This window comes from Ranitomeya variabilis, chromosome 1 (assembly GCF_051348905.1).
Source record: "Ranitomeya variabilis isolate aRanVar5 chromosome 1, aRanVar5.hap1, whole genome shotgun sequence".
Lineage (NCBI taxonomy): Eukaryota > Metazoa > Chordata > Amphibia > Anura > Dendrobatidae > Ranitomeya > Ranitomeya variabilis.
In genome coordinates, this window is record NC_135232.1 from 552,347,196 (window position 1) to 552,419,284 (window position 72,089).

Sequence of the window (72,089 nt, forward strand, 5' to 3'; positions counted from 1 at the left end):
GTAAGGACCCGAGCGAGAGGCGAACATATGTACTGCGCCAGGCCATGAATCCCAGCCCCGCAGTGTGAAACACTGTAAAGACACTGCGGGGCTGGGATTCATGGGCATCGCGAACCGCACAAGCCGACATGAAATGATGTCAGAAGACGGGCAGCGCATGGCCAAGGGATAACGCAACAACGCAGACTCCTGTACATCAAAATGCGATGCTCAGGAGGCCGCGCCAAGCACCAAGGTGGTATTTTTGCCAGCTGTGCTGCGTCTCATTACGAAGGGAACTCCCGCCTCCAAGACAGATTGACTGTATAAGGGACAAAATGTTGTACGTGTTTCATTCAGCTTGTGCAAGGAACAAAATGAAAAGAGCAACCTTTGACTTGTGCAGCACTACTGCTGCATAAGGCGTGGCTCTTCTAGTTTGTAACACCTGAGGGGGGGTTAAAGGTTACCTTTAAAATTGGTTCAATTAGGCTTCGGCCTACACTGTGCTCCCCCTGCAGAGCCTGGGCTCTAACACCGCCAGTTGGTGCCCCGAAGTGCTGGCTGCACAGAGAAAAACACCCGCCAATGTGTCAGTGGGGTTCAGCACCGCCAGCTGTTCCCCTGCTGTGTAGCCCGCAACGTGTCCTGCAAACGCCACGCAGACACAACAGACCTACAAATGCCTCCAGTGCAGGCTTCGGCCTACACTCTGCTCCCCCTGCTGACCCTTTGCTCCAACACCGCTAGTTGGGGCTCTAGGAAGACAAGCTTGCATAGGTCCCCATCCTGGTTCCAGCACCGTCAGCTGGTTCCGGGCAGAGCCTTTGGCTTAGGTGCCTCCTTCTGGGTATCCGAGTTCCACCAACGTCAGGTGGTCCTTGGTAGTGCTTTCAGGCATGGGTACCTCCTGCTTAGTAACCGGGTTCCAGTAACGTCAGCTGGTCCTCGGTAGTTCCATTGGCTCTTGGACCTTCGGCTACCCATCCGGGTTCCAGTACCGTCAGCTGGTTCTCGGCAGTGTCTTTTGCTCTTGTACCTTTTGCTCCCCATCCTGGTTCCAGTACCGTCAGCTGGTTCCGGGCAGAGCCTTTGGCTTAGGTGCCTCCCTCTGGGTATCCGAGTTCCACCAACGTCAGGTGGTCCTTGGTAGTGCTTTCAGGCACGGGTACCTCCTGCTTAGTAACCGGGTTCCAGTAACGTCAGCTGGTCCTCGGTAGTTCCATTGGCTCTTGGACCTTCGGCTACCCATCCGGGTTCCAGTACCGTCAGCTGGTTCTCGGCAGTGTCTTTTGCTCTTGTACCTTCTGCTCCCCATCCTGGTTCCAGTACCGTCAGCTGGTTCCGGGCAGAGCCTTTGGCTTAGGTGCCTCCCTCTGGGTATCCGAGTTCCACCAACGTCAGGTGGTCCTTGGTAGTGCTTTCAGGCACGGGCACCTCCTGCTTAGTAACCGGGTTCCAGTAACGTCAGCTGGTCCTCGGTAGTTCCATTGGCTCTTGGACCTTCGGGTAGTCATCCAAGTTCCAGTTCCATCAGCTGTTTCTCTGCATTTTCCCAGCCTTCTTGTACCTTCTGCTACATTTCCAAGTTCAAGACCCTAAAGACGACGACCCGGAAGACCACCCCTAAGATGACGACGACGACACCAGAGACGACAACCACTGAGATGACGACGACCCTGGAGACGATGACCCTGAAGACCACCCCGATGACGACGACCCCGGAGACGACGACCCTGGAGACGACGACCCTGGAGACGATGACGACATGGGAGACCGAGAAGCAGAAGAACAAGAGGCTGCAGAACAAAGAGCAGAAGAACATTAAGCATAACACTAAATATCAGAGCAAAAGATATTATCTAAATTATAAGCAGAAGAAGACTAAGCAGTGTATGGGGGTGAGTCCGTTCCTCCTCGTGGTGCCCCTGGATAAAGCCTGATGCTGCAGGCCAAACTGAACGCGGACAAATGTAACTCTTTTGTGACAGGCAGAACAGAAGGTGTAATCTTCAAACTTTTATAGATAACAACTACGGGAATGCCTGTCACAAATAAGAATATGATGAAGAAGTTGAATATGAAGAAGAATAAGAGTTAAATAAAAAGAATATGAACAATGTAAAAAAAAAAAATTATAGGTAGAAGATGAAGAAGAAGATGAATAAGGTGAAGAAGAAGTTGATGTCAAAGATGCTGATGATGATGAAGAAGAAAGTGTGGGAGAAGTAAAAAAGAGGGTGAAGGGCGTGGAAGTAGTGAAACATCAATATCTGACAAAATAAAAAAAATCTTAACATAGTCAATATCTTTGTATCTCCGAACGTCTTAAAAAAAAATTAAAATTCCTGCTATCCTATTTGATTGGGCTAAACCTCTATGCCTTTAATGTGTCCGCCACGTCCCCCAATACATCCTACATTATTCTTAGTTGTTTTCCTTCATGTAGACTGAACCTACAAGGAAAGAAAGGGTTTATTTTAATTCCGATATTTTCGTCCCATTGACTTGCATTGGGATCGGGTATCGGATTAGATCCGATACTTTGACGGTATCGGCCGATACTTTCCGATACCGATACTTTCCGATATCGGAAGGTATCACTCAACACTAGTGGCGAAGTGTGTTCTGGGCTAGATGGGTAAAGCTAGCAGCGACAGAACGGGTTTTATAAGCTATTCTCTGGCTGCGGCCTGAGCATTTATAATTCCCTCGCTGCAGCGTGCTTGCTAGCCAGTCCACAGTGAAGCGGCCCATTCGGCAACTAATTATCCTAGGTGTAGTTCCCTGACTGACCTGAGGGTAAGGGGGGTACCAGAGAGCTGCAAGTTCCGAAGCAGAACTGGAAAGCGGGATATACATACTGTAAATCCCTGCAGTTCGTGACACATTGTAGCAGCAGTGGGATAACTAAAATAAGCCCCTGCAGTAAATTGATAGGTAAATAGCCTTTGTTTGTGTTTTCATCACATGTTAGCAGTGGTGGGAAAACTAAGATAAGCCCCCCTGCTCATGTGATAGCTGTGTGCTGGCTAAAGGTCACCCCCCTCTCTGGGTAGTGAGATGTCCCCTCCCCCGTACTCCTGGCTGGGTGCTATGTGAAGTCATCCAGGTGTGGTGGGATCCGAGCTCTGGCATCTACATGAGGTTATTATCGTGTCCATACAGTTTACTGATATTAAAGGATGAATGTGAATATGTGGCTGACGTCTCCTCCGTGTGTGACTGGTGACCAGGGATGAGCGAGCGCACTCGGTTATCACTCTGGTATCACGGTGCTGGTGCTCTTATCAGTCAGGTATCACGGTGCTCGGCTATAACTTGGGTATCACAGTGTTCGATTATCACTCAGGTATCACGGTGCTCGGTTATCACTCAGCAGGGCTGCCACTAGGAATTTCGTGGCCCCATACTGGCGAAATTTTCGGAGCCCCCTTGAGACTCTGCCCAGGCTCCACCCCAGCACCGCCTCCACCCCTGTCCACAGTGTCCACAGTCAAAAGATTTTTAAAGCCGCCACCACGACAGGGTTGGGCCCTACTCTACTCTAACCTATTAAACATTTGTTAAAGTATCCAATACAATTTAGGTATATTTTTATTTATTTTTCAATTTTTAAAATGACCAATACCACATATAGGGGACAAATACCACCGCACCATGACTAGACCACATATTGCCACCATATGATCACCAATAATACCACATACAGGGGACAAATACCACCGCACCGTGACCAGACCACATGTTACCACAACATATTACCACCACATAGTGGCCAAATAATAGCACATGTAAGGAACAAATACCACCACACCATGGCCGGACAACATATTACCACCACATAGTGACTGAATACTACAATACTGATCAGTAATTTAAAAAAAAAACAGACTACTAATATCACCAATAGGGGCAGTATTCACAGGAGATCTGTACTTCGTATGCAGTGTCTGTGTACAGGTAATACAGTGATCACCGGTGACATTATACACAGGAGCTCTGTATATAACGTATAGGTAATACAGTGATCACCGGTGACATTATACACTGGTTGTGATGGTGTGATATGCTATGTAGGTATCATTTTTGTGTATATTTCTGTTTTACTGATTATCATGGTGTTAAGGTACCGTCACACTCAGCGACGCTGCAGCGATATAGACAACGAGCCAATCGCTGCAGCGTCGCTGTTTAGGTCGCTGTAGACATGTCAAACACAGCAGCTCCAGAACGATGCAGGAGCGATCCTGTGACGTAGCGGTGACTCACTTATCGTTCTCACAGGTCGTTAGCTCCATGTTTAACATTGCTGACATCGTTGCTTTTGCTGTCAAGCACGACGATAAACGCCGATCTGACGACCAAATAAAGTTCTGGACTTCTAGCTCCGACCAGCGATATCACAGCGGGATCCAGATCGCTGCTGTGTGTCAAACACAACGAGATCGCTATCCAGGACGCTGCAATGTCACGGATCGTTGTCGTTCTCGTTGTAAAGTTGTTTAGTGTGAAGGTACCTTTACTGTATCTTGTAGGATGAGTTGTTATTTGCCATCTGATATTCTCCCCACAGTTCTGTATTGTTATCTCTCCACAGGGTCAGTGAATAATGTTGTTTGCTAATATGCTAATGACATGTTGACCTAGCTTGTTGAAACAATGAGCCCCTGAGACCTTCCCCCTCCTGACCAGTGAATGAGGGGGGAGACTTGTAAATATCAGGGAGGTGACACAGAGATCAGTCTGATGTGGAACCATGATGTGAAGAGCATATCAGAGAGAAAGAAGGGAATATGGACTGTTATCCTCTGTGATGGATTGTTGGACTTTTATTCTGGAATATTTAATCCTTTGTGTGATGGATCGTATATATGGACCTTTCGTGTTTTGCCTAAATAAAGGTCTTGGAATTGTTCACTATTCTCTTGCTCTGTTGATTGTGTGTATCACAAGAGAAGGAACCCGTGACACTGGTGCTCTGTCTATAGTGTATAATGCAAAGGTAATACTGTGATCACTGGTGACATTGTATACAGGACCACTGTATATAGTATTCAGTGTATAGCATCAGTGTACAGGTAACACACTGACTCACCAGTGACGTCTCTAGGTGAAGTCCTTCATCTTTGCTTTGAATCTTCATCCAGCACAGACCGCCGTCACTTCATCCAGCCAGGGCTCGTCTCTGCAGGAAATAACAGTTATCTAGAGCACCGCTTGCAGAACACATTACTTATTTTTTTCCCAAATTCTAAACTACAACAGATGAAGAAAAAAAGCGAGTGTTGGTCTGCACAGTAACAGGACTGCCCCACCCCCATTTAAAACAGTATCCTCAAAAATAAAATAAATACATCACTGCAGTAATAATATCCCTTAATTAGCCCTTATGGTAACAATATTCCCCATCCTGGCCCTTGTGTGTCTTATTCCTGGCTCCAGCCACATGTTCTCCTATTCTGCCCCCATGTGATGTCCCATCCTGCCCCATATGATTTCCCCATCCCGCCCCATGATCCTGCCCCATATGTCCCATGATCCTGCCCCATCTGTCTCCATTCTACACCATCTGTCTCCATCCTGCCCCATCTGTCCCATGATCCTGCCCCATCTGTCTCCATTCTGCCCCGTGTCTCCATTCTGCCCCCTGTGTCTCCATTCTGCCCACTGTGTCTCCATTCTGCCCCCTGTGTCTCCATTCTGCCCACTGTCTCCATTCTGCCTCATCTCCATTCTGCCCACTGTCTCCATTCTGCCCACTGTCTCCATTCTGCCCACTGTCTCCATTCTGCCCACTGTCTCCATTCTGCCTCATCTCCATTCTGCCCTCGTGTCTCCATTCTGCCCACTGTCTCCATTCTGCCCACTGTCTCCATTCTGCCCACTGTCTCCATTCTGCCTTCGTGTCTCCATTCTGCCCCTTTGTCTACATTTTGCCCACAGTGTCTCCATTCTGCCCCAGTGTCTGCATCCTGCCCCAGTGTCTGCATTCTGCCCCAGTGTCTGCATTCTGCCCCAGTGTCTCCATTCTGCCCCACAGTCTCCATTCTGCCCCACAGTCTCCATCCTGCCCCACAGTCTCCATCCTGCCCCAGTGTCTCCATCCTGCCCTAGTGTCTCCAATTTTTCCCCTTGTCTCCATTCTGCCCCAGTGTCTGCATTCTGCCCCCGAGTCTGCATTCTGCCCCAGTGTCTCCATTCTGCCCCATGTCTCCATTCTGCCCTAGTGTCTGCATTCTGCTCCAGTGTCTGCATTCTGCCCCACAATCTCCATTCTGCCCCACAGTCACCATTCTGCCCCACAGTCACCATTCTGCCCCAGTGTCTGCATTCTGCCCCCGTGTCAGCATTCTGCCCCGTGTTGCCATTCTGCCCCGCTTCTGCATTCTGCCCCCGTGTCTCCAATCCTGTTCCCGTTCTTGTGCCTCCATCCTGAAACATCGCCGCTTTCAATGAAAATAATAAAAAAAAAACCCCTTTCTTCTTACCTGGCTGCACTCCTGCGGCGAAGAGGAGATCGCTCCCGGCATTTCACCACACACTCGCCGGCGAATGACAATGACGTCATATGGAGGCGATGCGCGTCAGCTGCCACCCTCCGATTGGCTAGCGGCTTTAACCAATGTCTTGCGCGCCCGCATGGGCCCGGAAGGCAAACTGAACCTGCGTCTCGGACGTAGGTTCACGATAGAAGCCGCCGGCCGCTGGGGCCCGGGCCCGGTGAGCAGACGAGACGGGGCTCGATGCAGGCCCCCTCTGCCCACCGGGCCCCATATGCCAGTCAGGACAGTAATGCCCTGATGGCGGCCCTGTCACTCGGGTATCACGGTGCTCGGCTATCACTCGGTATCACGGTGCTCGGTTATCACTCGGGTATCACAGTGTTCGATTATCACTCGGGTATCACACTGCTCGGCTATCACTCGGGTATCACGGTGCTAGGTTATCACTCGGGTATCACAGTGTTCGGTTATCACTCGGGTATCACGATGCTTGGTTATCACTTGGGTATCACGGTGCTCAGTTATCACTCGGGTATCACAGTGTTCGATTATCACTCAGGTATCACTGTGCTCTGCTATCACTCTGGTATCACGGTGCTCGGTTATCACTCGGGTATCACGGTGCTCGGCTATCACGGTGCTCGGTTATCACTCTGTTATCTCAGTGCTCAATTATCACTCGGGTATCATGGTGCTCGGTTATCACAGTGTTCGATTATCACTTGGACAAAAACCAGTGAAAAGAAAGCAGCATAAAGTCCAGATAAATGTATATAATAAACTTTATTAATGATAATTCCAGGCTTAAAAACGACAGAGGGAAATGATCCCCATGCTGCACTCAGCACGCACCTAGATAAACAGGGGACAGGTGCCTACAGTATAAATATATCCACATTGTAACCAAAACAAGTATCACAAAAAATCAAGGTGACTGTGCAAGTAAATAGGGTTCAAACCCCTGCATTAGACACACAGGTCCATAGGATTATACCAAAAGCACATTCACACTGAATAGAAAATAATATACATACCAGTCAGTATAGAGAAAAATCACGGCGTGGACTGGCACCTCACCCCTGTATCCCCCGACGCGCGTTTCGGCTATTGCCTTTCTCAAGGGGTGCATAAGCATAGCGCTGGGTTCAATAAATAGTAAAAGACAGCACACTCTGGTAAAGGTGTGATTAGCAGGCTGACCAATCACCACATAACGCCTAATCACTCTGCACCCAATACACCTGAACGCCACTCGTCAGGGAACACATGGGGCCCCATGCGTCCCACAAGAGACAGCGTCATGCGATCGGGGATAGAGGGAGTGACTGCAAGTGGCTATGTAATCATAATGCGTCCGCATAGCGCACATCGCTACCGAGGCGAGACATGCGCAGACATTGCTTGCGGCCATATTTTAAATAGAAATAGCCATATAAGCCATAGCAGTCATACAAGACATATGGGCAAGGTAAGAAAAAGTAAATGAAAATGAAAATAAAAATAAGGATAGATAGCCATATTAAGTATAGCAGTCATATAGGACGTGTGGACAAAATATCAGGGGGCACATTACACCCAAAAATAGTATACCACAATACGTTATCATACCAACCCCCACACCGCTGCAGATCGAAGGTGATGTGTATACATTCGACGAAGCCCACTAATTCAAAAATATATATACCGGAGCACAGAAGAACATGAACACAATGACAAAAAAAATTATAATAAAAATGTGACAACGAATATAAAATATACCAAATACATACCACCATACTATATGTCTATACAGACAGATATTTTGGAAAGACTTGCTAGGACTCAACGTATGGAGATAATTATAGATGGTACTGGCGAAACCACATGGTATCAATACAGGGTAACAGTCTCATGTACAAATGCATATACAGGAACCAGGGACATGTCCAAAAACAGTAATAATGATATTATATATAATATAGTCCAAATGGATCCATAATGTGTATAAGAGAAAATCCCCATATGTTTCTTCGACCAATATGGTCATATGTTGCTCCAAACTTCACATATCTTCCAATAGGCCGATTATCCTTCACCCAAGTGGGTAACCAAGTGTCCTTCACGTGCCACAACTATCAATACTAAAAAAGAAAAAAGGAAACAGAAACCCATTAAAATCACATAAAATCAAATGCATGCGGAGGCACACACAGGGAAACACACATAAGCCGGCAGACTACAAAAATGGGGCAAATGAAATATTTTCATTTAAGCCCTCCGGATGGATAGTCTGGAGACGCCATATCCATTGCGTCTCCAATTTCGCAAGCCTTTTGGATAATTGCCCACCCCTGATATTAATTTTTAGGGTATCAATTCCTCTAACCCTCAGCAATGATGCATCGCACCCGTGGAACTCCCTGAAATGCCTAGGTAACGTTTTTAACATGGAGGAGTCCACGTGGCCACTGGCCGCCTGTATCCCCAAAACGTGTTCCCTCACACGGACTTTAAACAAACGGGTAGTCAGGCCCACATAGATAAGTCCACACGGACAGGTGGCATAATAGATCACATATCGTGTATTACACGAAATATGTGATCTAATCGAATATGTTCTGACACCCTTAGAGTCCATGAAAGTGTCACAGGTATCCACGTTGGGGCAGGCGACACAGTGGCCACATGGACGACATCCAGGTCCGGGAGCAAATCTCTCCAAAAAAGTTGGAGGATGCTGGCTCACATAGTGGCTCCGGACCAGGCAGTCACGGAGATTTCTAGCCTGTCTAAATGTCAATAAGGGCCGGGTTGGGAGGAATTTCCCAATAATCGGATCCACCTTTAAGATGGGCCATGCCTTTTCCAACGCATGGCGTATCCGGTCAGATTGCAGGCTGAAGGTGGTAATGAATCTGGTCTTTTCATTGACGCCTACAATTGGATGTCTAGGGGGACCATAAATCAAACTATCCATAGAGGTATGTTTTGCACGCAGATAGGCTCTTTTGATGGACCTCCCACTATATCCACGTTCCCTAAATCTGAGGCGAAGTTCCTCCGCTCGCTTTTCAAAGTCACCCATATCAGAGCAAATGCGTCTCAAGCGGAGGAATTGCCCCACAGGGATCGATTTAACCATGTGTCTAGGGTGTCCAGAGGTGGCGTGTAGCAGGGTGTTGGTTGATGTTTTCTTATGGAATATATCCGTATTTAGGGTACCCCTGCTGTCTCTCTTTATCGTGACGTCCAAAAAGTCCAAATAGAATCAGCATCCGATACAAATGTAAGATGAATATTCCGATTGTTACTGTTCAGGAGAGACATAAAGTGTGCCAGGTCGACGGATGTGCCCTGCCAGATGAAGAAGACATCATCGATATAACGTGTCCATAAGGGAACACGATTAATCGATCCCTGTTCATCTGACAGGGGGAGGTCCCTCTCCCACAGCCCCAGGAAGAGAGCAAAGGCCGCCCCCATAGCGGTCCCCTGGAGCTGCAGGTAGAAGGACCCCTTGAATACAAAAAAGTTATGGGTGAGGGTGAACTCTAGAAGTTCCAGCAGAAGCGATCTCATACCCATGGACAGTGATGAAGAATCCAAGAAATATCTTACAGCACGAATGCCGTCACTGTGTCTAATGTTGGTGTATAAAGATTCGACATCTGCTGAAACCAATAGAGAACCACCCTCCAAACACAATCCGTCGACCCTACGCAAAAGATCCCCCGTATCCAAAAGAAACGAGGGGAGGTTGGAGACAAGGGGCTGCAGGTGCAAATCTATCCATCTATTCACATGCTCCAGCAGGTTCCCCCTCCCCGAGATGATAGGTCTACCCGGTGGGGACTGGAGGCCCTTATGAATTTTAGGTAGTAGATAGAATGCTGGTATAGTCGGTTCTTTGACTACCAGGGCCCCAGCCAAGTCCTTGGTGATAACGTCGTCCTGTAAGGCCCGCTGGATAATCGACTCTAGATGTGCAGAGAATGCAGAGAGGGGGTTATATGTAAGTTTTTTGTAACATGTGTTGTTATCTAATTGCCTAAACGCCTCCCTCTCATACATATCCACGGGCCACAGGACGACGTTACCACCTTTGTCTGCTGGTTTAATAACCACGTCGGGTAGATTTTGGAGATATTGCAGTCTATTCCTCTCAGCTGTAGATAAATTATCATTTTTCGAGGACTTCTGAATGTAGCCAAGATCTTCAGTAACTACCCGGACAAATGTATCAATAGAGGAACATGTAGAAAAAGGGGGGAACCTGCTGGAGCGAGGGCGAATAGATGGAGGGATCAGATTACCTTCATGTATATGCTCCACCGCCAGCTCCTCCAATATTCTCAGCGTGTTTTGCTCCTCCTCTGTGGGGAATAAAAGATGTAACTCATTATTATAATGGTATCTCCTGAACAGTAACGACCGAGCAAAAATATGAAGATCCTTGATGGTAGAAAATAGATCAAAATTGGACGTCGGAGAAAAAGAGAGACCCCTTTCCAATAACTGCAAATCAACATCAGAAAGAGTGTAACTACTGAGGTTAATCACCTTGTTATCACGTTTGGGTGCTTTCGAGACTTTATTATTCCTCCTATATGGGTGGTATGTATGGTCCCGCAATCTATTCCCACCACCTCCAGAGATGTAAGTGGATGCCGAGGAGATATCTGATCTTCCACTCTGAGATGATAGGGAAGTATTGGATAGCTCTATCCGATTGCTGAATTGCCTTTGTCCTCCATAAGTAGACTCTCTTACTTTGATAGTCCTTATTATCCCTGTTGAATTTGGATGTCTGAGTGTCTTGTATTTTCTTCACAACGGCATCCATTGACTTATCCAAGTCATTCTCAAATTGTTGTAACTTAATAGGGGGACACCCTATCTTTACTTCAGCCTGCATTAAATCAATAGATTTATCCAACTCGGAAATACACCCGGTATTAAAATTAATCAATAGCTGCATGAGTGTGGTGGAACAAGATGTACAGGCCTCCTCCCATTGTGTGACAAAGGCATTGTCCTCAATCGGGAAGGATGGAAGAATCCTCACTCTGAGGCCCCTGGGAATCATCTTGTTTCTAATGTATTTTTCAAGGAACATCCTGTTCCACCACAGTCGCGAGCGCTTTAGAATCATGGTCTTGATGGACAATAATTTATTATCCCATTTTGCGTCCGCCGGCTGCTGTGCGTCCATCCCGCCGTCATTAACCCCTTCCCGACCTTTGACGCATACGCTGCGTCATGAAAGTCGGTGCCAATCCAACCTGTGACGCAGCGTATGCGTCATGGAGGGATCGCGCTCCTGCAGATCGGGTGAAAGGGTTAACTCCAATTTCACCCGATCTCCAGGAACAGGGGGAGTGGTGCTTCAGCCCAGGGGGGGTGGCTTCACCCCCTCATGGCTACGATCGCTCTGATTGGCTGTTGAAAGTGAAACTGCCAATCAGAGCGATTTGTAATATTTCACCCAAAAAAACGGTGAAATATTACAATCCAGCCATGGCCGATGCTGCAATATCATCGGCCATGGCTGGAAAACCTAATCTGTCCCCCCCCACACCCACCGATCTCCTCCCCAGTGCTCTGTTACGTGGTCCGCCCCCCTAAGTCGTCCTGTCCGCTCCTCCGTCCTCCTGTCCGCTCCCCCCTCCCTGTGCTCCGGTCCCCCCCCCCTCCGTGATCCGATCACCCCCCTTTCATACTTACCGGGCCTCCCGGTGTCCGTCCGGCTTCTCCATGGGCGCCGCCATCTTCCAAAATGGCGGGCGCATTCGCACTGCGCCCGCCGAATCTGCCGGCTGGCAGATTCGTTTCAGATGTATTTTGATCACTGCGATATAGCCTATCACAGTGATCAAAATAAAAAAAAATAGTAAATGACCCCCCTTTATCACCCCCATAGGGACAATAATAAAAATAAATAAAATATTTTTATTTTTTTTTTCTACTAGGGTTAGGGTTAGAACTAGGGTTAGAATTAGGGGTAGGGTTAGGGTTAGGGGTAGGGTTAGGGCATGTGCACACAGTGCGGATTTGGCTGCGAATCCGCAGCGGATTGGCCGCTGTGAATTCGTAGCAGTTTTCCATCAGGTTTACAGTACCATGTACACCTATGGAAAACCAAATCCGCTGTGCCCATGGTGCGGAAAATACCGTGCGGAAACACTGTGTTGTATTTTCCGCAGCATGTCAATTTTGTGCGGATTCCGCAGCGTTTTACACCTGTTCCTGAATAGGAATCCACAGGTGAAATCCGCACAAAAAAACACTGGAAATCCGCTGTAAATCCGTAGGTAAAACGCAGTGCCTTTTACCTGCGGATTTTTCAAAAATGGTGCGGAAAAATCTCACACGAATCCGCAAAGTGGGCACATAGCCTTAGGGTTAGGGTTGGAATTAGAGTTAGGGTACTGTCTCACAGTGGCACTTTGATCGCTACGACGGTACGATCCGTGACGTTCCAGCGATATCCATACGATATCGCTGTGTCTGACACGCAGCAGCGATCAGGGACCCTGCTGAGAATCGTACGTCGTAGCAGATCGTTTGGAACTTTCTTTCGTCGCTGGATCTCCCGCTGTCATCGCTGGATCGTTGTGACAGCGATCCAGCGATGCGTTCGCTTGTAACCAGGGTAAACATCGGGTTACTAAGTGCAGGGCCGCGCTTAGTAACCCGATGTTTACCGTGGTTACCAGCGTAAAAGTAAAAAAAAAAAAACCGTACATACTCACATTTCGGTGTCCTTCAGGTCCCTTGCCGTCTGCTTCCCGCTCTGACTGTCTGCCGGCCGGAAAGTGAGAGCACAGCACAGCAGTGATGTCACCGCTGCGCTCTGCTCTCACTGTACGGCGGCACTCACTCAGAGCGGGAAGCAGACGGCAAGGGACCTGAAGGACACCGAAATGTGAGTATGTACGATTTGTTTTTTTTTTACTTTTACGCTGGTAACCACGGTAAACATCGGGTTACTAAGCGCGGCCCTGCGCTTAGTAACCCGATGTTTACCCTGGTTACCCGGGACCTTGGCATCGTTGGTCGCTGGAGAGCGGTCTGTGTGACAGCTCCCCAGCGACCACACAACGACTTTCCAACGATCACGGCCAGGTCGTATCGCTGGTCGTGATCGTTGGTAAATCGTTATGTGAGACGGTACCCTTAGGGTTGGAATTAGGGCTAGGGTTGGAAATAGGGTTAAGATTAGGCTTGTGGTTAGGGTTAAGGATAGGGTTAGGGTTGTGTTGAGGTTACAGTTGTGGGTAGGGTTGGGATTAGGGTTGGATTTAGGGTTACGGGTGTGTGGTTGTGGTTAGGGGTGTGTTGGGGTTAGGGTTGTGATTAGGGTTATGGCTACAGTTGGGATTAGGGTTATGGGTGTGTTGGGGTTAGTGTTGAAGTTAGAATTGAGGGGTTTCCACTGTTTAGGCACATCAGGGGTCTCCAAACGCAACATGGCGCCACCATTGATTCCAGCCAATCTTGCGTTCAAAAAGTCAAATGGTGCGCCCTCCCTTCCAAGCCCCGACGTGCGCCCAAACAGTGGTTTACCCCCACATATGGGATACCAGCGTACTCAGGACAAACTGGGCAACAACTATTGGGGTCCAATTTCTCCTGTTACCCTTGCAAAAATAAAAAATTACTTGCTAAAACATAATTTTTGAGGAAAGAACAATTATTTTTTATTTTCACGGCTCTACGTTATAAACTTATGTGAAGCACTTGGGGGTTGAAAGTGCTCACCACACATCTAGATAAGATCCTTTTGGGGTCTAGTTTCCAAAATGGGGTCAATTGTGGGGTGTTTCTACTGTTTAGGCACATCAGGGGCTCTGCAAATGCAACGTGACGCCCGCAGACCATTCCATCAAAGTCTGCATTTCAAATGTCACTACTTCCCTTCCAAGCCCTGACGTGCGCCCAAACAGTGGTTTACCCCCACATATGGGGTACCAGCATACTCACAACAAACTGGGCAACAAATATTGGGGTCCAATTTCTCCTGTTACCCTTGTGAAAATAAACAATTGCTTGCTAAAACATCTTTTTTGAGGAAAGAAAAATGATTTATTTTCACGGCTCTGCGTTGTAAACTTCTGTGAAGCACTTGGGGGTTGAACGTGCTCACCACACATCTAGATAAGTTCCTTGGGGGGTCTAGTTTCCAAAATGGGGTCACTTGTGGGGGGTTTCTACTGTTTAGGCACATCAGGGGCTCTGCAAATGTAACATGATTCCCGCAGACCATTCCATCAAAGTCTGCATTCCAAATCATCACTACTTCCCTTCCAAGCCCCGGCATGTGCCCAAACAGTGGTTTACCCCCACATATGGGGTATCAGCGTACTCAGGAGAAACTGGTCAACAACTTTTGGGGTCAAATTTTTCTTGTTACCCTTGGGAAAATTAAAAAATTCTGGGCTAAAAAAATATTTTTGAGGAAAGAAAACACATTTACTATTTTCACGGCTCTGCGTTATAAACTTCTGTGAAGCACTTGGGGGTTCAAAGTGCTCACCACACATCTAGATAAGTTCCCTTGGGGGTCTAGTTTCCAAAGTGGGGTCACTTGTGGGGAGTTCCTACTGTTTAGGCACAACAGGGGCTCTGCAAACGCAACGTGACGCCCGCAGAGCATTCCATTAAAGTCTGCATTTCAAAACGTCACTACTTCCCTTCCGATCCCCAACGTGTGCCAAAACAGTGGTTTACCCCCACATATGGGGTATCAGCGTACTCAGGAGAAACTGCACAACAACTTTTGGGGTCCAATTTCTCCTGTTACCCTTGGGAAAATAAAAAATTGTGGGTTAAAAAATCATTTTTGAGGAAAGAAAAATAATTTTTTATTTTCATGGCTCTGCGTTATAAACTTCTGAGAAGCACTTGGGGGTTGAAAGTGCTCACCACACATCTAGATTAGTTCCTTGGGAGGTCTAGTTTCCAAAATGGGGTCACTTGTGCGGGAGCTCCAATGTTTAGGCACACAGGGGCTCTCCAAACGCGACATGGTGTCCGCTAATGATTGAAGCTAATTTTCCATTCAAAAAGCCAAATGGCATGCCTTCCGTTCCGAGCCCTGCCGTGCGCCCAAACAGTGGTTTACCCCCACATATGGGGTATCATCGTACTCAGGACAAACTGGACAACAACATTTGGGGTCCAATTTCTCCTATTATCCTTGGGAAAATAAAAAACTCCGGGCTAAAAATCATTTTTGAGGAAAGAAAAATAATTTTTTATTTTCATGGCTCTGCGTTATAAACTTCTGTGAAGCACCTGGGGGTTTTAAGTGCACACTATGCATCTAGATTAGTTCCTTGGGGGGTCTAGTTTCCAAAATGGGGTCATTTGTAGGGGAGTGTTGTGAATTTGCTTTTTGCTCCCTCTAGTGGTTACTAGTTTTTTTGACTCTGGTTTTTCTGTCATTCCTTTTATCCGCACCTGGGTCGTTAGTTAGGGGTGTTGCTATATAAGCTCCCTGGACCTTCAGTTCAATGCCTGGCAACGTAGTTATCAGAGCTAGTCTGCTGTGCTCTTGTCTACTGATCCTGGTTCCAGTTATATCAGCTAAGTCTGCCTTTTGCTTTTTGCTATTTGTTTTGGTTTTGTATTTTTGTCCAGCTTGTTCCAAATCTATATCCTGACCTTTGCTGGAAGCTCTAGGGGGCTGGTGTTCTCCCCCCGGACCGTTAGACGGTTCGGGGGTTCTTGAATTTCCAGTGTGGATTTTGATAGGGTTTTTGTTGACCATATAAGTTACCTTTCTTTATTCTGCTATCAGTAAGCGGGCCTCTCTGTGCTAAACCTGGTTCATTTCTGTGTTTGTCATTTCCTCTTACCTCACCGTCATTATTTGTGGGGGGCTTCTATCCAGCTTTGGGGTCCCCTTCTCTGGAGGCAAGAAAGGTCTTTGTTTTCCTCTACTAGGGGTAGCTAGATTCTCCGGCTGGCGCGTGTCATCTAGAATCAACGTAGGAATGATCCCCGGCTACTTCTAGTGTTGGCGTTAGGAGTAGATATATGGTCAACCCAGTTACCACTGCCCTATGAGCTGGATTTTTGTATTCTGCAGACTTCCACGTTCCTCTGAGACCCTCGCCATTGGGGTCATAACAGGGGAGCTCCAATGTTTAGGCACACAGGGGCTCTCCAAACGCGACATGGTGTCCACTAACGATTGGAGCTAATTTTCCATTCAAAAAGTCAAATGGCGCGCCTTCCCTTCCGAGCCTTGCCGTGCACCCAAACAGTGGTTTACCCCCACATATGAGGTATCAGCGTACTCAGGAGAAATTGCCCAACAAATTTTAGTATCCATTTTATCCTGTTGCCCATGTGAAAATGAAAAAATTGAGGCTAAAAGAAATTTTGTGTGAAAAAAAAGTACTTTTTCATTTTTACGGATTAATTTGTGAAGCACCTGGGGGTTTAAAGTGCTCATTATGCTTCTAGATAAGTTCCTTGGGGGGTCTAGTTTCCAAAATGGGGTCACTTGTGGGGGAGCTCCAATGTTTAGGCACACGGGGGCTCTCCAAACGCGACATGGTGTCCGCTAAAGATTGGAGCCAATTTTTCATTCAAAAAGTCAAATGGCGCTCCTTCCCTTCCGAGCCCTGCCGTGCGCCCAAACAGTGGTTTACCCCCACATATGAGGTATCAGCGTACTCAGGACAAATTGGACAACAACATTCGTGGTCCAGTTTCTCCTTTTACCCTTGGGAAAATAAAAAAAATTGTTGTGAAAAGATCATTTTTGTGACTAAAAAGTTAAATGTTAATTTTTCCCCTCCATGTTGCTTCTGCTGCTGTGAAACACCTGAAGGGTTAATAAACTTCTTGAATGTGGTTTTGAGCACCTTGAGGGGTGCAGTTTTTAGAATGGTGTCACTTTTGGGTATTTTCAGCCATATAGAACCCTCAAACTGACTTCAAATGTGAGGTGGTCCCTAAAAAAAATGGTTTTGTAAATTTTGTTGTAAAAATGAGAAATCACTGGTCAAATTTTAGTTTCAACAAGTTTTTATTTTATTTTCAAGATAAATCCAGAAAGCTTTACAACAAAATCCCGCGCAGGGGAATATACTTAAATATTATCAAATTCCAGAATAACTTTAATGGTATTTAAACAATACAAATAAACACATAGACAAAGACAGGTAAATGGAAAAAACAAGAAGGAAAGGGGGGAAATAAGAGATCCATAACTGCATCATAGTGGTACCGATCAAACAATCAATGGTCAGGTATAAGGAGCAAGTCTAATAGAAACCATCGGATATTAGATTAGCCTCATAGGGATAATGCTAAAATTTGATCAAGATTACTGTTAGGATTCCTTTCAATCCATGGTCTCCACATTTTATAATATGTCTCCCAGGAGTCCTCTCTGGTAGCTTGTATTCGTTCACATAGCATGATATTGTTCATCTTGTCAATTACTGGGGAGAGAGATAGGGTAGCTGTTTTCCATTTCGCTGCAATGTGCAGCTTAGCAGCAAGAAATAGTTGATTAACTAAATTATGAAGCTTGTTGGAGAAGCCCGGATATCTGGCCCCCAGTAGGAACACTGTTATTTCTAACTGGATCGCTCCACCATACAGCTCTTCTACAATAGATTTGATTTTTGACCAAAAGGCGGACACAACCGGGCAATCCCACCACGTATGCCTCAGGTCTCCCAGAGCGCCACATCCTCTAAAACACCGATCTGATATGTTTGAAAAGATAGCGTGGAGCCTGCTCGGGACCAGATATGTTCTATGTAGAAGTTTGATAGACGTCTCAACTATAGAAGTCTGGAGACTGCCCTTAGTGAGGGAGCAACAACATTTTTGCCAATCTGATGGGGACAATATCTTATTGAAGTCATTTTCCCACTGTACCATATATTTCAGTTTTACATCTTCTGGTATTGCATTTAGGTTCGAATAAATTAAAGAGATAGCTCCCCCGCCCAGTGGGTCACTTAAGCATATTTGTTCATAACCCGATGGGCGGTATGTGGTACCATGTCCCAGAATCTGTTCAGCAAAATGAAAAATTTGGATGATACGCAATATTTCAGAGCTTGGTGGAGAGTATTTTTGGATGAACTCTTGCTTAGTGAGTAGAATGTTAAATGGAGAGGTAAGCTGTTTGAGCACTGGTCAAATTTTAACCCTTATAACTTCCTAGCAAAAAAAAAATTTGTTTCCAAAATTGTGCTGATGTAAAGTAGACATGTGGGAAATGTTATTTATTAACTATTTTGTGTCACATAACTCTCTGGTTTAACAGAATAAAAATTCAAAATGTGAAAATTGCAAAATTTTCAAATTTTTCGCCAAATTTCCATTTTTTTCACAAATAAACTCAGAAATTATCGACCTAAATTTACCACTAACATGAAGCCCAATATGTCATGAAAAAACAATCTCAGAACCGCAAGGATCCGTTGAAGCGTTCCTGAGTTATTACCTCATAAAGGGACACTGGTCAGAATTGCAAAAAATGGCAAGGTCATTAAGACCAAAATAGGCTGGGTCATGAAGGGGTTAAAAACCTGGTCCATCTGATCGAGCCAAGAATGCTCCTTGGCTCTGTAGTCCATTATGAAGTCCACGCAACCTGTGCATAACACAGCAAACAAATATAAGTAGAGCACTTGGGTGGAACAGTATAAGGTCACCAACATCATAGTAAAACCCAAATAGGGTATATTTAGTCCAGAAAAAATGGGACCAAAGAAAGGAACATATTGGACCACTGCACTCAAGTCGACAAAAACCAGTGAAAAGAAAGCAGCATAAAGTCCAGATAAATGTATATAATAAACTTTATTAATGATAATTCCAGGCTTAAAAACGACAGAGGGAAATGATCCCCATGCTGCACTCAGCACGCACCTAGATGAACAGGGGACAGGTGCCTACAGTATAAATATATCCACATTGTAACCGAAACAGGTATCACAAAAAATCAAGGTGACTGTGCAAGTAAATAGGGTTCAAACCCCTGCATTAGACACACAGGTCCATAGGATTATACCAAAAGCACATTCACACTGAATAGAAAATAATATACATACCAGTCAGTATAGAGAAAAATCACGGCGTGGACTGGCACCTCACCCCTGTATCCCCCGACGCACGTTTCGGCTATTGCCTTTCTCAAGGGGTGCATAAGCATAGCGCTGGGTTCAATAAATAGTAAAAGACAGCACACTCTGGTAAAGGTGTGATTAGCAGGCTGACCAATCACCACATAACGCCTAATCACTCTGCACCCAATACACCTGAACGCCACTCGTCAGGGAACACATGGGGCCCCATGCGTCCCACAAGAGACAGCGTCATGCGATCGGGGACAGAGGGAGTGACTGCAAGTGGCTATGTAATCATAATGCGTCCGCATAGCGCACATCGCGCCGGACGGGCATATAGTTGTTAGCACATATGTATCACTGCGGCCATATTCTTAGAGCCTGACATGCGCGGAGAGAGAATGGAGACTACAAATGGCTGCGTAAAAATGGTACACCCGCGCCTGCGCATATCACATCCGGCAGCCATATAGCCGTGGACCAGATGCACACTCAGCACCACGGCCATGCTACCGAGGCGAGACATGCGCAGACATTGCTTGCGGCCATATTTTAAATAGAAATAGCAATATAAGCCATAGCAGTCATACAAGACATATGGGCAAGGCAAGAAAAAGTAAATGAAAATGAAAATAAAAATAAGGATAGATAGCCATATTAAGTATAGCAGTCATATAGGACGTGTGGACAAAATATCAGGGGGCACATTACACCCAAAAATAGTATACCACAATACGTTATCATACCAACCCCCACACCGCTGCAGATCGAAGGTGATGTGTATACATTCGACGAAGCCCACTAATTCAAAAATATATATACCGGAGCACAGAAGAACATGAACACAATGACAAAAAAAATTATAATAAAAAATGTGACAACGAATATAAAATATACCAAATACATACCACCATACTATATGTCTATACAGACAGATATTTTGGAAAGACTTGCTAGGACTCAACGTATGGAGATAATTATAGATGGTACTGGCGAAACCACATGGTATCAATACAGGGTAACAGTCTCATGTACAAATGCATATACAGGAACCAGGGACATGTCCAAAAACAGTAATAATGATATTATATATAATATAGTCCAAATGGATCCATAATGTGTATAAGAGAAAATCCCCATATGTTTCTTCGACCAATATGGTCATATGTTGCTCCAAACTTCACATATCTTCCAATAGGCCGATTATCCTTCACCCAAGTGGGTAACCAAGTGTCCTTCACGTGCCACAACTATCAATACTAAAAAAGAAAAAAGGAAACAGAAACCCATTAAAATCACATAAAATCAAATGCATGTGTAGCGCCCCCACCGCCGCAGGGCCGAGGGGTACCCGGTACCGGGCCTACGGGTCTCTGCTTCTGGGGTTGTCACGGCGGCTAGGCCCCGGTCCGTGACCCTGTCGTGGGGCGCACAGTGAATGATAGGTGTGGATGTTGGTGGTGGTGGTGCGGTGCAGCAAATAACGAGGACACCAGGTTGCAGTCTCTTTACCTCTTTACTGAAGATCTCTGGGTCCTCAGTCCGGAATACGGTTCACCAGGCTGCGCAAGTCTGGCCGGTCCAATGGCACCTCCAGAGTTCCCTTCACAGGTGGAAATCGGTGCCTTCCTTCTAGCGCTATGTGTTGCGGTCCTTCCCTGCTGTGCTTACGGAAAGTCCCCACAACCGTTGTGTCTGTTTCTCGTGTTCCCTCACAACTCGATTAACTGATCTTCTGCTAATCTTCCGTCCCTTCCTGATGTTACAGTTAGAACGGCATCCGTTTGTCGGGTAGGCCTGGAGTTCTTCCGGGACCCTAGAGACGCCCCTCTCCCACAATTGCCTCCCAAGACTTCATAGGTGATTTAGGTGAGACAGCCCGCCTGAGACTGACTGTCCTGCCGCTGTTTAGAGTATTGCTTGAAGCTGTCTAATGAAATACTCCCTCGGCGTTCCGGCCACCGGTAGTGCGCCTCAGTAGGATGTTGCTCCGGTCTTACAGCACGACCCCTACTGGTATTCTCCTATTGCTTGATCTCGTTTCTCACTCAGCACAATCTATCTCGCTTCTAGTCCTTTCTTGGGTCCCGCCGCTTCCCGGAGCTGGCGCGGACCCGTTACGTTCTTTTCAATGCCAAGCCTCTGTCAGGATCCCACCCCTGACAGAGACCCTACTGTCTCTTCCTCCACAACACCCTCTGCCACTAGGTGTTGCTTCGTCCAATCCAGTCAGCTTTCTGCTCTAACTTCCTGCCTGACCCCCAGTTTACCCACTATGGTGGGGAGTGGCCTAATGAATAGAACCCTTAGCTCCCCCCGGAGGCCCAGCTGTGAAATCTATTGGTGTCTGTGATACCTGATCAGATGAACTCCTTCAGTGCCATCGGACGCACCATGGCTCCCCATAGTGGCGGAGCCACAGTACTGCAACGACCAGGACTCTGGGGCGCTGCACTCCCCCCTGGTTAAACACAGTACTCCGGGACTGGGAAGAAAACAACAATTCAGGTTAGCAAAAAGACATACAATTTTTGTTGAGTGCAAATAATAATAAGTATACTTGAACAGAGCTTCCCTTTATGGGAGGTGAGGACACTTGAACGTTACAAACATGGTTAACATTATAAATTACAGGCTATAAATAACTCCTGTTACCCAACCGGGTATTCTACTAAGTACAAAATTGTTGAACAATAATTTAACATTGCCTTTAAGGACTCACACTCTAAATCCACTAAAGACCTTCCTATAATCACATTATAAGGTATTTTAACTTTCCCATTCGCCTTTTTTAAATCTGCAGGACCGCCTGTCCTATCGGCACCAGACCTACTGCCTCTCCTTTCTGTTACAGGACCGCCCCATTCAGCCAGGGCCTACTGCCTTTTCAACTACTATACACAGTATAGAACATAACATTACTTTCAGTTTAAGAGCCCTAAGTCATCTCTACATGACTCCTATGAGGACTCAGGGTTTACCTTCTATCCTAACTATCTATCAACATTATCTAAACATTTTCTATCGAACATTAAGCCTTCTCATTATCTTTCTTCCTTTCTTGCATGCTGGACACCACATCTATCTCTACGGGCCCACTGCATCCTTCGTCTATCTTTCACCTTTTAATTCTCAGAGCACATCATCAGTATTTCTTCACATTTAACTAATTAAACACATATAACTTTTCTCGTACAACATTATCATCACTTTTCTCTTCATCAACGTTATTGCTACTTGTCTTAAGCAATATTACTATCAAAATGCGGCAAATGAACATCCCCTTTAAGAGGGGATCAAGTCTTTCTGAGGTAGTTCGTCTTCTCAGACTACCAGTCCATGCTCAGCAAAGGTTCCAGTGCGGTATCTTCGCAAAGAGTCTTTAAATAAAACCAGTAGGGAGCGCCTTTAATAAGGTGCAAACTATTTACAAAAAAAGTTTGGATCATGCACTGTTCATGATTTCACAGTTTTTGAAGTAACGTAGAAAAATAGAAAATAACCAAAAACAAAAGGGATCCCAGGTCCATAGAAGGATCCCCTTAAGAATTTACCCTGGACGGGTTTTAGCAATCATAAAAGGCAATAAAACAGTAACTATTTTACAAGTAAGAAAGTACAGTAGAATCTTACTGTGGTGGTCTCCGATCTGGCCTCACCAGGCCAACGGATCGCACTGGTGAGCCAGGAAGCGGTTCCGGTCCCAGCAGCGATAAAATCCCTCGCCGGGAGGCCCTTCTCGTTGGCAGGCGCACACGTTCCTCCGGGGCACAGCGAGGCCGGGCTTCTCGAGGTTCCGCGGGGCCGGGCTCTGCTGCTTTCCCCCTGGGATCACCTTCTTCCGGTGTTTCGGCAGCAGCCTGGAGGGCGATGCATCGCTGGACGCCTCGGGCGACCCAGCCCGTCTCGCCAGCGTCCCTCCTCCACCTCGTGTAGGTTACGGCATCACCTGGCTCCAGATCACGAGTGAATCTCCCGCTGCAGGGCTCCACCTCCTCCCGGTCTACGCGGACTTGTAGCGACTCCCCGATCTCCTGGATCACTCCTCTTCCACACTGAGCGTTAAAGGCCACCACTACACCCCAGTGTGATGGCGGGATCTCCGGAGCGCTAATTAAATCAATCTGCTCTACAGGCTGGGGCCGGCTCCGCCACGCTGCCATCAGACGCCGTAGATGTTCGGCGTCCGGCATGATCTTCAGGCCCGGCGTCTGTAGCGTACCTTCAGCCGCGGCCAGGTGGGAAGGAGCAGGGGACACTGGGGACAAACGGATCTCCGTGGGCTGGCCTAGCCGATTAAGCACGCGGGCATCAGCCTCCAGCCTGCGGGCTAGCTGTCGGGCCTCGGCTGCAGCCACACATTCCTCAGACAGCGGCAGAGGGGGTCGGCCCATCGGTGACCCTGTGAGGGTCAGACCCCGCAGCGTTGGCGTTTCTGGGGCTATGTCAGGTTGCGCAGCCTCAGGCCGGACCGGGTCAGCCCCGCGTGGTGCTCCTGGTGTCGCCATCTTGGCCTCTCCTCCAATGTCTTCTTCCCGCGGTCTCTTTAGTGGGCGGCCCCGTCCCCATGGTCTCCACCCTCCAACCAGGATCAGGAGGCGGACCTCGGCTGTTGACGGGCACGTTCTCAGGACACAGAAATACTTAGACTGGGCGGTCATCGCTGTTCGCGCTCTCCAGCTTATCTACGCCTACTTCACGCCCCTTCTCTCTTCAGCGCTGCAATGGCGGCGGATTTTGGCGGTAAATGGCACAACACAGTCTTTGCAATAAAGTACAGTCCAAGCACAACAAATTACAGTTCCAAGGCACACATGACCCGATTCTTCAGGCTTAAGTAGATCCTGTTCGTGACGCCAAGTTGTAGCGCCCCCACTGCCGCAGGGCCGAGGGGTACCCGGTACCGGGCCTCTGAGTCTCTGCTTCTGGGGTTGTCACGGCGACTAGGCCCCGGCCCGTGACCCTGCCGTGGGGCGCACAGTGAATGATAGGTGTGGATGTTGGTGGTGCAGTTGTGGGGTGCAGGTCGCGGTAAATAACGAGGACACCAGGTTGCAGTCTCTTTTCCTCTTTACTGGAGATCTCTGAGTCCTCAGTCCAGAATACGGTTCACCAGGCTGCGCAAGTCCGGCCGGTCCAATGGCACCTCCAGAGTTCACTTCACAGGTGGAAATCGGTGCCTTCCTTCTTAGCGCTATGTGTTGTAGTCCTTCCCTGCTATGCTTACGGAAAGTACCCCACAACCATTGTGTCTGTTTCTCGTGTTCCCTCACAACTCGATTAACTGATCTTCTGCTAATCTTCCGTCCCTTCCTGATGTTACAGTTAGAACGGCACCCGTTTGTCGGGTAGGCCTGGAGTTCTTCCGGGACCCTAGAGACGCCCCTCTCCCGCAATTGCCTCCCAAGACTTCATAGGTGATTTAGGTGAGACAGCCCGCCTGAGACTGACTGTCCTGCCGCTGTTTAGAGTATTGCTTGAAGCTGTCTAATGAAATACTCCCTCGGCGTTCCGGCCGCCGGTAGTGCGCCTCAGTAGGATGTTGCTCCGGTCTTACAGCACGACCCCTACTGGTATTCTCCTATTGCTTGATCTCGTTTCTCACTCAGCACAATCTATCTCGCTTCTAGTCCTTTCTTGGGTCCCGCCGCTTCCCGGAGCTGGCGCGGACCCGTTACGTTCTTTTCAATGCCAAGCCTCTGTCAGGATCCCACCCCTGACAGAGACCCTACTGTCTCTTCCTCCACAACACCCTCTGCCACTAGGTGTTGCTTCGTCCAATCCAGTCAGCTTTCTGCTCTAACTTCCTGCCTGACCCCCAGTTTACCCACTATGGTGGGGAGTGGCCTAATGAATAGAACCCTTAGCTCCCCCCGGAGGCCCAGCTGTGAAATCTATTGGTGTCTGTGATACCTGATCAGATGAACTCCTTCAGTGCCATCGGACGCACCATGGCTCCCCATAGTGGCGGAGCCACAGTACTGCAACGACCAGGACTCTGGGGCACTGCATAAACATGTCGTATGCTGGACAAACAGCTGCTGCAAATTAAGAGATTGGAACACTCAGTAAGACCAGTCCACAAGCAAGCAATTTTTATAGGAAAGCTAGGTGTCAGCCGGGAAAGGTGGGGCAAAATAATTTGAAATCCAGGAGTGGTTCATTTTAATGAAGGTGAGATCATCCACATTTTGGGTAGCCAGACGAGTCCTTTTTTCGGTTAATATTGAACCAGCAGCACTGAATACTCTTTCTGATAGGAATAAGTATAGAAAACAAGGCGCACTGCTGAAATAACAACTCTATACAACTATCTAATGCACTGCGGGGTGCAAGCAAGTGATAAGACAACTGTATGCTACCAACAAAGGAAAAAGTATCACTCCAAAGAAGCACACCACGCAAAAAATAGAAACATGGTATATGGAAAAAACACAGGATTTTATTGACACAAAAAGATAAAACATACTTAAAAACCATAAGCAAAGAGCCCTGTCCACATCAATGTACATGACAAATATAATAGCTCATATAACCTGAAATACATAAGCTAGAATGCATTTAATAATGAGCAATTAGATAGAACCTACCATCACTCGAAACCCAATAGAAAACCATATAAGGTAGGTGCAAAAAGCACAGAAATACCCAAAATGGGGTTAGACCACCTATTATGACTGGTGTCTAGACACCTGTATGGCTCATGGGACACTCAAATCAGTCAAAGACCATCCACATGGAAATCAAGCCCCAGGGCATAAGACAAGCACCCTGGACAATAACCGATAAATGCAGGAGGATGCTAAGATGGAACTTTACCAGGCACGAGCAGTCCGTGGAACGGCAGGTGAAGAGATGGGACAGGGGCCAATGCAGCGGTGGATGGTCTTTGACTGATTTGAGTGTCCCATGAGCCATACAGGTGTCTAGACACCAGTCATAATAGGTGGTCTAACCCCATTTTGGGTATTTCTGTGCTTTTTGCACCTACCTTATATGGTTTTCTATTGGGTTTCGAGTGATGGCAGGTTCTATCTAATTGCTCATTATTAAATGCATTCTAGCTTATGTATTTCAGGTTATATGAGCTATTATATTTGTCATGTACATTGATGTGGACAGGGCTCTTTGCTTATGGTTTTTAAGTATGTTTTATCTTTTTGTGTCAATAAAATCCTGTGTTTTTTCCATATACCATGTTTCTATTTTTTGCGTGGTGTGCTTCTTTGGAGTGATACTTTTTCCTTTGTTGGTAGCATACTCTTTCTGATAGCACACTAGCTGCTGGGCAAGCAAGCTCCTGCAATGCATATTCTGCCAATTCAGGCCAGGTGTCTAATTTGGATGCCCAGTAATCAAATGGGAATGACGGTTGAGGGAGAACATCGATAAGGGATGAAAAATAGTTAGTAACCATACTGGACAAATGTTGTCTCCTGTCACTTTGAATAGATGCTGCAGTACCTGTCCTGTCTGCGGTCATTGCGAAATCACTCCACAACCTGGTCAGAAAACCCCTCTGTCCAACGCCACTTCTGATCTGTGCACCTCTAACACCTCTGCCATGTAGCCCCCTGCAGCTTGTGTGAGAACCATCACCGGCGCTGTGTGCTGGGAATGCCTGAATCAAACGGTCTACAAGAGTAGCTTGTTTGGTTGCTAATATTTGTTCGAGGTTCTCATGTGGCATAATATTTTGCAATTTGCCTTTATAGCGAGGGTCAAGGATGCAGGCCAACCAGTAATCATCATCGCTCATCATTTTAATAATGCGTGTGTCCCTTTTGAGGATACGTAAGGCATAATCCGCCATGTGGGCCAAAGTTCCAGTTGTCAAATCTGCGGTTGTGCTGGTTGGAGGGGCAGTTACAGGCAAATCTACGTCACTTGTCTCCCTTAAAAAAACAGAACCCGGCCTTGCAATGCCAATAATTTCTGTTGGCCCAGGAGAAGCTTCCTCATTCAAAAAGTACTCATCCCCATCATCCTCCTCGTCCTCCTCCTCCTCTTCGCCCGCTACTGCGTCCTCTACACGGCCCTGACCAGACAATGGCTGACTGTCATCAAGGCTTTCCTCTTCCTCGGCTGCAGACGCCTGCTCCTTTATGTGCGTCAAACTTTGCATCAGCAGACGCATTAGGGGGATGCTCATGCTTATTATGGCGTTGTCTGCACTAACCAGCCGTGTGCATTCCTCAAAACACTGAAGGACTTGACACAGGTCTTGTAGCTTCGACCACTGCACACCTGACAACTCCATGTCTGCCATCCAACTGCCTGCCCGTGTATGTGTATCCTCCCACAAAAACATAACAGCACGCCTCTGTTCGCACAGTCTCTGAAGCATGTGCAGTGTGGAGTTCCACCTTGTTGCAACGTCGATGATTAGGCGATGCTGGGGAAGGTTCAAAGACCGCTGATAGTTCTGTATACGGCTGGAGTGTACGGGCGAACGGCGGATATGCGAGCAAAGTCTGCGCACTTTGAGGAGCAGGTCGGGTAACCCCGGGTAACTTTTCAGGAAGCACTGCACCACCAGGTTTAAGGTGTGAGCCAGGCAAGGAATGTGTTTCAGTTGGGAAAGGGCTATGGCAGCCATGAAATTCCTTCCGTTATCACTCACTATCTTGCCTGCCTCAAGATGTACAGTGCACAGCCATGACTGAGTTTCATTCTGCAAGAACTCGGACAGAACTTCCGCGGTGTGTCTGTTGTCGCCCAAACACTTCATTGCCAATACAGCCTGCTGACGCTTGCCACTAGCTGTCCCATAATGGCACACCTGGTGTGCAACAGTGGCAGCTGCGGATGGAGTGGATGTGCGACTGCGGTCTGTGGACGAGCTCTCGCTTCTGCATGAGGAGGAGGAAGAGGAGGAGGGGGGGCGAACGCCTACAGCCAACTCTTTCCTTGACCGTGGGCTAGGCAGAACTGTCCCAATATTGCTGTCCCCTGTGGAGTCTGCATCCACCACATTCACCCAGTGTGCCGTGATGGACACGTAACGTCCCTGGCCATGCCTACTGGTCCATGCATCTGTTGTCAGGTGCACCTTTGTAGTCACAGACTGCCTGAGTGCATGGACGATGCGGTCTTTAACATGCTGTTGGAGGGCTGGGATGGCTTTTCTAGAAAAGAAGTGCCGACTGGGTAGCTCGTAGCGTGGTACAGCATAGTCCATCAGCGCATTGAAAGCTTCGCTTTCAACTAACCGGTAGGGCATCATCTCTAATGAGATTAGTCTAGCAATGTGGGCGTTCAAACCCTGTGTACGCGGATGCGAGGATGAGTACTTCCTTTTCCTAACAAGAGTCTCATGTAGGGTGAGCTGGACTGGAGAGCTGAAGATCGTGGAACTAGCGGTGGTGCCGGTGGACATGGGTGAGTGAGAGAGGGTTGGAGATGGTATTCTTACCGGTGCCCTACATGCAGTGTTTCCTACTACTAACCTGGTGATTCCCTGACTGCTTTGGCCTGGCGACGAAAGCTGCACAGATACTGCAGGTGGTGTGGGAAATGGTCGGCTTACAGGGAGGGAAGGGATGTAGCGTTGCTGACTAGCTTCATTGGCCGAGGGTGCTGCAACCTTTAGGGACGTTTGGTAGTTAGTCCAGGCTTGCAAATGCATGGTGGATAAATGTCTATGCATGCAACTTGTATTTAGACTTTTAAGATTCTGACCTCTGCTTAAGCTAGTTGAACATTTTTGACAGATGACTTTGCGCTGATCATTTGGATGTTGTTTAAAAAAATGCCAGACTGCACTCTTTCTACTATCGGATACCTTTTCAGGCATTGCAGACTGAGCTTCTTTAACTGGATGGCCACGCTGTCCTCCAACTGGTTTTGGTTTTGCCACGCGTTTTTGGCCAGATACGGGCCCGGTAGATGGAACCTGTTGTGATGTTGATGCCTGCTGCGGCTCCTCCTCCTCTGCTTCAGAACTACTGCCGCCTGCACCCTGTTCCCCCAATGGCTGCCAATCAGGGTCCACAACTGGGTCATCTATGACCTCCTCTTCTATGTTGTGTGCAACTTCGTCTGTGTCACCGTGTAAGCCGGTGGTATTGCGTTCGTGACGGAGCACCATAGTCTCCGCTGGTTTTGATTCTGCCTCAGTACACTGCGAGGGCAATGTTCTGGTCTGAGTCAAAGGAACAGCAAAGTAATCTGGCTGTGGCTGTGCATCTGTGCACTCCATGTCCGATTCAACTTCTAATGGGCATGGCCTGTTAACTGTTTCACTGTGTAACCTAGGAACGGTATGTGTAAAGAGCTCCATGGAGTAACCTGTTGTGTCGACTGACGCATCCTTCACTGTTGTTTTTAGTGAAGGACACAAGGAAGCGACTTGTTCCTGACCGGGAGCATCCACTGACGATGCACTGCTCTGACATTTGGCACTTTCCGAGGAGGAGGCGAAAGAGCTAGAGGCAGAGTCAGCAATGAAAGCCAATACTTGTTCCTCCTGCTCCAGCTTCAAAAGTGGTTTTCCTACTCCCAGAAAAGAGAGCGTTCGAGGCCTTGTGTAGCCAGACAATGAACCTGGCTCAACAACTCGAGACTTAGGTGCTGTACTGCTTTTACCACGACCACCTGATGCTCCACCACCACTACCATCATTACCAGCTGACAATGACCGCCCACGGCCACGACCTCTTCCACTAGACTTCCTCATTGTTTGCAAAACGTAACCAAAGTAACGCTATTTGTTACTGTAAAACAACTTAAAAGGTGAACTCAAACTTCTGTAGGATTTATATATACCTTTATAGGTGCCTGACACTGAAAGGAAAATCAGGCCCAATGTTACACACTAGGTTTTCTGTGCCCCAATAATTTGAGACAGATGGCACACAGAGGACCAGCACTCAAGCAGAAATGCCAATCTTAATTTCCCACTATTATTTTTTTTTTAAAAGGGAGAATTTACCCCCACCCAAAAAAAAATGGCCAAGTATTACACAGTGGTTTTCGGTGGCACACAATGAGAGACAGATGCCACCCACAGCAATGGCACGGAGACAGACTTGCCAATATTTATCTCCCACTAATTTTTTTTTTTGAAAAGGGAGAATGTACCCCCCCCCCAAAAAAAATGGCCAAGTATTACACAGTGGTTTTCGGTGCCACACAATGAGAGACAGATGCCACCCACAGCAATGGCACGGAGGCAGACTTGCCAATATTTATCTCCCACTAATTTATTTTTTTTGAAAAGGGAGAATGTACCCCCCCCCCAAAAAAAAGGGCGAGGATTACACAGTGGTTTTCGGTGCGACACAATGAGAGACAGATGCCACCCACAGCAATGGCACGGAGGCAGACTTGCCAATATTTATCTCCCACTAATTATTTTTTTTTGAAAAGGGAGAATGTACCCACAAAAAAAAAAATGGCCAAGTATTACACAGTGGTTTTCGGTGGCACACAATGAGAGACAGATGCCACCCACAGGACTGGCACAGAGGCAGAGTTGCCAATATTTATCTCCCACTAATTTTTTTTTTTTGAAAAGGGAGAATGTACCCACAAAAAAAAAAATGGCCAAGTATTACACAGTGGTTTTCGGTGGCACACAATGAGAGACAGATGCCACCCACAGCAATGGCACGGAGGCAGACTAGCCAATATTTATCTCCCACTAATTTTTTTTTTGGAAAGTGAGAATGTACCCACAAAAAAAATGGCCAAGTATTACACAGTGGTTTTCGGTGGCACACAATGAGAGACAGATGCCACACACAGCAATGGCACGGAGGCAGACTTGCCAATATTTATCTCCCACTAATTTTTTTTTTTGAAAAGGGAGAATGTACCCACAAAAAAAAAATGGCCAAGTATTACACAGTGGTTTTCGGTGCCACACAATGAGAGACAGATGCCACACACAGCAATGGCACAAAAGCAGACTTGCCAATATTTATCTCCCACTAATTATTTTTTTTGAAAAGGGAGAATGTACCCAAAAAAAAAAAAAAGGCCAAGTATTACACAGTGGTTTTCGGTGGCACACAATGAGAGACAGATGCCACACACAGGACTGGCACAGAGGCAGAGTTGCCAATATTTATCTCCCACTAATTATTTTTTTTTTGAAAAGGGAGAATGTTCCCACAAAAAAAAAAATGGCCAAGTATTACACAGTGGTTTTCGGTGGCACACAATGAGAGACAGATGCCACACACAGCAATGGCACGGAGGCAGACTTGCCAATATTTATCTCCCACTAATTTTTTTTTTTGAAAAGGGAGAATGTACCCACAAAAAAAAAATGGCCAAGTATTACACAGTGGTTTTCGGTGCCACACAATGAGAGACAGATGCCACACACAGCAATGGCACAAAAGCAGACTTGCCAATATTTATCTCCCACTAATTATTTTTTTTGAAAAGGGAGAATGTACCCCCCCCCAAAAAAAGGGCAAGTATTACACAGTGGTTTTCGGTGCGACACAATGAGAGACAGATGCCACCCACAGCAATGGCACGGAGGCAGACTTGCCAATATTTATCTCCCACTAATTTTTTTTTTTGAAAAGGGAGAATGTACCCACAAAAAAAAAATGGCCAAGTATTACACAGTGGTTTTCGGTGGCACACAATGAGAGACAGATGCCACACACAGGACTGGCACAGAGGCAGAGTTGCCAATATTTATCTCCCACTAATTATTTTTTTTTTTAAAAGGGAGAATGTTCCCACAAAAAAAAAAAATGGCCAAGTATTACACAGTGGTTTTCGGTGGCACACAATGAGAGACAGATGCCACACACAGGACTGGCACAGAGGCAGAGTTGCCAATATTTATCTCCCACTAATTTTTTTTTTTTGAAAAGGGAGAATGTACCCACAAAAAAAAAATGGCCAAGTATTACACAGTGGTTTTCGGTGCCACACAATGAGAGACAGATGCCACCCACAGCAATGGCATGGAGGTAGACTAGCCAATATTTATCTCCCACTAATTTTTTTTTTTGAAAAGTGAGAATGTACCCACAAAAAAAAAATGGCCAAGTATTGCACAGTGGTTTTCGGTGGCACACAATGAGAGACAGATGCCACACACAGCAATGGCACGGAGGCAGACTTGCCAATATTTATCTCCCACTAATTTTTTTTTTTGAAAAGGGAGAATGTACCCCAAAAAAAAAAAAATGGCCAAGTATTACACAGTGGTTTTCGGTGCCACACAATGAGAGACAGATGCCACCCACAGCAATGGCACGGAGGCAGACTTGCCAATATTTACCTCCCACTAATTATTTTTTTTTGAAAAGGGAGAATGTACCCCAAAAAAAAAAAAATGACCAAGTATTACACAGTGGTTTTCGGTGCCACACAATGAGAGACAGATGCCACCCACAGCAATGGCACGGAGGCAGACTTGCCAATATTTATCTCCCACTAATTATTTTTTTTTGAAACGGGAGAATGTACCCACAAAAAAAAAGGCCAAGTATTACACAGTGGTTTTCGGTGCCACACAATGAGAGACAGATGCCACACACAGCAATGGCACGGAGGCAGACTTGCCAATATTTATCTCCCACTAATTTTTTTTTTTTGAAAAGGGAGAATGTACCCCCCCCCCAAAAAAAAATGGCCAAGTATTACACAGTGGTTTTCGGTGCCACACAATGAGAGACAGATGCCACCCACAGCAATGGCACGGAGGCAGACTTGCCAATATTTATCTCCCACTAATTATTTTTTTTTGAAAAGGGAGAATGTACCCACAAAAAAAAAAAAGGCCAAGTATTACACAGTGGTTTTCGGTGGCACACAATGAGAGACAGATGCCACCCACAGCAATGGCACGGAGGCAGACTTGCCAATATTTATCTCCCACTAATTTTTTTTTTTGAAAAGGGAGAATGTACCCACAAAAAAAAAAAATGGCCAAGTATTACACAGTGGTTTTCGGTGGCACACAATGAGAGACAGATGCCACACACAGCAATGGCACGGAGGCAGACTTGCCAATATTTATCTCCCACTAATTTTTTTTTTTTAAAAGGGAGAATGTACCCAAAAAAAATAAAAATGGCCAAGTATTACACAGTGATTTTTGGTGCCACACAATGAGAGACAGATGCCACCCACAGCAATGGCACGGAGGCAGACTTGCCAATATTTATCTCCCACTAATTTTTTTTTTTGAAAAGGGAGAATGTACCCACAAAAAAAAAAATGGCCAAGTATTACACAGTGGTTTTCGGTGGCACACAATGAGAGACAGTTGCCACACACAGCAATGGCACGGAGGCAGACTTGCCAATATTTATCTCCCACTAATTTTTTTTTTGAAAAGGGAGAATGTACCCCCCCTCCAAAAAAAATGGCCAAGTATTACACAGTGGTTTTCGGTGCCACACAATGAGAGACAGATGCCACCCACAGCAATGGCACGGAGGCAGACTTGCCAATATTTATCTCCCACTAATTATTTTTTTTTTGAAAAGGGAGAATGTACCCAAAAAAAAAAAAAATGGCCAAGTATTACACAGTGGTTTTCGGTGGCACACAATGAGAGACAGATGCCACACACAGGACTGGCACAGAGGCAGAGTTGCCAATATTTATCTCCCACTAATTATTTTTTTTTTAAAAGGGAGAATGTACCCACAAAAAAAAAATGGCCAAGTATTATACAGTGGTTTTCGGTGGCACACATTGAGAGACAGATGCCACACACAGGACTGGCACAGAGGCAGAGTTGCCAATATTTATCTCCCAGTAATTATTTTTTTTTGAAAAGGGAGAATGTACCCACAAAAAAAAAAATGGCCAAGTATTACACAGTGGTTTTCGGTGGCACACAATGAGAGACAGATGCCACACACAGCAATGGCACGGAGGCAGACTTGCCAATATTTATCTCCCACTAATTTTTTTTTTGAAAAGGGAGAATGTACCCCCCCCAAAAAAATGGCCAAGTATTACACAGTGGTTTTCGGTGGCACACAATGAGAGACAGATGCCACACACAGCAATGGCACGGAGGCAGACTTGCCAATATTTATCTCCCTGCAGTTATCTCAGAAAAGTATGGCAGGCAGCTATAAAAAGGACTGCTGCACACAAAAGTGTGGACAAACACACAAGATAGCTGTGCAGAAAGGAAGGAAAAACAGGATTTGTGCTTTGAAAAAAGCAGTTGGTTTGCACAGCGACGTACACACAGGCACAGCAACGCAGCTATCAGGGTCAGGGAGCCTTCTAGTGCAGCCTAATGAGCTACAGCGCTGAGGAAAAAAAAATGTAGCTTCCACTGTCCCTGCAAACAAAAGGTGGTGTTGGACAGTGTAAATCGCTACAGCACAAGCGGTTTGTAGCTTTATGTACCCTGCCTATCACTATCCCTGCTTCTGAAGAAGCGGCAGCAACCTCTCCCTACGCTCAGATCAGCAGCAGTAAGATGGCGGTCGGCGGGAACGCCCCTTTATAGCCCCTGTGACGCCGCAGAAAGCAAGCCAATCACTGCAATGCCCTTCTCTAAGATGGTGGGGACTGAGATCTATGTCATCACGCTGCCCACACTCTGCGTCCACCTTCATTGGCTGAGAAATGGCGCTTTTAGCGTCATTGAAACGCTTACATGATAAATACTTACATTCTCTGGGCAAGGACCGGTCTTAAAAATGACAGAACTCGATGGTATTTGTAGCGTCTGATCCTTGCTCCTGAACCACTGGGAACACGGCTCTCTTGACGCAGGTCCTTGTTGAAGCGGTCCTTCATCGAACGCCAATGTGTTTTGACTTTGGATACTGTTAAAAAAAAAATTGTGGTCAGAAAAAGGACTTTTGGCCGTGCTGACACAACTGTGTGTGATGAGAGAAACTCCTGAGAGTTTCTTTCATCACACACAGTTGAGTGAGCACGGCCAAGGTCTCTGCTGCTTCACACTGCAGTGCAATACTTACCAAATGCAGTTCGGACCCGTGTCGGGGCGTTGTCCCAGCCATCCCACATCGCTTGGGCAACCTCCTTACATAACCGCCAGATCGTGATGCTGTTCGAGTGCAGTGGATCCCGGGTGTCCCACAACGGGACTCGCTCCTGGACCAGGGTGATAAGGAGGTCATTCTCAATAAGATCATCCTCCCGTTGTGAAACCTAAAAATTAAAGAAAGTCATTACAGTTTGCTCAATTAAATAAGGAAAAGAAAGAAAAAAGATGCTGACAAATGGCATGAATAGGAAAGTCAACATACAAAAGGATTCCAGAAGAAAAAAGTAAAGAAATACGAGTGGAAAGAAAGGAAGATTCAAGAATATTACACTGAGGACAGTCAGCCTTGTATACGTACCCGCTGCCGTCTTGCCACCGGACCTTGACTCCGCTGCTCCTGCCCTGTCTCATTCGCAGTTGAAGAGCTCTAAAAAAAGGAAAAAATCAAATTGTCACATGTGTTGATGTGACAGTGAATACTTACCAATCTGACGAGGCAAATACTCACCTCACTGACACGCTCCACTTCCGACTGTCCTGGACGAAACTCCTCACCAGATGAAGAATCCGAAGAAGACATTCTGATGCATGTAGAAAGAAAGAAATGGCAGAAATTAGGACATGTAGAGGCAGAAAATAGAAAATAAAGGCATTGGCTAGGATATACTCACATTGTTCAGGGTCTTGTTTTCCTCCAAGATGTAGTCTGTGTCTCGTCTGCTTCAGAGTCTGGTGAGAAGTGACCTGCAACTGTCCACACCCTCCCTTTATCACCTTGATGGTGGGGGGTGGCTTATCAGTGTCTAGACATGTTTTTCTCTATTGAAACGCATGCGTTCAAGAACGCAACCAAACGCATGTGCTTGTGCAGCGCCCCAGAGTCCTGTTCGTTGCAGTAATGTCGCTCTGCCACTAAGGGGAGTGATGTTACGTCTGATTGCACTAAAGGAGTTCACCTGACCAGGTATCACAGACACACACTACGCTCCACACTCCGGCCACCAGGGGGGGTGGTTCTATCTATTAGGCCACTCCTCACACTCTGGTAAAACTGGGGGTTGGACAGGAAGTCAGGGAGAAGTAGCTAGGGAGAGCTCGAGAGAGGACCTGTCAGGGGTGGGATCCTGACAGCGGCCTAGGACAGACAGAATGTTACGGAGCTGTGCTTCAGTGTTACAGCGGCAGACTCCTCAGAAAGGACACGAAAGCGGAGTATATTGCAGAGAAGTGAGAAGCGAGATCACAGCACAGAGGAGATAGAACCGGAAGGAGTCGTGCCCTTAAGACCGTGGCAACATCCTTCTGAGGCGCGTAGCCGGTGGCCGGAGCACCGAGGAGGTAAGAGACTCTACGTATTACTTCAAACAGCGGCAGGACAGTTAACTATAGGTTGGCTGTCTCACCTAAATCACCTAACGAAGACAAAGGAGGCAATTGTGGGAGAGGGGCGTCTCTAGGGTCCCAGATTAACTCCCAGCCTACCCCGTCATACGGGTGCGTCCTAGCCATATCATCTGGGGGACGGAGAGAGAGAACATCAGAAACAGACACAACAGTTGTGAGGACTATCCCGTGGTGCTCAGCAGGGAGGTACTACACAGGCGCTAGAAGGTAGGCCCTGATTTCCACCTGCAAGAGGGAACTCTGGATGTGCCTTCGGACCGGCCGGTCTAAGCCAGCCCTGTTAGCGGTGCTCTGGATTGAGGATCCTGAAGCCTTCAGTAAAAAGGTAAAGAGACTGCAACCCTGTGTCCTCGTTATTCATTGCGACCTGCACCACGCACCATCATCACATCTTTCATTGGACGCCCCTTAGCAGGGTCACGGACCGGGTCTAGCCACCGTGACGACCCCAAGACAGAGCCAGAGAGGCCCGGTACTGAGTACCCCGCGGCCCTGCGTCTGGGGGCGCTCCACTTGTAAACGCATGCGTTTACATAGACAGCAATACATTTTTTTGTCGCAAACCTTGCACAATCGACCGCTTGCGTTTCCAGGCGGCAAATAGACACCTCTAAAAATTACTGCATGTTGCATTTCCGCGCCAAGCCGCAAACGACGAGACGACGCATGCGTCGTCAAACGTGGCAAAATGCGAACAAAAAAAACCGCATGCGTCGCTAATGTTAAATATAGGAATACACGACACATGCGTTTATTTGCGGTACAAACGCTGCGGCCACAACCGCAAATGTGAAACCAGCCTAACATATTCTGGGCGCTGGGGGGGTTCTGTAACACGGCTCCCCCTTTCAGCGACGCGATCGGCATACACAGTCTGATCCTTAACAGATCGGTTTGGGGATGACCGAAGTTTATGGGGTTGGTACAAGTTCCGTTTGTCGACTTAGTCCATCGGCGTTACCGTTTTGTTTGCCGGGTCTGTAGTGGATGGTGAAGTCCAGAGGTTGTAGGGCTAAACTCCACCGCAGTAATCTGGTGTTGTCTCTGGAGACCCGATTGTCACGGGGAGACTAGGTGGGCGAGAGCTAATAACCCGGGCCCCTGCAATTTCCCTCAGACTAGGGAAATGCTGACTGACCCTCTACCTGAAGTTTACACTGATGGTGTGCATGTCCAGGCCTCGAACCTCACCCTGCCTCCTGTTACAACCCTAGGCTGAAAACCTCCACCCGGTGAATGCAATACACCAATACCCACAGTTAGCACAGACAAGGATAAAGGAAAATATACACCACGCCGCAGTCTCTCAGGAATACACTATAAATGTGCAGGGCAAAATAAACAAATATAGGAAGGAGTAAATAAGACAAAGGAAAATACACCACCAGCAATGATTCTCCAAAAACCAGTTCTCCACTCCAGACCGAGATAACAACGCAAGACAGAAGCTATAATCGGCGACGCCCAATGATCAGGAAAGCTATTTAAAGGCAATGGGCATGGCCCAGCTTCCAATCCGAGGATCAGGTAAATTAACCCCGGAACAGCTAGACAAAATCTAGCCGACGCCAATGAGCAAATAGTGGTCAAAAGCGGAACTACCGCTGTCTGTCGGACGACCTGATCTGAACGGCGTCCGACATGACACCGATTAAGCCAGACTAGGGGATTATGGTCCGTTAGGAGGGAAAACTGTCGTCCATACAAATATGGTTGTAACTTTTTGAGTGCCCATACTACTGCCAGGCACTCCTTCTCGATGGCCGCATAGCTTACTTCACGGGGCAGTAGTTTCCGACTCAAGTAAGCTACCGGGTGTTCTTGGCCGTCTGGCCCGACTTGGCTCAGTACTGCCCCCAATCCAAACATAGAAGCGTCTGTGTGAACAAGGAAACGTTTAGTTGGATCGGGTACGGCCAATACAAGGGTATAGGTGAGGGCGTCCTTTAGCTGGTGGATGGCTTCCTCACACTCTGGGGTCCAGGTTACCTGGCGGGGTTGGTTCTTACGGGTCAGATCAGTGAGGGGCTTGGCTACGCTGCTGTAATTGGGAACAAATTTCCTGTAATACCCCGCTGTCCCTAGAAACGCCATGACCTGGGTTTTAGTGCGTGGGGTGGGCCATTTGGCTATGGCCTCAATCTTGGCTGGTTCTGGTCACTGTTTCCCACTTCCCACCCAATGTCCTAAATACTGAACCTCCGCTTTGCCCACGTGACACTTGTTTGGGTTCAGGGTGATTCCGGCCCTGTGGATCCTGTCTAATACTGTCTCTAGGTGATTTAGATGCTCTTCCGATGTCGCGCTGTAGATGGCGATGTCATCCAGGTAGGCACACGCATAGTCCTGGAGACCATCCAGAAGCCGGTCAGCCAGCCTCTGGAAGGTCGCAGGGGCATTCTTCATCCCGAATGGCATAACTCGAAACTGGAATAAGCCGAACGGGGTGACAAATGCAGACTTGGGAATAGCGTCAGGACTAAGGGGAATCTGCCAGTAGCCTTTGCATAGATCGATGGTGGTCAAATACTTTGCCCCCGCCAGCCGGTCTAACAGCTCATCCACGCGCGGCATGGGATACGCATCCGTCACTGTTTTCTCATTGAGCTTATGATAGTCTACACAAAACCGTGTAGTCCCATCCTTCTTGGGCACTAACACTACGGGGGATGCCCAGGGACTATCTGATTCTTCAATGACCCCTAAACGCAACATCTCTCTTATCTCTTGTCGCATCCCTTCTCGTACAGACTCAGGGACATGGAAGGGGGGTTGTCTCAGGGGGGTCTGATCCTGGGTCTCAACCTTGTGTTGTGCCAGGTGGGTGTACCCCGGTCTCCCTGAAAACATCCTCTGTCGCTGCCTCAACAACGCCTCTGCCTGCTGTCTCTCCCGGGGACCTAGGTCTTCACCCCAGTGTACCTGGTCCCATGTTTTAGACTGAGTCCTCTCCCCTAAGACATCAGGCAAGGAGAGTCTGGCTAAATCCTCTGCTTCAGGTGCACAGATGGCCACTACCTCTTCAGGGCGCTCCCCGTAGCGCTTCAGCATGTTCACGTGGAACATGCGGATAACCCTGGGGTCGTCACAATCGGCGACATTATAGGTGGTGTTGGCTATTTTCCCCACTACCTGGTAGGGCCCCTGCCATGCAGCTTGGAACTTGTTCTGCCTAGTGGGTTCTAACACCAGGACCTATCTCAAAGGTGTGTTCTCTGGCCCTCCAATCGTACCATACGCGCTGGCGCCGTTGGGCCACCTGCAGGTTCCCACATACAGCCTGGGTCAGCTCCTGTAGGCGGTCCCGGAATTCCAGCACATAGGGTACAATAGTTACCCCTTCTATGGTGCCCTCCCCTTCCCAGTGTTCTAGCACTAAGTCTAGGGGTCCCCTTACCCGTCTCCCGTATACCAGTTCGAACGGGGAGAACCCCGTGGATTCTTGGGGCACCTCCCGATAGGCAAACAGGAGGTGAGGCAAGAATTTCTCCCAGTCCCTGTAGGTCCTGGTAAAAGTCCCAATGAGTTGTTTTAACGTCCCGTTAAAGCGTTCACACAACCCATTGGTTTGCGGGTGGTAGGGGGCGCTTCTAATGGACTTTACACCGCACAGCTTCCACAGTTGGTTGGTCACCTCTGCTGTAAACTGGGTACCCTGGTCCGAGATCTCCCGGGGAAATCCAACCCGTGAGAAAACCTGGAGCAGGGCAGCCGCCACCGTCTCTGCCAGTATGTTAGGTAACGCAACCGCATCTGGATACAGTGTGGCATAATCTACCACTGTCAATATATACCTTTTCCCTGACGGACTGGGTTTGGCTAACGGCCCTATCAGATCGACCGCTACTCGGCTAAATGGTTCCTCCACAATGGGGAGAGGGCGTAGTTTGGCCTTGCATCGATCTCCCCTCTTGCCAATGCGCTGGCAACTGTCACAGGTCTGGCAGTACTGACGAACATCATAGGTTACCCCCGGCCAAAAGAAGTTTTGTGTCAGACGATGCCTGGTGCGACTGACGCCGAAGTGCCCGGCCAAGGGTATGTCATGAGAGATTCGCAGTAACTCCTGCCTATACTTCTTGGAAACTACCAGTTGGAGCGCCCCCAGACGCAGGGCCGCGGGGTACTCGGTAACGGGCTTCTCTGTCTCGGTCCTGGGGTTGTCACGGTGGCTAGACCCGGTCCGTGACCCTGCTAAGGGGCGTGCAATGAAAGGTGTGATGGTGGTGCGTGGTGCAAGGCGCGATGAATAACAATGACACAGGGTTGCAGTCTCTTTACCTCTTTACTGAAGGCTTCAGGATATGCAATCCAGAGCACTGCTAACAGGGCTGGCTGAGACCGGCCGGTCCGAAGGCACATCCAGAGTTCCCTTAGCAGGTGGAAATCAGTGCCTACCTTCTAGCGCCTGTGTGTTGTAGTACCTCCCTGCTGAGCACCACGGGAGGTCCTCACAACTGTTGTGTCTGTTTCTGATGTTCTTTCTCACAACTCGTATCTGTTCTGATGTTCTTCTCCGTCCCCCAGACGGGTAGGCCTGGAGTTCTTCCGGGACCCTAGCGTCGCCCCTCTCCCACAATTGCCCCCTATGTCTGCTTAGGTGATTTAGGTGAGACAGCCAACCTATAATTAACTGTCCTGCCGCTGTTTGAAGTAATGCTTGGAGCCTAATACTTCCTCGGCGTTCCGGCCAACGGCTACACGCCTCAGTAGGATGTTGCCACGATCTTAAGGCACGACTCCTACTGGCTTTATCTCCTTTTTGCTGCGATCTCATTTCTCACTTCTCCACAGTAAACCTAGCTTCGTTTCCTTTCTTCCTTCCTATCTAACCCCCAGTTTTACCAGATTGTGGGGAGTGGCCTAATACATAGCACCCTTTGCTCCCCTTGGTGGCAAGAGGGTGAAGTGTAATGTGTGACTGTGATACCTGGTCAGGTGAACTCCTTTAGCTGTTGTGAACTCTATTTTTGGGCTCCCTCTAGTGGTCACAAGCGGTACTGTGTAGTGTTGTCTTTCTGCAGGTTGCAGCATCAGCTGGTTCGTTATCCTTGGTTGGTTTCCTATTTAGCCCACCTGGATACTCAGTTCCTTGCCTGCTATCAATGTATTCAGTGCTCTTCAGATTCCTTGTGTCTACCTTGCTCCCAGTCTCTCCAAGACAAGCTAAGTTGTTGTTTGATCATTTTTTGATTATCAGTGTTCATTATGTTTTTAGTCCAGCTCGCTAAAATGTGATTTCCTCGCTTGCTGGTTGCTCTAGGGGACTGAGTTTCTCCCCCCACACCGTTAGTTGGTGTGGGGGTTCTTGAAATCTCAGAGTGGATATTTTGTAAGGGTTTTTTACTGACCGCATAGATTCCCTTTTCTATTTTCTGCTATCTAGAATTAGTGGGCCTCATTTGCTGAATCTGCTTTCACCCCTGTGTATGTGCCTTCCTCTTACCTCACCGTTATTATTTGTTGGGGGCTTCTATATCTTTGGGGATTATTTCTCTGGAGGCAAGAGAGGTCTTTCTTTCTCTCTAGGGGTAGTTAGTTCCTCAGGCTGGCTCGAGACGTCTAGGATTTTTAGGCACGTTCACCGGCTACTTCTAGTGTGTTTGGATAGGTTCAGATTTGCGGTCAGTCCAGTTTGCCACCTCCCTAGAGCTTGTCCTATGTTTGTTACTTAGCTGGAGTAATTTGTGATCCTCAACCACTAAGGATCATAACAGTATAGCAGGCCTAAAAGTGTTTAATGCATCGCAGAAGTGGGATAAAAAGAAGACCTGAGTACATTTTTTTTTTTTTCCTCCCGCTTTTCCTTTGCTGCAGTCTGTTTAGCTTCTTTCATCCCCTTGAACTCTGGGTGGTTTTGAGCTCAGCTGCAGACATGAATGTTCAGACTCTGACTTCTAGTGTGGATCATCTTACTGCACGGGTGCAAAGTATTCAGGATTTTGTTATTCATAGCCCTATGTCAGAACCAAAGATACCCATTCCTGAGTTGTTTTCTGGAGATAGATCTAGGTTTCTAAATTTTAAGAATAATTGTAAGTTATTTCTATCTCTGAGACCTCGTTCCTCTGGTGATTCCGCTCAGCAAGTTAAAATTGTTATCTCCTTGTTGCGTGGCGACCCTCAAGATTGGGCTTTCTCTCTGGCGCCAGGAGATCCTGCATTGCTTAATGTAGATGCATTTTTTCTGGCTCTTGGACTGCTTTATGAGGAGCCTAATCTTGAGAATCAGGCAGAAAAAGCGTTGCTGGCTATCTCTCAGGGTCAGGATGAAGCAGAGGTGTATTGTCAAAAATTTCGGAAATGGTCGGTGCTTACTCAATGGAATGAGTGTGCCCTGGCTGCAAATTTCAGAGAAGGTCTTTCTGAGGCCGTTAAGAATGTTATGGTGGGGTTTCCCACCCCTACAAGTCTGAGTGATTCTATGGCTCTAGCCATTCAGGTTGATCGGCGTTTGCGGGAGCGCAAATCTGCTCATCCTTTGGCGGTATTTTCTGAACAGAGACCTGAGTCTATGCAATGTGACCGAACTCTGACCAAAATTGAGCGACAAAGTCATAGACATCAAAATGGGTTGTGCTTTTACTGTGGTGATTCTACTCATGTTATCTCAGCATGCTCTAAATGCTTAAAAAAGATCGCTAAACCTGTCACCATTGGTACTATACAGCCTAAATTTATTTTGTCTGTTACTTTGATTTGTTCTTTGTCGTCCTACCCGGTTATGGCTTTTGTGGATTCGGGTGCTGCCCTGAATCTGATGGATTTGTCGTTTGCCAGGCGCTGTGGTTTTGTCCTGGAGCCTTTGGAATTTCCTATTCCTCTGAGGGGAATTGATGCTACGCCATTGGCTGAGAATAAGCCTCAGTATTGGACGCAAATGACCATGTGCATGACTCCCGTACATCAGGAGGTGATTCGCTTTCTTGTTCTGCATAATTTGCATGATGTTGTCGTTTTGGGTCTGCCATGGCTGCAAGCTCATAATCCAGTTTTAGATTGGAAAGCTATGTCTGTGTCAAGTTGGGGTTGTCAGGGAATTCATGGCGATATTCCGTTGGTGTCTATTGCTTCTTCCACTCCTTCTGAGGTCCCTGAGTTTTTGTCTGACTACCAGGATGTATTTGATGAGCCCAGGTCCTGTGCCCTGCCTCCTCATAGGGATTGTGACTGTGCTATAAATTTAATTCCTGGTAGTAAATTCCCTAAGGGACGACTCTTTAATTTGTCTATACCAGAGCATGCCGCGATGCGGAGTTATATAAAGGAGTCTTTGGAGAAGGGACATATTCGCCCATCCTCTTCCCCTCTTGGTGCAGGATTTTTTTTTGTGGCCAAGAAGGACGGTTCTTTGAGACCTTGTATAGATTATCGTCTTCTGAATAAAATCACAGTCAAATTTCAGTATCCTTTGCCACTATTGTCTGATTTGTTTGCTCGGATTAAGGGTGCCAGTTGGTTCACCAAGATAGATCTCCGTGGTGCGTATAACCTTGTGCGCATTAAGCAGGGAGATGAATGGAAAACAGCATTTAATACGCCCGAAGGCCATTTTGAGTACTTAGTGATGCCTTTTGGACTCTCTAATGCTCCTTCTGTGTTTCAGTCCTTCATGCATGACATCTTCCGAGAATATCTGGATAAATTTATGATTGTTTATCTGGATGACATTTTGGTCTTTTCTGATGATTGGGAGTCCCATGTGAAGCAGGTCAGGATGGTGTTTCAGGTCCTGCGTGCTAATGCTTTATTTGTGAAGGGCTCAAAATGCCTCTTTGGAGTACAGAAGGTCTCCTTTTTGGGTTTTATTTTTTCTCCTTCTACTGTGGAGATGGACCCAGTCAAGGTCCAGGCTATTCATGACTGGACTCAGCCCACGTCTGTTAAGAGTCTTCAGAAGTTCTTGGGTTTTGCTAATTTTTACCGTCGTTTCATCGCTAATTTTTCTAGCGTGGTTAAACCTTTGACGGATTTGACCAAGAAGGGTTCTGATGTGACTAATTGGTCTCCTGCGGCCGTGGAGGCCTTTCGGGAGCTGAAGCACCGGTTTTCTTCAGCTCCAGTCTTATGTCAGCCAGATGTCTCTCTCCCCTTCCAGGTCGAGGTTGATGCTTCGGAGATTGGAGCAGGTGCTGTTTTGTCGCAGAGAAGCTCTGATGGCTCTGTGATGAAGCCATGTGCTTTCTTTTCAAGAAAGTTTTCGCCTGCCGAGCGGAATTATGATGTTGGTAATCGGGAGTTGTTGGCTATGAAGTGGGCATTTGAGGAGCGGCGACATTGGCTCGAAGGAGCTAAACATCGTGTGGTGGTCTTGACTGATCACAAAAATCTGATTTACCTTGAATCTGCCAAGCGCCTGAATCCTAGACAGGCTCGTTGGTCGTTGTTTTTCTCCCGTTTCAACTTCATGGTCTCATACCTGCCTGGTTCGAAGAACGTGAAAGCTGATGCACTTTCTAGGAGTTTAGAAAGGCCGTACTGGGCCTCCGGCCCTCAGGGGAGGCCGCCATGACAGGGTGACGTGGGACAATAGGGAGCTCATAAGAAGGTTGGGGGTTATAGGGTTAACAGGAGCCGAGGGGAGGGACGGAGTTTTTTGAATTTGAAAAAGAAGGAGGGTTCGGACACAGGGTAAGGGGGAGGGACTTTATAAAAGGTAGTGGCCACGTGAAGGGGGCAACCATTTTGGGTACTCACCAGCTAGAGAAGTGAAGCTCCGCAGTACTCAAGCGATGGATGTTGAGGCCTTGCTTCAGCAGCTCCGGATGGAAGCAGCCACACAAGGGACGGATTGGTTGCAGGCTTCAGTCAATAGCCTGCTTCAGGGGTCGGTAGCCAGAGCCTCCATCGCCTCCCCAGCAGGACTCCGGCCGCGGAGGTCCCGGCCTCCGGCGCGCCTTAGCCCTGAGGCTACCCCCCGGGTCCGGCGCCGAATACGGAGCCCCTCCAGGGACCCTCCAGCCAGGGCCGGTGGTCGCATCCCCCCTGCTCCCCGCTCTCAGGCTGGGAGGAATCCATCTGTTAGGCGGGACCTGCATCAGGGGCCGGGTTCCTCCCCCCCCGCAGCACAGAGACGTCGGGAGCCTGGACCAGGAGCGGCGGGTGCCAGCGTCCTTGCTGGCCCTGCTCGGTGCGGAGGAACACGAGGAGCCAGGGGGCGGGCCCCTGTGCGGCGACGTCCCAGCGGCCGGCAGCAGGCCGGCCTGTCTTCAAGCGCACCGGAGGGAGCGGTGCGCCGAGGATCCTCAGCCCAGGGGGCAGTGGGGGCGGCTCCGGAGAGCAGCGGGCAGCGATCGGCTGCCTCGGTCGGCAGAGATGCAGCGTCGCCGCTCGCCCGGGACATCAGGCAAGATGGCGCCGCTGCAGGAAGTGCGGCTCCACGAGGAGAAGGACTTCGGCAAGATGGCGCCGGATTATGGGGCCCGGCGCCTGCGCACCAGCACCCGGGACTCCCACAAGATGGCGGCGCCCTGTGGGGACCTCCCCAGGATGGAGGCGCTCTGCAGTCTACGGCGGCAGCTCCGAGGGGCCCTGCAATTCTTGCCGGTTCGCCCGCTTCTGGCGGTGGGCAGCCGGTGAGGCAGGTTGACCCGGGAGCTGCGGAGCCACCAGCGGACAGACACGGCGTCGGATCTGCACGCCTGCATCAGGACCCAGGACCGTCGGCTGCTGGGTTCACAGCGCCCAGGCAGCCAGGTGAGAGCCAGCAGTTTCCTACTTTTAACCCCTCTGTAGCTCCCAGTGATAGTAGGGGTCAGGAGTCATTTCTGGGGGGGGCTAGTGGGGGGATGGGTTTGATATTACATGGCCTTAGAGATCTAGCTAGAATATGGTACGGGGGCCCTCAGGGAGGGGGGTCACCTGCGGCGGCATGGTTAGGGATCGCGGAAGGGTCAGCGGGGATAGGGGGAGTAACAAGTTCTGGGGTAGTACCGCATTCTGGGGGCCAGGGCGCAGTGGTATCGGCTGCATTAGGGGGTAGCAGCAGTGAGGCAGAAAGGGGATCAGGGTCAACTGACACGGGAGGTCTTAGTGAAGGGGTTAATAAGGATAAGGAGAGTGAGGAGACGGTGCGTTTGGATGATTCCGCTAGGACTGAGGTATACGTTTGTTTTGAGGGGCCATTGGGGTCACATTTAAAGGAAGAAGTAAAAGAAAAGATCTGGAAGGGGGAGTATGTCGATATATTTTCTTTATTGCCTTTGGAAAGATTTAATTTGGATAGATTACGGAAAGATGATTCTAAGAAAGATGATGAGGAGAGGAGGAGGTACCGTCTGATCCCTCGTTCATTCTCCAATTGGTTACAGGCGTTTGCCATACTAGCGAGTGTGATAGGCGAAAAGGCACCTGAAAATTGTTCGGGACTTTTTTGTTATATGGACGCGATTGGGGAGGCTTACAGGGTATATGGCGGAGTAGGATGGTTAAGGTATGACGAACAGTTCAGGCAGCGTAAAGCGGTGCGACCGGGTATGCGTTGGGAACATAAGGATATAGCGTTATGGATGAGACTTACCGCACCGGTTAGAGCGAATCAGGGATCCCAGCCATTTCAAGGGGGCGCCGGGAGTTCAGGACAGTCAGGACACTCGGTCGCGTTGCAGAAGGGACTGTGTTTTTCCTTTAATGAGGGGGCATGTAGGTTTGGGAGCAAGTGCAAGTTCAAACATGAATGCTCAACTTGCGAGGGCACACATGGGGCGGCTAGATGTTTCAAGGGGGGAAAGACAAGAGGGGGAGACGGTGCTGAAAAAAGGGGAGACACCAGTGCGGCTGGACGCGATGGAAGTGTATCTAAATAGATACCCCGATGTGGCAGCAGCGTCACTTCTAAGGGAAGGTTTTGGTTACGGTTTTAAAATTCCGTTTATTGAACAGGATGCTTGTTTGTCTAGGAAGAATCTAAAATCGGCGTTACAATTTCCTAGCGTTGTATCGGAAAAGTTACAAAAAGAGATTGATCTGGGTAGGATGGCCGGTCCTTTTCCAACGGCTCCGATCAGTAACTTGAGGGTGTCTCCGCTAGGAGTGGTCCCGAAAAAAGAGCCTAATAAATTTAGGCTTATTCATCATTTATCTTTCCCGAAGGGTCTGTCGGTGAACGACGGTATTGATCCCCAATTATGTGCGGTTTGTTATACGTCTTTCGATGTAGCGATGAACCTGGTACGGCTATGTGGTAAGGGAGCTTTGATGGCGAAAACAGATATTGAGGCGGCGTTTCGCCTGTTACCAGTGCACCCGGAGAGTATGCACCTGTTAGGTTGTTTTTGGGACGGTGGTTTTTTCATTGATCGTTGTCTTCCCATGGGGTGTTCGCTATCTTGCGCCTATTTCGAAACGTTTAGTACATTCTTGGAATGGGTTGTTAAGGATGTATCTGGTTTGAATTCTTGTTTGCATTACCTCGACGATTTTTTGTTTGTAGGCCCGCCACAGTCTGCGGTTTGCTCGATTTTATTGCGCACGATGGAGAGAGTAGCAAAGGTTTTTGGTGTTCCTTTGGCGGCCGATAAAACTGTTGGGCCAGTGACGTCACTAAGTTTCCTAGGCATAGAGATTGATTCCGTGGCAATGGAATGTAGATTGCCTGATGACAAGTTGGTTGCTTTTCGGGAGGAGGTTGAAAAGGCAGTTATCCGACGGAAGATAACTTTACATGATTTGCAATCTTTGTTGGGCAAGCTGAATTTCGCTTGCAGAATTATGCCAATGGGCCGCGCATTTTGTCGGCGTTTGTCTTTGGCGACGGTGGGAGTGAAGTCTCCCCTGCATTTCATCAGACTGTCTAAGGAGTTGAAGCAGGATTTGAAGGTGTGGTCTCTTTTTTTAGAGGAATACAATGGCAAATCTATTTGGATTCAGTCGGTTGAAAATGCGGCAGATCTAGGTTTTTCCATTATCGTAAGTGAAAAACGTGGTTTCAATCTGCAATATCGCGGTCAAACGGTAGCAGCGGAGTGGCCAACCAATTGGCGCGAACGAGGTTTGTTACAAAACCGGGTGCTACTTCAGTTGTTTCCTCGAGTAGTGGCGTTGTCTGTCTGGGGCGAGACAGTGAGGAATAAAAAGATTTGTTTCGATTGCGAGCATGCGAATGTCGTGGAAGCCATCAACACGTTATCTTCGGCGTCCCCAGAAGTCGTTAGGATATTGCAGCACCTGGTCTTCTTGGGTTTAAGGCTTAATTTGTGGATTGTAGCGGAGTATCAGTCAAATGGGCTTACTAATGCTGATGTTGTCCTTTTCCATTTACAGTGGGATCAATTTCAGGGGCCGAGGCCTTACTTGGACTCAGTGTACCGGGAATGTCCAGCGGAGCTGTGGAACCTGCCTTTAGGGCCGTGAGGGATCTACTTGCTAGATCGCTATCAGATAGGTCTTGGCTGCAATATGAGCAGGCTTGGAGGATTTGGGAGAACTGGAAGTTGTTTTATGGGTCCGGGATGGACGACGAGAGCAGATTGTTGTTGTTAGTTGGTCATGTGTGGGAATCGGGTTGGTCGGTGTCTAGAGTGAATAAACTTCTAGCGGGTCTAGCGTTCGGTTTTAAGGCTAGAGGCTTACCGGATGGGACAAAGTCGTTTTTGGTGATGCAAGTGGTAAAGGGTTTGAGAAAAGGGCAGAGGTCGTTCGACGGTAGACGACCGGTGTCTTTTGAAGTGCTGTTAACAATTGGAAGGCAATTACGGGTTGTTTGTTTTTCGGATTGGGAGGTGGTTTTATTTCAGGCGGCCTTTTCTTTGGCGTTTTTTGGTGCGTTTCGTGTGGGGGAACTTGTTAGCCCTTCGAGACGTAAGGGAGGTGGCTTACGGAGGGAAGACGTGGATGTTACATCTGATAAGGTGGTGGTGTTTATTAGGTCATCAAAAACGGACGTGACTGGCAAAGGTTGCAAATTAGTGTTATTCCAAGTTCCAAATTGTTTATTGTGCCCGGTAACCTGCGTGGGTAATTTGATGAGAAGAGAAGGGGTATTGTCCGACCCGCTGTTAGTGCATGCAGATGGTTCTTTCTTGTCGCGCTTCCAATTTGTCACCGTGTTCCGGAAGTGTTTGGTGACCGGGGGAATTTCGCCCAAACAATACAGCGGCCATTCATTTCGGATAGGGGCTGCTACGGAAGCAGCTAGGAGAGGTTTGGGTGAGGAAGTGGTAAAAAGAATTGGGCGGTGGGAATCAGAAAGATTCCGGTCTTATGTTCGCATGGATATGGTTTAAATTCGTGGGGTCTTGCTTTCGGTAGAATCTTATTGTACTGATCGGTGTTAATGTTTATTCTCTTACAGAGCATGAAAAATTGCTGGTGTGGATAATGGGACACTCATTTGTGTTCTGGGCGGCGGAGAGGGCGGCGGTTCGTCCTGATGGCCGGCAGTTGGGTTTTTCACGGAACGTCGCGACCCTGAGATGGATTGGAAAAAGGGGGATGACTTGGAGTCAATTTCTGCCCGAGTTTCACCGTTTCGCGCGTTGGGATCAGGTCCCACAAATTTTAGTTATTCACCTGGGCGGAAATGACTTGGGGAAAAGACCGTGTAGGGAACTTATAAAAGACATTAAGTTCGACATGTTGCGGTTGTGGGCAATGTTTCCAAGGGTTTTGGCGGTCTGGTCGGACATCGTCCCGCGGAAGGTTTGGAGGGGAGCTAGATCACCGGAAGGGATAAACAAGGCGAGGATCAAGGTGAACAAAGCTGTTTCGCGGTTCATGGCACGGAACGGGGCGGTAGTGGTGCGACACATAAATCTGGAATCCGGCACGGGAGGTTATTGGAGGTTGGATGGAGTGCATTTGAATGCGGTTGGTACCGATATGTGGTGTCTAGCGGTCCAGGAGGGCATCGAAACAGCTTTGAAGGTGTGGAGGGACATAAATGGCTAAGGGTTTAGTGCATTTATGTTTGTGGCAGGGGGTGGTGGTCCTCGAAGTTGGTGGAGGTGGAAAATGGCGGTTTGATGGGGGGGGGGATCTCAATAGGTCCTGGACTCCCCGGGGTGATTTGAAATCGGAAAAGTGGTATCGTTAATCCCGTGGAGGGGATTATTAGGGGACCCACAAGCAGGTGGGCGGTTTTGGCCTGGCGGGTGGAGTTTGCCTCCGAGCTGGTGCATAGCGGCTGGGGGTAAGGCGGATATAAGGCCAAAATAGGTGGGACGGTTGGCAAAAATCATTTATACAGTTTTTTCGGGCTTCGAGGATCATCCACTTCCAGGGTTTATTGTTATACCATTTTGTATGTTAAATGTTAAATAAACGGCTGCTGTGGCCAATTAATCCAACCCATTTGTCGTGTGTTTTAATAGGGGGGTATTCTCGGGCCGCATGAAAAGGGGATGTGGCCGTTATCCCGGGGGTGTCATAAGGTAAGGTAAAAAGGTTTATATTACAGCTCGCAGGAGTCACGGATACCCGTTGTCAAGAAAGGCCGTACTGGGCCTCCGGCCCTCAGGGGAGGCCGCCATGACAGGGTGACGTGGGACAATAGGGAGCTCATAAGAAGGTTGGGGGTTATAGGGTTAACAGGAGCCGAGGGGAGGGACGGAGTTTTTTGAATTTGAAAAAGAAGGAGGGTTCGGACACAGGGTAAGGGGGAGGGACTTTATAAAAGGTAGTGGCCACGTGAAGGGGGCAACCATTTTGGGTACTCACCAGCTAGAGAAGTGAAGCTCCCACCCACCCTCCCTTTTTGTAGCTACGGTTTTGTAAAGTTTAGAATCAGTGATGGTTAGTATGAAGTTAGTGCTTGGTTTATTAACACTATGTATATACTTATGTACAGTTTTATATTGAAAATATCATGTCGCGGCAGCGGGGCAGGGGGTGGTGGTCCTCGAAGTTGGTGGAGGTGGAAAATGGCGGTTTGATGGGGGGGGGATCTCAATAGGTCCTGGACTCCCCGGGGTGATTTGAAATCGGAAAAGTGGTATCGTTAATCCCGTGGAGGGGATTATTAGGGGACCCACAAGCAGGTGGGCGGTTTTGGCCTGGCGGGTGGAGTTTGCCTCCGAGCTGGTGCATAGCGGCTGGGGGTAAGGCGGATATAAGGCCAAAATAGGTGGGACGGTTGGCAAAAATCATTTATACAGTTTTTTCGGGCTTCGAGGATCATCCACTTCCAGGGTTTATTGTTATACCATTTTGTATGTTAAATGTTAAATAAACGGCTGCTGTGGCCAATTAATCCAACCCATTTGTCGTGTGTTTTAATAGGGGGGTATTCTCGGGCCGCATGAAAAGGGGATGTGGCCGTTATCCCGGGGGTGTCATAAGGTAAGGTAAAAAGGTTTATATTACAGCTCGCAGGAGTCACGGATACCCGTTGTCATGTGCCTGACTCTCTGGGAGTTTCTGAGCCGGCTGGCTTTCTCAGAGAGGGAGTGATTTTGTCTGCCATTTCCCCAGATTTGCGACGAGTGCTGCAGAAATTTCAGGCGGATAGACCTGACCGTTGTCCACCAGAGAGACTGTTTGTCCCGGATAGATGGAACAGCAGAGTTATTTCCGAGGTTCATTCTTCGGTGTTGGCGGGTCATCCTGGGATTTTTGGTACCAGAGATTTGGTGGCTAGGTCCTTCTGGTGGCCTTCCTTGTCGCGGGATGTGCGTTCCTTTGTGCAGTCTTGTGGGATTTGTGCTCGGGCTAAGCCTTGCTGTTCTCGTGCCAGCGGTTTGCTTTTGCCTTTGCCTGTTCCGAAAAGGCCTTGGACGCACATTTCCATGGATTTTATTTCGGATCTTCCAGTATCTCAGAAAATGTCTGTCATCTGGGTGGTGTGTGATCGTTTTTCCAAGATGGTCCATTTGGTGCCCTTGCCTAAGTTGCCTTCTTCCTCCGATTTGGTTCCTCTATTTTTTCAGAATGTGGTTCGCTTGCACGGCATTCCTGAAAATATTGTGTCTGATAGAGGATCCCAGTTTGTGTCCAGGTTTTGGCGGACTTTTTGTGCTAAGATGGGCATTGATTTGTCTTTTTCGTCAGCCTTCCATCCTCAGACTAATGGCCAAACCGAGCGAACTAATCAGACGTTGGAAACTTATTTGAGATGTTTTGTTTCTGCTGATCAGGATGATTGGGTGACTTTTTTGCCTTTGGCCGAGTTTGCCCTTAATAATCGGGCTAGTTCTGCTACTTTGGTTTCGCCTTTTTTCTGCAATTCTGGTTTCCATCCTCGTTTTTCCTCGGGTCAGGTTGAGCCTTCTGACTGTCCTGGGGTGGATTCTGTGGTGGATAGGTTGCAGCAGATTTGGAACCATGTGGTGGACAATTTGAGGTTGTCACAGGAGAAGGCTCAGCGCTTTGCCAACCGCCGCCGCGGTGTGGGTCCCCGACTTCGTGTTGGGGATTTGGTGTGGCTGTCTTCTCGGTATGTTCCTATGAAGGTCTCCTCTCCTAAATTCAAGCCTCGCTTCATCGGTCCTTATAAGATCTTGGAAATCCTTAACCCGGTGTCTTTTCGTTTGGATCTCCCAGCATCGTTTGCCATTCATAATGTGTTCCATAGGTCTTTGTTGCGGAGGTATGTGGTACCTGTGGTTCCTTCTGTTGAGCCTCCTGCTCCGGTGCTGGTCGAGGGCGAATTGGAGTACGTGGTGGAGAAGATTTTGGATTCTCGTATCTCTAGACGGAGGCTGCAGTATTTGGTTAAGTGGAAGGGCTATGGTCAGGAGGATAATTCCTTGGTTGTCGCGGCCGATTTGGTTCGTGCCTTCCACGCGGCTCATCCTGATCGCCCTGGGGGTCTTGATGAGGGTTCGGTGACCCCTCCTCAAGGGGGGGTACTGTTGTGAACTCTATTTTTGGGCTCCCTCTAGTGGTCACAAGCGGTACTGTGTAGTGTTGTCTTTCTGCAGGTTGCAGCATCAGCTGGTTCGTTATCCTTGGTTGGTTTCCGATTTAGCCCACCTGGATACTCAGTTCCTTGCCTGCTATCAATGTATTCAGTGCTCTTCAGATTCCTTGTGTCTACCTTGCTCCCAGTCTCTCCAAGACAAGCTAAGTTGTTGTTTGATCATTTTTTGATTATCAGTGTTCATTATGTTTTTAGTCCAGCTCGCTAAAATGTGATTTCCTCGCTTGCTGGTTGCTCTAGGGGACTGAGTTTCTCCCCCCACACCGTTAGTTGGTGTGGGGGTTCTTGAAATCTCAGAGTGGATATTTTGTAAGGGTTTTTTACTGACCGCATAGATTCCCTTTTCTATTTTCTGCTATCTAGAATTAGTGGGCCTCATTTGCTGAATCTGCTTTCACCCCTGTGTATGTGCCTTCCTCTTACCTCACCGTTATTATTTGTTGGGGGCTTCTATATCTTTGGGGATTATTTCTCTGGAGGCAAGAGAGGTCTTTCTTTCTCTCTAGGGGTAGTTAGTTCCTCAGGCTGGCTCGAGACGTCTAGGATTTTTAGGCACGTTCACCGGCTACTTCTAGTGTGTTTGGATAGGTTCAGATTTGCGGTCAGTCCAGTTTGCCACCTCCCTAGAGCTTGTCCTATGTTTGTTACTTAGCTGGAGTAATTTGTGATCCTCAACCACTAAGGATCATAACATTTAGCGCCATCAGACGTACCATCACTCCCCTTAGTAGCGGAGCGTCAGTACTGCAACGACCAGGACTCTGGGGCGCTGCACTCCCCCCCGGTTAAATCCAGTACTCCCGGACTGGGAAGAAAACAACAATACATGTCAGCAAAAGACATCCAAAATTTTGAAATGCAATGAACAAGTAAATATAACAGTGCTTCCCTTTATGGGAGGTGAGGACTCTTGAACGTTACAAACAAAACATGGTTAAATATTTTAAATAACATACTATAAATAACTTCTATTACCCAGCCGGGTATTCTACTAGGTGCAAATTCTGAACAATAATTTAACTTTTCCTTTAAGGGCGTATAGGCTGAACCCACTAAAGGCTTACTATCTATAAAACTCTAAAATATAAATTAACTTTTTCTTTATTTCTCTCTTCTAAGTGCAACACTCTTCTTTTTACTCTCTGATTTCTCATATGCAGGACCGCCTGTCTATCTGCCCAGGCCTACTGCCTCTTTTCTTAGTACAGGATCACTGAGCCATCTCTCTATGGCTCTCAGGAGGACTCACTAACTAACCCTTACGGGTTTACTTTATTGAAATTTGGCTTTCAACTCTTTTCTGTCCTCATTCTCTAGTAACATTATTAAACATTCTCTATAACTGTCTAGCTAACTACATATTACTTCTATGTAAAACATTATTACCATCTACTTTCTTTAAGGCAACATTAAACTGGTGAACGTTCCCTTTAAGGGGGAACCAAGTCTCTTTGAGGTAATGCAGACTCTCTCTATCTGCAAGTCCGTTTAAGGCAAGAGCTTCCATACTGTACTCAGGAACAGTTTCTTCAAAAGGCTCTCTCCGTTTGTGAACCATTCACCATCCATGATTCGGCAGTCTATGTAAACTATGATGAACAAAAGCAAAAATAAAAGCAAAAACAAAAATAATAGGGATCCCAGGTAAACGAAGGGATCCCTTTAAGAATAACCCTGGCCGGGTTTAAAGCAGCAAAACAGCAGGAAAACAAACAGTTAACTATTTACAGTTTCAGGTTTCCGAGGTTTAGTTGGACGGCTTCCAGGGCTGCACCTGGCACTTAACCCCTCTTGGCCTGGGAAGGGTGAAGTCCAGGGTTGCACCCAGTGCTGGATAAACGCTGTTAATCCGTCTTTCATGTACGGTTAAGTCATGCGCAGCGATGGAGGTCTGCGTAGCTTGAGTATGGGCATTTGCTGCAGCAGAGGTAGTGGCTGCTACAAGATCAGTCACTGGAACGGAGTCAGCAGCTGTGGCACTAGCAGTCGCTGGAGTGGTGTCGGTCATCAGGGCAGGGTCGTTCTTCATACCTGCTTCAGATGCGGTCCCTCCGGTGCCGGTCTGCTCTGTCTCCGCTGGGGTCTGGAACGCTGGTTGCGGGGCCTGGAGCTGCGACGTTGTCATCTCTGTTTGCAGCATCTCGCTTTCCGGCAGGGCCTTGCTTTCTGGCTTCGGAGCGCTGGAACTTCTTTCCTGCTCCAGACCAGAGGAGGCTGCCGACAGGCGTCTGGTGAGGCTCCCGATGAAGATCTTCTTCCACCCGGCCTCAGTGCTCAGCTGCGTCCGCCGGAGTTGGTCGCTGAGCTCTTCCACGCCGGCCTGCAGGAAATCAGCATCAGCGGTGGAGGCCTGGTTACGGTGCCCCTCCGGGAAGCTGGGGGAGTCCTCTGCTCCGACCCCACACTCCGGCTCCGGGTGGCTCGCCATGGCATCCTCCATGTGGCTGACTTCTTCTTTGTCCTTTTCCCGCTCTCTCCTTCGTGGGAGGTTTCTTTTTCTTTGTCTCTGCCCTCCATTGAGGATTAGGAGGCGGATCTCGGCTGCTGACGGACACGTCCTCAAGGTACAGAAATATTTAGTCTGGGCGGCCATTGTCTTTCGCGCTCTTCAGCTTGTCTACGCCCAATTCCACGCCCTTCTTCTTCTCCTGCGCTCCCCTTGGCGCTGTAATGGCGGCGGTTTTGGCGGGAAGTGGCAATACACAGTCTTTGCAATAAGTCACAGTTCAAGCACAATTCAGACACAGTTCCAAGGCACACATGACCTGATTCTTCAGGCTTAAGTAGATCCTGTTCGTGACGCCAAGTTGGAGCGCCCCCAGACGCAGGGCCGCGGGGTACTCGGTACCGGGCCTCTCTGTCTCGGTCCTGGGGTTGTCACGGTGGCTAGACCCGGTCTGTGACCTGTTGTGAATTCTGCTTTTGGGCTCCCTCCGGTGGTTGTAGGTGGTAATGCAGTTGCCCCTGAGTTGCAGTCCTGGTCAGGTGTATCTGCTGATTGCAGATCTGACTGGGGTATTTAGGCGTGCAGGATTCATTAGTCCTTGCCAGTTGTCAATTGTTGTTGGGAGGTGTAGGACCTCTGCCTGGTTCCTCCTGCCTTTCTGCCAAATCAGCAAAGATAAGTGTCTGGTTCTTTTTCCCTGTGGCACACATGTTGTGTGCTTCACAATTCAGTGCTATTCTTTGTGTTTTTTTGTCCAGCTTAGATTTTGTCAGTATTTTCTCAGTCTTGCTGGATTCTCTGGAGTGGCAGATATACATTCCATGTCTTTAGTTAGATTGTGGAACTTTTTGTATTATCTGCTGTGGATATTTTTGGAAGGGTTTTAATACTGACCGCCTAGTTATCTGTCCTATCCTTTCCTATTTAGCTAGAGTGGCCTCTTTTGCTAAATCCTGTTTTCTACCTGCGTGTGTCTATTCTTCTCCTACTCACAGTCATTATTCGTGGGGGGCTGCCTATCCTTTGGGGGGTCTGCTCTGAGGCAAGATAGCATTCCCATTTCCATCTATAGGGGTATTTAGTCCTCCGGCTGTGTCGAGGTGTCTAGGAAGTGTTAGGCACACCCCACGGCTACTTCTAGTTGCGGTGTTAGTTCAGGATTGCGGTCAGTACAGGTTCCACCAACTCCAGAGAAAGTTTCATGCGGCTCCAAGGTCACCAGATCATAACAGTGACCCTGCTAAGGGGCGTCCAATGAAAAGTGTGATGGTGGTGCGTGGTGCAAGGCGCGATGAATAACAAGGACACAGGGTTGCAGTCTCTTTATCTCTTTACTGAAGGCTTCAGGATCCGCAATCCAGAGCACTGCTAACAGGGCTGGCTGAGACCGGCTGGTCCGAAGGCACATCCAGAGTTCCCTTAGCAGGTGGAAATCAGTGCCTACCTTCTAGCGCCTGTGTGTTGTAGTACCTCCCTGCTGAGCACCACGGGATAGTCCTCACAACTGTTGTGTCTGTTTCTGATGTTCTTTCTCACAACTCCCATCTGTTCTGATGTTCTTCTCCGTCCCCCAGATGATATGGATAGGACGCACAAGTATGACGGGTAGGCCTGGAGTTCTTCCGGGACCCTAGCATCGCCCCTCTCCCACAATTGCCCCCTATGTCTGCTTAGGTGATTTAGGTAAGACAGCCAACCTATAATTAACTGTCCTGCCGCTGTTTGAAGTAATGCTTAGAGCCTAATACTTCCTTGGCGTTCCGGCCACCGGCTACGCGCCTCAGTAGGATGTTGCCACGATCTTAAGGCACAACTCCTACTGGCTTTATCTCCTTTTTGCTGCAATCTCGTTTCTCACTTCTCCACAGTAAACCTCGCTTCGTTTCCTTTCTTAGGATGCCACCGCAACGGGTGCAGGCGCGGCTCCGTAACGTTCTGTTCTGTTCGCTAGGCCACTGTCAGGATCCCACCCCTGACAGAGACCCCCCTGAATCTTCCCCTGCAACACCCTTTGCCACAGGATGTTGCCTGGATCCAACCCAGTCAGCTTCTGACTAACTTCCTATCCTGCCCCCAGTTTTACCAGATTGTGAGGAGTGGCCTAATACATAGAACCCTTTGCTCCCCCTGGTGGCCAGAGTGTGAAGTGTAATGTGTGACTGTGATACCTGGTCAGGTGAACTCCTTTAGTGCCATCAGACGTACCATCACTCCCCTTAGTGGCGGAGCGTCAGTACTGCAACGACCAGGACTCTGGGGCGCTGCACCAGCTGTCGTTTTATAGTGGGGCTCGTCCTTGTGTGGTGCTGCTCTGTGATCCGGTAGAGGAGTCCCTGCTTCCATATAAACTGTTCCCCTTCCAGTACCCCTCTCCCCACCTGTGCCTTCCCATGATATTCCTCCAATGAAGGATCCTCAAGTAACTCCCTCTTAAATTCATCTGGGGTGGCCCAAGAAATGTGTCTGGCTATGGGAATACGTGTAGGGCTGGGATGTCTTACCTGGGCCTCCTCTGAGTGTGATTCCGCCTCCACAGCTCGAGCTTGTCTCCGGGTGGTCACAGGATATGTCTCAGCCAGAGGGGCAACCGAGAAGGCAGACAACATGGGCCCCAAGTCATTTCCCAGCAAGACGTCTGCAGGTAAATCCTCCATCAAGCCGACCTCAACAAGGCCATCCCCGACTCCCAAGTTCAGGTGAATCCTGGAAGTGGGCAGTCGGTGTATGGCTCCCCCTGCTACACGGACTGCCACTGTCCGGTCTGTCTTCTCTTGGTCCCGGATGAGATGAGGCTTCCCAAGGGTCAACGTTGTTCCGGAATCTCTTAGTCCCTGCATGCGTTTCCCATTAACCCACACGACCTGTCTATGCTGTTGTCGATTATCTGCCCGGGTTGCCTGCATGGGGTCTACTTCATGCAGCACTTCCTCCATTTCTTCCATCCCTTGGTTAGTCGTAGCCCCCAATGCCGGGTCAGCTTCGCCTTGGTAGCAGTGTACAGTGGCCCGGCTGAAGGTAGCTGTTCCTGCCTTTGGCCACTGGGTATGCTGAGTCCGGTTGGGACATTGTCTTTGCAGGTGGCCCAGCTGACGGCAGGTGTGGCATTGCGCCCCAGGGGTACTGTGGTATGCCAGGTTTCTAGCTGGTCCTCCTACAATCTTCGGTGGTTTGGGGCCCTCCAGGTCCATGGGCGGACCCTTAGTGACCATCTTTGATCCAGACAACTGAGGCCTCCTGGCGTCATGATGTTCATCGGCCAGACGAGCGGCTTCCTCAAGAGTCATTGGCCGCCTGTCCCGAAGCCATTCCTGTGTCTCGGGGGTTAGTCCATTAAAGAATCGTTCTAACAAGAAGAGCTGGAGGACGTCCTCCTTAGTGGTTGCTTGGCTCCCTTGTACCCACTGTAGCAGTGACCGCCGTAATTTACAGGCCCATTCAGCGTGGGTATCGGTTACTCGTTTTATAAGTCCGCGGAACTTTTGGCGGTATGCCTCTGGTGTCAGCGCATACCGGGCCAAGATCACTTCTTTGATCCACTCATAGTCCATACAGTCCTCATCAGGTACCGTGCGATAGGCGTCTGCTGCCCTGCCGGTCAGCTTGCTGGCCAGAATCTGAACCCGTTCCTCCGGCCTCACTTGATGAAGGGCACACTGCCGCTCAAAGTCCTGCAGAAAGCCATCAATGTCTTCTTCTGCCTCCCCCAACTGTCGGAAGGCATTATACTGGATCTTTTTGTGGCTTACTGTTGAAGGTACCTTGTCGGAGGCCAGAGCTCCCCCTGCTCGCTGACTCTCCTCTCTCCGCTCTGCCATCTCCATCTTGGCCAGCTCCACTTTGGTCCGCTCTGCCATCTCCATCTTGGTTAGCTCTATTCTGGTCCGCTCGGCCATTTTTTCCTTCAGATCAGTACGCACATCAGCCATCACCTCTCGTATGATCTCTACTGCAGGGTTTGGGCCATAGAATGCCAGTCTGTTCTTTACCTCCCTCTGGAATTCAGTCTCCTCCACGTTCACATTGGGGGGCACTGCACCGTCGTGTTCCATGATGGCTGCTATCAAATCTGCTTTTGTTTTGTTGCTGGCCATTAACCCTCGGGCTTCCACCAGATCTTTTAATGTAGTTCTCTTTAACTTCTGGTAGTTGTTTTCCATTCATTCCTTTCCTCCTGTAGAAGGGGTATCAGATCCCGCTGTCTGCCACCAGTGTAACGGGGTCTACCAAGCTGGGGTACCTCTTTCAGTAGCAACTCGTGTTTCAAGAGGTCCACTTTGCTTTGGCTTGAGTCTGAATGAAGGACGCTGGCTGGAATTCCTTGATTACATGAGAGCATATAAAAGCTGATTGCTTCTCCACTTATTTCCAGTCTCACACACTTAAAGGCCCCGTCTCACATAGCGAGATCGCTAGCGAGATCGCTGCTGAGTCACAAGTTTTGTGACGCAACAGCGACCTCCATAGCGATCTCGCTATGTGTGACACGTACCAGCGATCAGGCCCCTGCTGCGAGATCGCTGGTCGTGTCGGAATGGCCTGGACCTTTTTTTGGTCGTTGAGGCCCCGCTGACATTGCTGAATCGGTGTGTGTGACACCGATCCAGCGATGTCTTCACTGGTAACCAGGATAAACATCGGGTTACTAAGCGCAGGGCCGCGCTTAGTAACCCGATGTTTACCCTGGTTACCAGCGTAAATGTAAAAAAAAACAAACAGTACATACTCGCCTTCTGATGTCCGTCAGGTCCCTTGGCGTCTGCTTCCTGCTCTCACTGACTGCCGGCCGTACAGTGAGAAGTGAGAGCACAGCAGTGACGTCACCGCTGCGCTCTGCTCTCGCTGTACGGCCGGATCTCAGTCAGAGCAGGAAGCAGACGGCAAGGGACCTGGACACCGAAAGGCGAGTATGTACTGTTTGTTTTTTTTGGTAACCAGGGTAAACATCGGGTTACTAAGCGCGGCCCTGCGCTTAGTAACCCGATGTTTACCCTGGTTACCCGGGTGCTGCAGGGGGACTTCGGCATCGTTGAAGACAGTTTCAACGATGCCGAAGTCGTTCCCCTGATCGTTGGTCGCTGGGGAGAGCGGTCTGTGTGACAGCTCCCCAGCGACCACACAGCGACTTACCAACGATCACGGCCAGGTCATATCGCTGGTCGTGATCGTTGGTAAATCGCTAAGTGAGACGGGGCCTTTAGTCACAGAACACAGAATATATCACACAGATACAGAGGGCAGGCCCATTGAAACGCAGGCCAGACATACTGTACATTACAATAGCCGCAGGGGGCCGGAGTCTGCCAATATTTACTGTGGGAATTACAAAGGTGGGGGAGGACAGAAGGGGGATATCTTGTCTCCTCTGCCCAGGGGTGCAGCCTGTGGGCTGATGCATTAGGGACATATATCTCACATGGAACCTATTATATACAGTGGGGCAAAAAAGTATTTAGTCAGTCAGCAATAGTGCAAGTTCCACCACTTAAAAAGATGAGAGGCGTCTGTAATTTACATCATAGGTAGACCTCAACTATGGGAGACAAACTGAGACAAAAAAATTCTGAAAATCACATTGTCTGTTTTTTTATAATTTTATTTGCATATTATGGTGGAAAATAAGTATTTGGTCAGAAACAAACAATCAAGATTTCTGGCTCTCACAGACCTGTAACTTCTTCTTTAAGAGTCTCCTCTTTCCTCCACTCATTACCTGTAGTAATGGCACCTGTTTAAACTTGTTATCAGTATAAAAAGACACCTGTGCATACCCTCAAACAGTCTGACTCCAAACTCCACTATGGTGAAGACCAAAGAGCTGTCAAAGGACACCAGAAACAAAATTGTAGCCCTGCACCAGGCTGGGAAGACTGAATCTGTAATAGCCAACCAGCTTGGAGTGAAGAAATCAACAGTGGGAGCAATAATTAGAAAATGGAAGACATTCAAGACCACTGATAATCTCCCTCGATCTGGGGCTCCACGCAAAATCCCACCCCGTGAGGTCAGAATGATCACAAGAACGGTGAGCAAAAATCCCAGAACCACGCGGGGGGACCTAGTGAATGAACTGCAGAGAGCTGGGACCAATGTAACAAGGCCTACCATAAGTAACACACTACGCCACCATGGACTCAGATCCTGCAGTGCCAGACGTGTCCCACTGCTTAAGCCAGTACATGTCCGGGCCCGTCTGAAGTTTGCTAGAGAGCATTTGGATGATCCAGAGGAGTTTTGGGAGAATGTCCTATGGTCTGATGAAACCAAACTGGAACTATTTGGTAGAAACACAACTTGTCGTGTTTGGAGGAAAAAGAATACTGAGTTGCATCCATCAAACACCATACCTGCTGTAAAGCATGGTGGTGGAAACATCATGCTTTGGGGCTGTTTCTCTGCAAAGGGGCCAGGACGACTGATCCGGGTACATGAAAGAATGAATGGGGCCATGTATCATGAGATTTTGAGTGCAAACCTCCTTCCATCAGCAAGGGCATTGAAGATGAAACGTGGCTGGGTCTTTCAACATGACAATGATCCAAAGCACACCGCCAGGGCAACGAAGGAGTGGCTTCGTAAGAAGCATTTCAAGGTCCTGGAGTGGCCTAGCCAGTCTCCAGATCTCAACCCTATAGAAAACCTTTGGAGGGAGTTGAAAGTCCGTGTTGCCAAGCGAAAAGCCAAAAACATCACTGCTCTAGAGGAGATATGCATGGAGGAATGGGCCAACATACCAACAACAGTGTGTGGCAACCTTGTGAAGACTTACAGAAAACGTTTGACCTCTGTCATTGCCAACAAAGGATATATTACAAAGTATTGAGATGAAATTTTGTTTCTGACCAAATACTTATTTTCCACCATAATATGCAAATAAAATGATAAAAAAACAGACAATGTGATTTTCTGGATTTTTTTGTCTCAGTTTGTCTCCCATAGTTGAGGTCTACCTATGATGTAAATTACAGACGCCTCTCATCTTTTTAAGTGGTGGAACTTGCACTATTGCTGACTGACTAAATACTTTTTTGCCCCACTGTATATAAATAACTGCATAACATATTCTGGGCGCTAGGGGGTTCTGTAACACTTGGGTATCAAGGTGCTTGGCTATCACTTGGGTATCACAGTGCTCGGCTATCACTTGGGTATCACAGTGTTCGATTATCACTCAGGTATCACGGTGCTCGGCTATCACTCGGGTATCATGTTGCTTGGCTATCACAGTGTTCGATTATCACTCGGGTATCACGGTGCTCTGTTATCACTCGAGTATCACAGTGTTCAATTATCACTTGGGTATCACGTTGCTCGGCTATCACTCGGGTATCACAGTGTTCGATTATCACTCTGGTATCACGGAGCTCGGTTATCACTTGGGTATTACAGGGCTCGGCTATCACTCGGGTATCATGGTGCTTGGCTATCACTCGGGTATCACAGTGTACAATTTTCACTCCGGTATCACGGTGCTCGGTTATCACTCGGGTATTACAGGGCTCGGCTATCACTCAGGTATCACAGTGTTCGGTTATCAGTTGGGTATCACGGTGCTTGGTTATCACTCGGGTATCACAGTGTTCAATTATCACTCGGGTATCACGGTGCTCGGCTGTCACTCGGGTATCACGGTGCTCGGCTATCACTCGGGCATCACGGTGCTCGGTTATCACTCTGTTATCACAGTGTTCGATTATCACTTGGGTATCACGGTGCTCGGTTATCTCTCGAGTATCACAGTGTTCAATTATCACTTGGGTATAACGTTGCTCGGCTATCACTCGGGTATCACAGTGTTCGATTATCACTCTGTTATCACGGAGCTCGGTTATCACTTGGGTATTACAGGGCTCGGCTATCACTCGGGTATCATGGTGTTCGGCTATCACTTGGGTATCACATTGTTCAATTATCACTCCGGTATCACGGTGCTCGGTTATCACTCGGGTATTACAGGGCTCGGCTATCACTTGGGTATCACAGTGTTCGGTTATCACTTGGGTATCACGGTGCTCGGTTATCACTCGGGTATCACAGTGTTCAATTATCACTTGGGTATCACGGTGCTCGGCTATCACTCGGGTATCACGATGCCCGGCTATCACTCGGGTATCACGATGCCCGGCTTCACTCGGGTATCACGGTGCTCAGTTATCACTCGGGTATCACAGTGTTCGATTATCACTCGCGTATAATGGTGCCCGGCTATTACTCAGGTATCCCGGTGCTTGGCTATTACTCGGGTATCACGGTGCTTGGCTATCGCTCGGGTATCACGGAGCTTGACTATCACTTGGTATCACGGTGCTTGGTTATCACTCGGGTATCACAGTGTTCGATTATCACTCGGGTATCACAGTGTTCGATTATCACTCGAGTATCACTGAGCTCGGCTGTAATTCGGGCATCACTGTGCTCGGCTATCATTCAGGTATAACGATACTCGGTAATCACTCAGGTATCTCAGTGACCGGCTATAACTCGAGTATCACGGTGTTCGGGTTCCACGGTGCTTGGCTATTACTTGGGCTCAAGGTGCTCGGCTATCACTCGGCTATCACAGTGTTCGATTATCTCTCGGGTATCACAGTGCTCAGCTATCACTCGGGTATCACAGTGCTCAGGTTTCACTCCAGTATCACAGTGCTCGGATGTGCTCGGTTATCACTGAGGTCGGCTGTAATTTGGGCATCACGGTGCTCGCCTATCATTCAGATATCACGATTCTCGGTTATCACTCGGTTGACACCCGAAGGCACAGCCGCAGACCTGAGCCTGGAGTCACCACGAGGGAATGACACCTGGAACAGGCTCAAGCTGCCTGCCATGCGGGAAGTGTTTCACTAAGTGGACAAACTGAGAAAGGGACTTGAGGAGCACTACAAGCACTACAAGCATCAGGAACCCAGAGAGCAGTGAAGTAGGGAGGCTTCCAACCCCACCTTACTAGGGGAATTCTGAACGGCTTCCAGGCTGCCTGGATCTCCAATACCACCTGTTACCTGCGCTCCGGACTGCACCTACAATTAAAGGTAAAGAAACTACAGTCCCTGTGTCCTCCAATTATTCCTGCACCCCAACATCCACAATCCCTCAGAGACTGGTCTAGTAGCCCTGGGGCCCCCCGCTCTGCCTGTGGAGAGTAGAACCATCCCAGCTGCATCACCATCGACCCCAGCGGACTGCCTAAGCAGCCATTTATAGCCGAATACCACAGGTGGCATCACGAATAATCCCCTACAAACATTCCTTCATCCCTTTTATTGCTCGCCCAGGGCCACGGACCGGGTCAGTTGCTGCCGTGACCACCCGTTTAAGAACCGGTTCAGAGTACCCCACGACCCTAGTGGGTGTTGCATTTCTGGGGTCACAAGCAGGATGGCCCGACCCAGCAAACTGGGTCCTGTGCACCATAGACTGTATTGAACTGTTTGATCGCCACCATTGTTGTGCCACACGGCGTGAGAGGAGCAGAGGAGGTGTGTCTTTGTGGGTGGAGCCAGAGAAAGAGTGTGAAGTGGAACTGCGCTCCGTGCTCTGCCATCAGTGAGTGGAAAAGCAGGAGGCCCCGGACTTGAAAACCGGAAGGAGCGCCATCCACAACACCAGTGGAGCAGACGCTGACTCCGGTAACGAAACACAGGGCTTGGCTGAGGTTCACTGGGGGGTGTTGGGTGGGGGTTGGGGGAGAAAATGTCCACTCCGGGTGGAGATTCCGTGGCGGCCGCAGCCCCCATGTTGCAGCCAGATCCAGCGGCGGCCGCAGCCCCAATGAACCGGCCGGATCCAGCGGCAGCCGCAGCCACAGCTTCCATAATGCCGTTATCGTTGCCATACATACCGGGAGCAGCCTGGTTACCGCAGTACTCCGGGCAGTCACACACCCTGAGCAATTTTAAGGAGAGACTCTGCAGTTTGTTTGAAGTGTACCCCCTGTCTGAGAGTCAAAAAATCAGCATCCTCACTGGCCAGTTAACTGGTGTGGCCCAGAGGGAGGTAAAGTCCTGGCAGGACACTTATAAAAGGCTGAAGGACACCTTTGACACTGTAAGATTGCACTCACTAACGGGTAGGGGATTACTCGCTTGGCATGGGATTCAAGCACACGGGCACGAATTTTCAACACAAATCAGTCCATACGGTTTATTTTCAAGACATAAACCGCACCGTAAACCAGGTTACAAATCACCGGCTTACATATAGTCCTTTACACACTGTATCATTGGCTTGCATTATCCCTTTTGCAGCAACTAAACACTCTGGTCCTCTTCTGACCAGTTGCCGTGGGTTACCACACAGTTCATAGAAACAATTAGCACCAACAGACTATGGTACCTTATGGGAGCTCCTGCCCCACCTGCTGACTCCTTGTCAGTCCTCTCTCTTGGGAAAGCTGCCTCACGGGGATCACCAACTTGCCTGGTCGGCACACATTAGTCAGTCCAGACCCACCGAAGGACTGTAGCTTCCCCACACAGTACCTGTCACTGGCTCTGCAGATCCCTTTCCTCACCTCGTGCTGTTCAGGGATCCGGTCCTACTCCCAGGACCTCCCAACACCCAGGTTACTCAGGATCACACAGGAGGCCAGTCCGGGTATTATTCAGGATGTCCATCCCTGGCTGGGACCGTCCAATACCCAGGCCACCAGTAGCAAAGTCCCACCACATGCTCTTCTGGGCTAGCATGCCCAACACAGAGGTTTCTATTAGGACCTTGCACCTGTACCATACAGGTCTACACACTCAGACCATGTGACCCACACCCTTGTCACACTACATACCCGTAACCACTCCCCTGGGTGGGAGTGTGGGTGTGTGGCTAGTTTGTCCCGCCCATCTCACATAACTAGCCCTGCCAGCCTCCCATGACTATTATATAACACTATACTTGTAGGACTACAGGTCCCAGAACACCACATCACTTCAGGCTGGCAGCGCAGAGTATCCTCCTCTGCGACACACATATCGGCCATTCACCACAATGCCGGACTTTGTCACATCATCACATCCATGCATGCAACTGCCATGCACTCTCACAGCCTCAATACGCCTCTGTGCGTATACTGGGGAGACCATGCAGCGCCCCCTACCTGTTACAGGGGTCACTGCATCACAACACCCACACTGCAGCAGAGATTAAAGGGAATCTGTCACCTCATTTTGCCGCTATAAGCTGCGGCCACCGCCATTAGAGGCTTACCCACAGCATTCTGTAATGCTGTAGATAAGTGGAGCGCCCCCACTGCCGCAGGGCCGAGGGGCACCCAGTACCGGGCCTCTGTGTCTCAGTTCTGGGGGTTGTCACGATGGCTAGGCCTGGCCCGTGACCCTGCAGAGGGGCGTCCAGTGAAAGCTGAGAATGTGATGATGCTGTGGTGCGGTGCAGGTCGCGGTGAATAACGAGGACACCAGGTTGCAGTCTCTTTACCTCTTTACTGAAGGCTTCAGGATCCTCAGTCCGGAATACGGTTAACCGGGCTACCTGAGTCCGGCCGGTCCGATGGCACCTCCAGAGTTCCCTTTGCAGGTGGAAATCTGTGCCTACCTTCTAGCGCTTGTGTGTTGTGGTCCTCCCCTGCTGTGCTTACGGGATAGTCCCCACAACTGTTGTGTCTGTTTCTGAAGTTCCCTCACAACTCGATTATGATGTTCTTCTTCGTCCCCCCCCAGATGATATGGCTAGGACGCACCCGTATGACGGGCAGGCTCGTAGGTCTTCCGGGACCCTAGAGTCGCCCCTCTCCAAATGTTGCCCCCTGTGTCTGCTTAGGTGATTTTGGGTGAGACAGCCCGCCTATAACTGACTGTCCTGCCGTAGGTTTGAAGTAAGGCCTGGAGCTCAATACTTCCTCGGCGTTTCCGGCCACCGGCTGCGCGCCTCAGTAGGATGTTGCCTCGTCTTACAACACGACTCCTACTGGTGTTTCTCCTTGTTGCGTTGATCTCGTTTCTCACTCAGCACAATAAACCTCGCTTCTTGTCCTTTCTTGGGGTACCGCCGCAATGAAGTGCAGGCGCGGTCCCGTAACGTTCATTCTGTTCGCTAGGCCTCTGTCAGGATCCCACCCCTGACAGGGACCCCCCTGAATCTTCCCCTGCAACACCCTCTGCCACAGGATGTTGCCTGGTTCCAACCCAGTCAGCTTCTCTCTAACTTCCTATCTAACCCCTAGTTTTACCAGATTGTGGGGAGTGGCCTAATACATAGCACCCTTAGCTCCCCCTGGAGGCCAGACTGTGAAGTGTATTGGTGTCTGTGATACCTGGTCAGGTGAACTCCTTCAGTGCCATCAGACGTACCATAGCCCCCCTTAGCGGCGGAGCATCAGTACTGCAACGACCAGGACTCTGGGGCACTGCATAAGCCCCCGATGTAACCTGAAAGATTAAAAAACAAGTTAGATTATACTCACCCAGGGGCAGTTCGGGTCCGATGGGCATCGCAGGTCCGGGTCCAGCGTCTCCCATCTTCATGCGATGACGTCCTCTTCCTTGCTTCTGTTGCGGCTCCTGTGCAGGCGTGCTGATTTGCCCTTTTGAGGGCAGCGTAAAGTACTGCAGTGCGCAGGCACAGGGCCTCTCTGACCTTTCCTGGCACCTGCGCACTGCAATACTTTGCTGTTCATCTATGAGGGTAAGCTGTGTTGGAAGAACATCAACTCACGCACACACGAACTGGTCTGGCAGCTAGCAGTCCCGAAGCAGGATGCGCCAATGGTCTTAGAGGCGTACCATGATGGAGCAGGACACTTCTGGTGGAAGAAGCTGGAAGTCCTACTTTGTGTGAAATTCTACTGGATTGGCATGAGGAAAGCCATTGAGAGTGGTGCCGAGAACGTAAAGACCGTAACAGCCAGTGAGTCCCATTACAGCTAATCATCACAAAACAGCCGCTTGAACTGGTAGCTTTGGATCACGTGAAGTTGACTCCGAGTAGGACTGCCTACACCTACACTCTGACTATAGTGGACCATTACTCAAGGTTTCTGGTAGTCGTGCCTATCAAGGACCAAACAGCGAAGACAGCAGCCAAAGCGTCTCAAGAACACTTTTGTCGACCGCACGGTTACCCTGAACAAGTGCTCACCGACCAAGGCCCAGCCTTTGATGAGCAAGTGTTCCAGGAGTTCTGTAACCTGTACGGATGCAGGAAAATCAGGACGACGCTGTACCATCCGCAGACAAATGGCATGTGCGAAAAAATGAACCAGGTGGTAATTGACTTGTTGAAGACCTTGCCCCTGAAAGAGAGAAACCAGTGGCCAGAGAAGTTGCCGGACTTGGTAGATCTATACAACCATATCCCGCTAAACTCCATCAACTGCACTCCGGCCCACCTGATGAGAGCGAGACCTGGCAAGTTACACATTGACTGCCCCGGTATATAGTGTGTATACCTCACTGTATACTGACTGCCCCCAATATATACTGTATACACCTCACTGTATACTGAGTGACTGTTCCTGGCATATACTGTGTACACCTCACTGTACACTGACTGCCCCCTGTATATTCTGTATACACCTCACTGTATACTGACTGCACCCTGTATATACTGTATACATGCACTATATGCTGTATACACCTCACTGTATACTGACTGCCCTCGGTATATGCTGTATACACCTCACTGTATACTAACAGTCCCCTGTATTCACTGTACACACCTCAATATACACTGCCCCCAGTACATAATGTATACACCTCACTGTATACTGACTGCCCCCGTAAATATACTGTATGCAGCTCTCTGTACACTGACTGCCCCTGATATATACTGTAGATGAGTCACCCTGCCGGGGCCATGGGGTACTCGGTACCGGGTCCAGTACTTAAGGGGACGTGTCACGGAGGCGACCCGGTCCGCGGCCCTGGGCGCCCATGTAAAAGGGGAAAGTCTTTAAAGGGATTTGGTGAATAGAGTTTATGTTCGTGACGCCACCTGTGGTATTTGGTCAGTGGGGACCGACGCTGCTTTAAGGGGTCCTCTGGGGTGATGTTATGGCAGCTAGATGGTATACCTTCCCACAGGTGAAGTGTATCCCCAGAACTCCCGATGTATAGATGGAAGATAGTGAATGGCGCAGTAAAGAACGAGGACACAGGGTTGCAGTCTCTTTACCTGGTTTACTGAAGTCTTCAGGCAGGCACAGTCCAGGGTACCAGATCACAGGGTAGGCAGGGTCCGGCTGGCTTGGAAGCTAATCCAGAGTCCCCTTTACCAGGTGGAGTTAAAAGCCTTCCTCTAGCGCGGTGATGTTGTAGTCCCTTACTGCCTATGGCTTCAGATAAGGTCCTCACAATTCTTCTCTCTGTCCCCCTTATAGGATACCTGCATGACAGGTAACTCAAGCCTTTTTACATGGACTCTAGCACGCCCCGGGCTCTATGTGTTACTGTGTCTCAGGTGTGTGTGGCGGACAGGTAACTTGCAGTTCAGCTGTCCTGTTGGTCTCTGATGTAAGTCGTAGCGTCCCTTACAACCTCGGTGGTCCGGCTACCGGTTATCTGCACCTCAGAGGGAGGCAGCCTGCTCTTAGCTGGTCTCCCCTGATGTTACTCTCCTGTGCTTCGCTCTCCTGCAAGCTCAGTGAATAATGTTCGGCTTTCTGTATGTCTCTTTCCAGGAGCTGTAGTGCTTCAGACTACACGGCCCCTTCAGACCTTCTGACACTCTATGTCGGTCTGCTCTATCCTCTGTCTGTAACTTTCTGAACTGAACTCCTTCCCCCCAGATCAGAATGTATTTTTAGGGGAGTTCACCTTAAACTAGGCTTAGAGCTCCCCCTTCTGGCCTGGAGTGTGAACATGTTGTGTGCATTGTGGTTACCTGATAAAAGATCTCCTTCATCGCTTCCAAACGTAACATCACTCTCCCCGTGAGGAAAGCGATGCCACTGTGACGACCAGGACCCTGGGGCGCCACATTAACACCTGAGACGACATCACCAGATGCAGACTGGGATACAGAGCGGCAACAGCAACACCGTAAAGTGCAAGAATGTGTAGAGAAGAGTCTGTCCCAGGCAGAGGCAGGAGAGAAACTATGATCAACATGCCCCTGTAGTTCCCTTGTTACCTGGAGAATAAGTTCTCAAAAGAAAGAGGAGGATGCACAAACTAGATGATCAATGGGAGGCTGAACCCTACACCGTCATGCCTTCAAACTTTGATAATACCAAGGTATGCCTCTGCAGCGCCCCAGAGTCCTGGTCGTTGCAGTACTGATGCTCCGCCGCTAAAGGGGGTGTTGGTACGTCTGATGGCACTGAAGGAGTTCACCTGACCTGGTATCACAGACACCAATACACTTCACAGTCTGGCCTCCAGGGGGAGCTAAGGGTGCTATGTATTAGGCCACTCCTCACAATCTGGTAAAACTGGGGGTTAGATAGGAAGTTAGACAGAAGCTGACTGGGTTGGAACCAGGCAACATCCTGTGGCAGAGGGTGTTGCAGGGGAAGATTCAGAGGGGTCCCTGTCAGGGGTGGGATCCTGACAGAGGCCTAGCGAACAGAAAGAACGTTACGGGACCGCGCCTGCACTTCATTGCGGCGGTACCCCAAGAAAGGACAAGAAGCGAGGTTTATTGTGAAGAGTGAGAAACGAGATCAACGCAACAAGGAGATAACACCAGTAGGAGTCGTGCTGTAAGACCGAGGCAATATCCTACTGAGGCGCGTAGCCGGTGGCCGGAACGCCGAGGAAGTATTGAGCTCCAAGCCTTACTTCAAACCAACGGCAGGACAGTCAGTTATAGGCGGGCTATCTCACCTAAATCACCTAAGCAGACATAGGGGGCAACAGTGGGAGAGGGGCAACTCTAGGGTCCCGGAAGAACTCCAGGCCTACCCGTCATA

At 48.7% G+C, this 72,089-nt stretch overlaps 1 long non-coding RNA gene across 1 annotated transcript; it reads right to left on the bottom strand.

Moving 5' to 3' along the window:
• Window positions 1–7,250: 7,250 nt before the first annotated feature.
• Window positions 7,251–20,826, bottom strand: LOC143803802 (uncharacterized). The gene is made up of 3 exons (XR_013220960.1): window positions 19,553–20,826; window positions 10,778–10,837; window positions 7,251–8,605 (listed from the first exon to the last, which is right to left on the bottom strand). It is a non-coding gene; the product is annotated as an uncharacterized LOC143803802 (long non-coding RNA).
• Between the last annotated feature and the right edge of the window lie 51,263 nt (window positions 20,827–72,089).